We start from the raw sequence: 68,923 nt of genomic DNA, 5'->3' as shown, positions 1-68,923 counted from the left end.
AAGAGGTTTGATTCCTTTGTACTCACTATATGATTTCAAAGAAGTAAATTCGATCACTGCCTGTACTTTCAACACAACGAGACTGATAACAATTATTTGTTTTTGTTGCTCTATGTGGACGACATGCTTTTAGTTGGATCATCTCCTAAGTGGATAAACAATATAAAAGCAGATCTTAGTGGAGAATTTGACATGAAAGACCTAGGAAAGATTAAAAGGATTCTAGGCATGGAAATAGAACGAAATAGGTCAAATTCCATCGTATTCTTGCATCAGTCTCCATACATACCAAAGGTGTTGAAAAAGTTTAATATGAGTGACTGCAAACCCGTCACGTTGCCTCTTGCAAACCATTTTGTTCTATCTAAAGAACAAGCTCCCTGCAATGAACGTGAAGTGGAATACATGAGTAAAACTTCATACTCAAATGTGATTAGTTCCATAATGTATTTGATGGTTTGCACTAGACCAGACTTAGGATTCGCTATTAGTACTCTCAGTAGGTACATGTCTAATCCAGGTCCTGAACATTAGGAAGCATTAAAGTGGCTTTTAAGATATTTGAAGGGTACAAGTGACGTAGGTCTAAAATTTAGTGCTAATAAAGAAGGCATGAAATTAAAGGGTTTTGTAGATGCTGACTATGCAGGAGATAGGGATGGTAGGAAATCAACTTCCTCTTACGTATTCACCTTATCAAATTCGTGTGTTAGTTGGAAATCACAGTTACAACACATAGTTGCACTATCCACTTCAGAGTCAGAATATATTGCCACCACTGAGGCAATTAAAGAGGCTCTATGGCTTAGAGGTCTACTTCATGAACAGAGTGTCTTGAATGAGTATGTGGTTGTGTATTCTGATAGTCAGTCATCCATACATTTGTGTAAGAATCTGTTTTTCACGAACGCACTAAACATATCGATGTTAGGTTACACTTCATTAGGGATGTAATATCACAAGAAGTAGTAAGACTTGAAAAAATTCACACACAGTATAATCCTTCAGATATGGGCACGAAAGTGCTGCCACTGGTAAAGTTTAGAAGTTGCAAAGAGCTTCTAAACATCGGTACAGGTAAATGATTTCAATTTTATCGGTTTTTCTGTTAGAGGTGTCACTAATGGAAAAACATTTTTCTTTGCAGGTCATTTGATACCAAGGTGGAGGTTGTTAGACATCATGTTGTCAAACGACCTCCCGGGCGATGATGAAAACCAATTTTATCAGTCGACATGAATGACTGAACGATAATTCAACATCAAATAATGGATGAACAGACCAAACGTTGCTTTGCCTATTGGATGGCTAATACTCTTTGTGGCTTGTTGTTTCTTTCCATTGGGACTTAACCCTAGTCGAGCCTACTTACCATATTTTGACTTACCTTATGTTGGCCATTTAACTAATATATATATTGGTGGTTTTCTTTCTACTCCTCACCCCGTTTAAGAGAGAACCCGAGAGGTAAAGAGAGACTGCCGTTTTCTTCTTCTGCCTTCTTCTTCGTGATTTGTCTTCCTACCAAATTGCTTGAGCCTTTGTGACTCTTACCTGTGTGGTATCCATCCTAAGTGTGTGATTGAATCAACAAGCAAAAGAGGAAATAGCAACCATAGGAGAAGAGAAGCCGGCGGGTCAGTCACCTTTGGTTTTGGTGTTGAATTCGATGTTTAATGGTTAACTGAGCTCGAAAATCACTTTGAGCAGCTTAAGGAAGATCCTAACACACACATCTCTATCCACATATCATTACTACATTTATTAATTGTCTTGACCTTATTATCTAAGGGTGGAAAGCAATTTCCAATAAAATCGATGATTTTGTATTGAAAAAACTATACATGGACAGAAGTCCCAATCTCCACCTATGCGCAGTAAATTCACTTCCATTCAAAATCTTCAGGGACACCTCTTAGCGCGCGCGTGTGTATATATATATATATATATATATAAATCTATCACTATAGCATTCATATTGATAATAGCGTAAGTTTTATGGGGTAAACGACATAGCAATCACAGACAAAATCGATAACAAATCTTGGTACATAGCTTGCAACAACTGCTATCAACAATCAAATATTGATTTTGGAGAAACATATCTTTATATTTTTTGCAAGTACTCGAATTCTAAAGTTGTTCCTTGGTAAAATATACTATCTACTAATCATACTTTCTATTTTTCTTTGTGGAATACAAGTACCAATTTTACTTATGCGTGACTTTTCTAATTCTCATTATTTTTTCTCATGTCTTCATTTACTAATATTCTATTCTTATTCACCTGAAGGCTAAAGCATATGTGCAACTGTCAAATGTCACCAATTTGCTAAATGCAAATGCAAATGCAATTGGTGAATCAGTCGAAAAACTACTGTTTACAAGTGCACAATCTTTGATGGAGCAAATTAACTCTGTAAAAATTTCAACCTAACTTATACATTTTGCCATTCCTTAAGTGTTTTACTCAAATAATATTAGTAAATGACATGTTTAACATACAATGTTCACAGACAATCTTTCAAGATGTCATTCAAAAATGCAAAACACTGAAAGAACACTCTATTTGAAAACAACACAAACGGAACTTATTTCATCAAGTTATAGATTTGACATCATCTCTGTAACAAATTTAGAGTATACAAATCCAAGAGAACAAAGCCAACCAAATGTTGATGCTCAAATTATAATTACAGCAATTGGAAAAAGTATTAATGTAGACTCTAAAAGGTAGATTCTGATGAAATCATGGGTTCAAAAATCTCTAGCACAAATCTATTTACTCAAAAAGAAAAAAAAATGAAGTAAATGATGATTGAAATGTTCTGGAAAAAATCTTTTGAAAACAACCTACCATGTTACTGTGAAGTTTGTCCTAATATTCTCTTTTGCTAACTATATGTAAATAGAAACTATGACAAATGATGTATGTAGAACATGATACCTACATCGTTCATGCTAGAAACAAGCTATTGTTTAATTTGTCATGTATGGCTAGATAAGAGAACAGATTATGTATCTTTTGCAGTTGTCAACACTAATAAAACCAGTTTCTATTTTTCTTGTCTTACTTTTACTTTAATCCAAACAAATAAATGGCTGCAATGCGCCTACCAATAAGTAATTCATATCATATTTAAACACCTCAATATATTGTAACATAAAATGATTGTATCATTTCTTATATTTACTAGTCAAAACTAACTAGCAAATAATTCACATACAGTATGCAATTATGAAAAAATAGCAATTTGCCAACAATTTCATCGTTTCATTGACTTTTTAACAAAAGATCAATTCATGTGCTAATCGAAACAAAATTTATATAAAAATCGTGCAACGCGCGTAACATCAACTAGCGCTTATAGATGACTCGATGGAAGAACTCATTTCTTCGCATTACATTAGTATTATATTATATACAGCGAAATGATATATTAAATATCGTAGCTTAGCCCCTGTTTGGCTCCCATTTTGTGAAAATGAAAATGGGTGAAATAATATTTTTTTGAAAAATGATTGGTTGAAAAAGAATGAAATTTTTTCGATTTACTTTGTAATATTATTTTATGAAAGATTATGTGACTAAAAATATGAGAGAGAAAAACGAAAAGTAATGGAATGAAGATTAATTGGGACCAAACGGGGGCTTAATTTATGCTAAGCAATAATGACATTGTAATCAATATACGAATCCAATTTAATTTTTCGGACCTACCATAAAATTATAAACCAAAGAATTGATATATCATGTTACAATTGTTTAACGTGAACGAAGCATTGATAGTTAAGAAACAATCTTTTCTCATATTATACGTAGACACTGAGATCCTCCAACCATTTCTTGCATTAAAAATGACATCTTTGGTATCTTTGAACGTGCAAGCAAATAATTGATATATCATGTCACAATTGTTTAACGTAAACGAAGCATTGATAGTTAAGAAACGATCTTTTCTCATATTTTCGTATACACCGAGATCCTCCAACCATTTCTTGCATTAAAAACGACACGTTTGGTATCTTTGAACGTGCAAGCAAATATAGTAAAATTGTATGTTTGACAAGGCAATAATTTTTTTCCTCGTTCAGATGGTAGAGTGAATGAGTATTTCTTTTATAAATTTTTTGGTTTAGTTTAAACTAACATTGTTTCAGTCAACTTAGATCGAGTGTCGTGTTTATATTATATCATTGAAAAGTAAGAACACGTTAATTCACCAAGAAATCAATTTTAAATTGCTAATTTACATTAGGTATTTGTGCATTCAATAATTTGACGTAATTACTCAAAACTGGAAGCAAAAAATAAATACGTAGTTATTGTTCCTAACTGGGGAAAAAAATAAATAAATAAATAATAATAATAATAATAATAATAATAATAATAATAATAATAATAATAATAATAATAATAAAAGGACAAGAACCTAGTTGTTTATGTAATTCAAAAAAAAAAAAAATCCTGATTGCTGTTCTTTTTTTTTTCTTCTTCTTCTTTTTATAAAAACGATCCCCATGTTATCAATCTTGCAATTAGAATATCTATCTAGAATGTTAAATTGAACGAATTAATAAGATAAAAATGTTGCGTAAAATGTTGTAGATTATCACGTCTTTAATAGTATTATTGTTTGGTTTTGATTTGAAATGCTTTAGTATTGAATAATCATAAAAGATTGCCTTCTTTTTTATGTATGCTTTGTATATGGAATTACTCCAATGTTGGATCAAATCAACTCTATCTACCGAAAATTGACTCTTAAAGTCATGTTCATGAACTGGTCCACATTTGGAAAAGATAAACAAGCTACTTTACAATACATATAAATTAATATATATTAAGAATATTAATAAAATGAATGTCTACCTTCTATTATAATTTTAAGCAATAGCCTTTCTTATCTTCTCTAGATGTGATGGTCAATAAATAAGAATCTAAGTAGTTGGTAGATATTTTCTGCGATATCTAAGTGGGTTCGCATTCAAAAAGTGGATCTTGATAGTGTTGCCCTCTTATAAAACAAAAATGTGTCTGATAGTTATAAAGATGAATATTCTGATAATTAAGCTTCATTCTGATGATTCGATCTTCCAAAACCTTAATGAAAGTTTTATAAGAGATTCATCAACACATGATAAATACATTTTAGTTGCTAGCCAACAACCTTTTATATTTTTTCGTGTCATTTTATTGTTGATATTTTTCAATACTGTCAAAAAAAATTCAAAAACTTAAATATGGGAGTGAAATTTAGAGCGTGTTTGGTGGTTCATTGCTTGAACCTGCATGTGCACGATATCATGAATAAGAAATAGTATGTGAATAGAGTATTATTTGCACGAAGGCTTGTATTTAGCTCTAAAATACAAAAAATCTTACATTAACTGAATTAACCAAGTTTTTAGGATTTTTTTTTTTTTTTTAACTAAAAACTAACTAAATCGAACTAAAGGTTGAATGAAAATTTGGAGAAGTTTCAAATATGAAAAAGGCACTAAGGCTTCGACTCTACCTAAGTTTTCTTTTCCAGTTAATGCTCAATTTCTCGTAATCAACCATTCCTATCTTGATTTGATGATCAATTTTTCTAATGTGTCTAACAATCTCTTGTAAGTAGGATTTAAACCTATTTTTACTTATGAACATCCTATATCTCTATGGAAGTTGCAAATAATCAAGAACACAATCTAGGCTAGAATATTTAATTAAAGATCACATAATATAATTGTAAATCTCTATTTTGATGTTTGCTATGGGTGCTAGAATTTATTTTCAACCTTTCAAAAGCAAAATAAATCACATGTCATTCAAATACAGATCAAGATTTGAAAGTCATTAATTAAGACTTAGCTTCGTATATTCAAATATTTCAAATACACAAGAGTTGAGCTCAATATCACCGGATAAAGAAAAGTGAAGGAAAGAGAACGTAGTTGAATCTTTAAGCATGAATGTTAAAACCCCCAAGCTTCTTATTCTTTAAATTGCCAATCCTTAGTTGTAAATTTGAGTTATTTTATCCTCTTCAAGCGCCCATTATATTGTACAAGGGTTCTAGTATACTCTACAACATAAATGGCATTTTGCAACACACGATGCAAAATTTGTTAATTGGGAGGGTGTTTGACACTCATTTTTGTGGAAAGATAAATTTTAGAATAGTAAATTGATGGAGAATGTGTGGATGAAAAGTTTTTTATTTACATGTAATGTTATTTTAATGAAAAATGTGTGGTTGAAAAGAAATAAGAGAAAAATAGGAATCAAACAGGGCCTGAGTATTGCTAAAGTGATCTGTCACAATATTCTAATAAGTGAATGTTGCTATTGGTTAGCGTAATTGAGTTTTGGGTTACTAATGTTACCTTTTGCAACGTTCATTGACTTATGATAAAAGTTTTATTTTTTTTATTTAAATTTTTTTTTTTTGCAACATTCTTTTAACGTTATTAAAATATGGTTCTATGGCAAACATTGAGTGAATGTTATTGAAGCTCTTAAGATATAGTATATTATAACATTCATTGACTGTTGCAATAAGTTTCATTTTTGCAACTTATTTAAACGTTGTTAAAATTTAGTTCCATGGCAATGTTCAATGCCTTGTTGCTGATTATTGTGAAAAGTTTCATTTTTTGCAACGTTTCTTAAACATTGTTAAATTCTGGTTCTATAAAAACATTCGGTACATGTTGCTGAAACTCATAATATATAACATTTTGCAACGTTCATTGATGCCAAAAGTTTCATTTTTGTAGCTTTTATTAAATGTTGTTAAAATTTAGTTCTATAGCAACGTTCATTACCGTTGCTAAAACTCCTAATATATGTAGGCCTCAATTTAAGGTGAAAAAATTGAGTTTAAATTGGTCTAGAAGTCCTACCATAAGTAAAATTCGAGTGTTGAATCAGGTATTGCTTAAGCAACAGCCCTGAGTTGCACAAACAACTGATTTGTGCTCATTTTTCCTTCTTTTGCTGCATGAGCAAGGGGGATCTGTATCGATTGAGCAGCTAGCTAGGATCTTTTCCTTTTTCTTATGATTTCGTGGCTTGGTTCCTTCTTTACATGATCATATTTCACTTTAAAACATCTCTGGATTATGTCTTTCACTTATATACATCCTCGAATTTTGTGTATGGATCTTCACTTAACTCTTCGACTTCTCATTTCTTGACAATTTCAAATGTACACTAGTTCAAATATTTCGTCCTAAAAAGGAAAAATAATAATAATAATAGAAGAACTCTAACATTCTCGAAGCAATAACAAAATGTCCTTATTAGTAGACCAAGATTAATTTTTAAAAAACACTTTTTATGAGTACTGCTTTTTTACATGCCTGTAAATAGTGAGTTGTGCATCTTATGAATTGTTGGAATTAAAATATGTTTGATCAACTTAAATAGTGAGTTGTGTAATAAGTTGTGGATCTTACGAATTGTTGAAATAAAAAATATGTTCGATCAATTTTAAAAAAAAATAAAATGCAAAGCTTTGCCAAACTTGAATTTAGGACTACGGCATGAAGCATGTGCATAGTAGCTATGGTTTCAATTTTCAAATAAATGACTTAATAAACAAAAGATAAATTGAAAATAATAAAAAACTAAATATATAATAGACCAGTTGGCATTACGTGTTGCTGTGTCCACTGCAAATAATTGAATTAAAAAGAACCGAGAAAGTTGGAGATGATACGAGAAGCTGGTTTTTGTCAACTTTTATTTGGACAAACGTATGAAAGTGGAAAAAAATTAAAAAATTAAAAAATTAAAAGAAGAGGTTAGGTGTGAAAGTACACTTCCACCAACACAAAGCCATACCAATCTTTTTTTTTTTTTTTTATTCCTTTTTTTTCTTTTTAATCTGTTTTTCTTGCATCAATTTATCTGTTTTTTATGTTTTTCTCCTTGACCTATATATATAATTAATTAGTAATCAGATCTTAAATTTGCTCTCCAGTGGTCACCAGTTTGAGTCCCTTCAAAGCCATTGAGATGAGCACTCGATCGTATACTTCAAGGTCCCGTAAAATTAGACGTAATGTGCGTAAGCAGGCCCGTACAACCACGGTAAAAAAAAAAAAAAAAAAAAATTGATCTAATTAATAAGATAACTTATAAATTCAAGAATTATTTTTGTTCTCTAATAATGTCTAATATATTCCATATATGAAAAAGTATAGATGTATACTCTTAACATTTTCCATAAGAAATATAAACTTGCAAGTTGGTTTTAAACTTTAAATTAGTCAGACATATTGGTTAGAAAATTATTGCTATAAGCTATCAGCTTATGGCTTGTTTTAAAAATGCCAAACGTACGGTATCGTTTTCTTGACAGACTATCAAATGGGCCTAAACGTGGAAATTCCTGAGCTACAGTGGAAAAGTTAATCATTTCAGATAAAGAAATTCAAAAATATTTAGTGCCAAAACTACCCAAGAATCCAATTTGATGGATTATGTTCCTTTTTATCGGAGGAATTGAATTCAATTTTGACCATTAATTTCACATCCGTAAACATGCAATGGTAGAAAGTTTTGGGATAGCGAACTCAATTAAGGAAAACTGCATGATAAAGAAAAAGCTAATAACCCTAGAGTCATGCTTGATGTACAAAAAAAGTTTTTACAGAATGTTGCATGCTGCCAGAATACACACATAGGGGGGTGAGTAAGATATTTTTTGGCAATTTTTTTCATGGTGGGCCCCACATCATGAGACCATTCTAGCAACATTCTGTAAAAAGTTATTCTGTACATATGGATTTATCCATAATCTTAAAGATAAATAGAATTAATTTAAATCTAAAACAACAAACAACGGTGTTTATTGTCTTTAGTCGTCACAAAACATGTTTTTTAAATGTTGGGTTTGGAACACTTTTACATAATGTCTCGTGGGTTTGGAACACTTTTACATAATGTCTCGTGAGCGCTAAATTATTTAAAACTTGACTAAACATACATAATAAATGATAAATTTTGTTATTTACTTCTTTTCATCAATCTTGTCCAATACATTAAGAATTTATTATGTAGAAGGGGAAGAATAACACGAAAGTTCAATTTTTTCATTTTTGTTAACATTGTACGTATACAATCCTCTTACCAAACAAACATGTAAGAGTGAGTCTACAATGATATGCCATGTTTACTGATTACTTCTAAAATCATTATTGCATTTCTTGTGAAATCTGCACAAAAGCTGCTTGTAAATCTTAGTGAATCTCTGAATATTCAAACTTATAGACTTTAATGTTTATGCACGTTGATCATTTCCATTTGCGTCTGTAGATGAGAATGAGAATGAATAAGCATGCTGAATTTATCACGCGGAGGTCAAATGTCACGTAGGATTGAGAAGGCATAGTTCTCTCTCTCCTCTATCTTTCTTTTCGCCCACTCATTCCGCTTATCTTATCAGCATTGAGCGGTATATATACAACAACAGAGTGCATAAAATTAGGACAAGAAGAAGGAGTTTTAGAGGGAAAAAGTGAGAGAAAGAAAGATGGGAAGAGAGATTGTGAATGGAGAAATAGAGGAGGTGTCGAGTGAGTCATTACAATATTCTAATGAAGCAAATAAATTGTCATTCTTGTCGTTAAACCATGTCTCTTATGTCTGCAAATCCGTTGAGAAATCTGTGCATTTTTATGAGAAAGTTCTTGGATTCGTCCTCATCAAGAGGCCCTCTTCCTTCGACTTTGAAGGAGCTTGGTACCTTTACTCCTCTCTCTCTCTCTCTCTCTCTCTCTCCCCCTCACACACACACACACACACACACACACATGCAGGATTTAAACACCCCCATTTCCAAAAAAAAGGAAAAGAAAATTTTCAATGCTTTCAAGAATTGGTCCATACTAATATAGTATACTCTTATGCAGTGGCGTTAGACATTTCTTTTTTCATACTGGTTTTAATCCATACTCGTCCGACCAACTCAGTTCCCCACGGCCCACCCCCACAAACAATATTAATTTATAATCAAATACTTCACATTCAAGATGTATAGGGATTAAGTGACAAAACTCGAAGAATGTATAGTTGGTTTTGAAATTGTACAAATCATCAAGGTTTGGTAGGAATTTGATTACTAATCCAAATTGAATTTAATTTGTAGGTTGTTCAACCATGGAATAGGAATCCATTTGCTTGGTGCTGCAGAAAAAGTTCCCAACAAGAAAGAGAAAATAAATCCGAAAGACAACCACATTTCATTCCAATGCACAGATATGGAACTCATCATTCAGAAATTGGAAGAAATGAAAATAGAATATGTGACAGCAGTGGTTAAAGAAGGAGGCATAACAGTGGATCAGTTGTTCTTCCATGATCCAGATGGTTATATGATTGAAATTTGCAATTGTCAAAATCTGCCAGTTCTTCCACTTTCATCCTGCCCTCTAAAGAAGCTACCGAACCCTACTAATCTCCCTACATCATCTCGCTATGGTGAGTTTTCTCAATTCACTAGCACATGTTTGGGAGTGATTTTTTGGCCTAAAAAATTGTTTTTTTTACCATTATTTCACTATTTCAACCGTTATATTTGACTTCTTCTCTCAGAGGTGTACCCCATTTTTTCCCTAACGGTCAAAAAATTAATTTTCAAAATCACTCTCACAAACAAGCTCTAAGTTTAAAAGTTCTACACTTTTTTTTTTTTTTTTGTTGGAGAAAAATTCGTAGAACTTGTCATGGTAAACATTCTCCCTGGTCAAGTAGGGATTAAAATCTAAATTTTAATCAAAGTGAAAGTTAACAATTAATTTTAATCACATATTTTATGAAGTCCACAATTTTTTTAATCTCATATTTCATCAATTTTTATCAAAATTTACTAAAAATCATATTTTAATCCCTACCAAACAAGGGTAGATAAGGTAATTTAATATGACAAAAATTAAAAGTTCAAGTTTTGACATTTTGCAAAGTACAATTTGAATAAAGAAATCCATATTTAATTAATGGAGTGACCATTAATTAATTCATCAATGCTTTGTTACAAATCACAGGAAACCAGATGCAGTGCAATAGAGAAGCACTAGAAGCTCTGATGCTTGAGAATTTGGCAATGGAAATGATGGACATTTCAATTTAAGTGCATTTTTTGCTCTTATAAGTTACAAGAATGGAGAAGAGCAAGCATTTTAATTTATAGGTAATTATGTATGTGTTAGCCTCAATAATTTATAAATGTATTAGCCTCTAAGTAATATATGTGTATTAGCCTCACCAATTTATAAACGTTCTTTTATGAGTTGAGAGTGTTTTTGAGTCCATTGAAATGTATAATTGAAAATAAAATTTGATCATTTCTCATTAATTTATAAATTTTGCCAAATGGATATAACTCCACCATAGTCTTTGGATTAATAGTGAAATATCAATCGATGTTTGATAATTTTAACGGACTACGTTTGTGAAATAAGAATCTAGTCGTAGTAGCACATTGTACTTGGGTTTATTCACCTGATTTGACTCTTGATCCTTTCACGTCTCGAGAGAAACTTATCGTTCCAGTAAAATCGTCATATAAATTTATTATTTTGTTAAAATTATGATACATGGAATTAACTCTATAATAAGCACTTTCAGCTTATAACTTGTAAACTTTAATTTGAACTTGAGCAAAACTCAGTAACAAGTACACAAATTGTAAAGATTTTAATTGAGAAAATAAATAATTTACAAAGCATTCCGACGAAACAATAAATTGAGTATAAGCATCATAATCCCCAAGTTTTTGCTCATATAAACATTCTCAAATTGTAGGATTTGATAAGCTTTATTTGTATATATAGTTTAAAATGATTTATTAAACATCGGTGACATGTATTAATCTATCGATAAATAAGTTTATGATATATCTCAATATTTAAATTAAATTTACTATCTATTAATTGACGAGAAATTAAACACATAAATTGACCCCACAAGAAAATGTAGCTTAACTTATTATATTGTCCATAATATTCGAAGTTATACAAGTTGTTTCTGATGACTAACGCTTATGTATTTATACATAATCAGCAAGTTAGACACCCAACAACTCAACATTTATAACAAATAAAAATAAAAATGTTAGACCCACAAACCGAAAGTTTCTAGTCAAAATAGATTACAGTCAAGAAAGGATTTCAAGCACATGGCAAATGTGTATGCGCGCGCGCGCACTTTATCTGGAAATACCAAATATATCCCTCAGTAAGTTACTCAACAACATAATTGTGTTGCCCCCGAGACATAGCCCAGTGGTGTAAAGGACGTGAGTGAGGTTATCTCAAACCTTGCTGATAGCCGCAGTGTGGGGGTTCGATTCCTGAAACATGGAATTGAACTCCTTGTAGACGCAGTGTACAGACAGCTCTTGGTCCCGAACCTATTGGGGTACATCCCGCGATTTACCTCCCTCACAAAGCTTTAGGGATGGAATGGTGGGAGCTCTCAAGATTAAAGTTCAACCTTTACAACATAATTGTGTCACTGAGATTATGCGTCAAATCAAAAATCTACATAGAAATAAAATTGTCTTTGTTAAAAGCAACCGCATGGATTTGATGGAGTGTCATCTTTCTTTTGTATCATAATTTGTCCTGCCAAAAATAATAATACAGATGAGGCCCATATAATTCCTAATGAAAATCGATTCTTGACAAAAATTGAGACAACCCGGGAGCATAATGTATGTAGATCACAATTATCGACATGAGCTCTTATGAAACATGATACGTTCCTTAGTCTTGTGTCTACATAGTTTAGTCCCATTACGTCTTACGTACTAAATTTTATACATCATCTTATCTACTAGTATTATTCATGTACGTAGTCCTATCGTGTGAAGTATTTTAATGTAACAACAACTAATTGATCACTGAAAAATTAAATTTTACACATAATGTTCATGACATTTTTAGTAAAATTTGGTGGGTAATAGTGAAAAATTAAATTTTATACATTATCTTGTCTACTAGTTTTATTATGTCACGTCACACTTAGTCCTACCATGTGAAGTATTTTAATGTAACAACTCATTTGATCACTGAAGGGCCGTTTGGTCCCATTATTAGTCCCACCTCTTTGTCGCTCATGGCAGACATTTTTATGCCCTCAACTTTATTTAGAAATCTCACATCCATGGAAATAATGGCACCTTTGTCATATGGCCCCATCGGAATTTTTACTTATGATGAAAGAATTAGATGTCTCATTCTTTTGCATAATATCTAAAAACTTCATTTTCACATTGATATATTCTGCAGAAAAGGTCTTGGATTATGAGGGCCACCCGGCCATAACCCAAGGGCTACCAGGCAAAAGCCTAGGGCCTCAGAAAAAATCTTAAAAAGGCATCTCTCTCTCTCTCTCTCTTCCATCTTTTCTTGAAAGTGAATTATTTGGATTCAAGAATCAAATCTTTACTCTTGGAGGCCATCTGAGTTAGTTGAAGCAATCAATAGTAACGTATGTTTCAAGGGAAGAAATATAGACAATGAACATTGATACGAGTTAGAACACTATCTGATTTCATAGAGTAGAGAAGGAAAGAATGTTGAAATGCATTGAACTTATTCAAGATTTAAAATCAATTATTAGTGCCTTTTTTCTTCCATTACTGCAAATATGGCTACTGGCGTTGTTCCATCATTACTGCCTCCAAAGTCCAAATAGGGTGTTGAAGGCTTCTAGATTGAGCTATAAAAGTGATGAGAGAAACCCAAATGCCTCAGATGCCAAGAGGAGAAGATTGGACTAAATGTGAATATCATTTTTTGTGAAATGGGAGGCTGAATATCAATTCTGGTGAAATGGGAAACTTTGGTATGAGGTTTCAATATTCATAGATTAGGTGGCTAAAGACAACTTTCAAGTATTCATGGAAAATTCCCTAATGAAAAATAGACAAAAACATGCATTTGGGTTCTTAGTTAAAATTCATATCTTGGGATGGCATGTCATGTATCCTTTCATGAAACCAAAAAAACTAGTGCTAAATAAAATGGTCAAGTTCTCTTCAAAAAAAAAATAATAATAATAATAATAATAATAAATAAATAAATAATAATAATAATAATAATACAAGTTCTATTTTTTAGATTGTAAAAAGTATTCATTAAATATAAGTATGTTATTTATTTAAAGATTGTTAGGCTTGATAAAAAAAATAAAAAAATAGTTTTAAAGTTCCTCAAAAAAATATTAGTCATCCAAGGCCTCAAAATTCTTAAGATCGGCCACGTGAGCCTTTTACACTTTCCCTTTTCCCAAGTCAATGTTTAGGCCAATTTTTGACATGGCTAAGTTTGATCTTTTACCCTTTCCCTTTTTCTGAGTCAAAACATTACTAAGCACAAAATCAATTAAAAGCACAACATTCCTATCGATTAGAAAGGCTTTAGAAGTAAAGAATTCCAACGAGAAAAGAACGCAAATTTTTACAGTAGAAAAAACCATCCTCCAGAATGTATGATAAATCATATTACTCTTGGTCAACTTTAAGGTTGTCCTTTGGATCAGATGGATCAACATATCTCCAAAAGAAACCTAAACTGCTGCCCATTATATTCATAATTACAGCTGACAATGCTGCAGGTAATGCAACCATGCCTGAGGTAAAATGAGAGGTTGCTAAAACCACTCCTAATGAGGAATTCTGCATACCAACCTGCATAGAAATACCAATTCAAAAACAAAATTTATTTATCTTTGTGAGCTTAAAAGATTGTATTAAGAAATCAACAAGCCAACAAGCCCAGATCCTTACTTTGAGTCCAGACAGAGATCAATAAGGATATTTGAACCGAACTAAGTTAGTAGATTAGTAAACAGATCTTACTTCGATAGATATTGCACGTCGTTGTGGTTCCTTAAATCCACCAAAAGCTGCAGATAGATACCTGCAAATGGATCTCAATATAATGTATATTTAATGTAAGCTATCAGTTGTGAACTAAAGCATGCCAATCTTTTTTTATTTTTTTATTTTATTTTTTTCTTTGCTATATATTTCTGAAAACTACTACTATGCCATATTTTACATTGAAAAGACCTCACGTACAAAGATGAGCTAGCAGCTTTGTAGATTTTTTTTTATTATTATTTTTTTTTCCTGCACATGGGAAAGGAAGGAACAAAAGCATAAAGGAATAGCTCAAGTGTCAAGACACTAAACCAAAGCAAACTTGCAATGGATGTAGAGGCCTATGAAGCTTATTTACCAAGTAAACGTATCATATTCCCCTTCCACGGGCAAGCCACAGTGATTTTACGCACAAAGATAACAAGAATACAAATTCATCACCTTCAATTTTTGATTTTCAAATTACATGATTCAACTTATTAAAACCCAATTATAATATGTGGAAGGGTTCCTCCATGAGCCATAATCATGACCTAGCACCAAATTTTTATCATTTGTTGAATAATTTTGTTGCGCTTTGACACCAGGCATCCCACATGGCCGATTCACCGAAGCCTCTTAGCCAAAGCCACATGGCATCCCATGTGGAGTGCATAGGACCTACCAAAGTCCACTAAATCTGGAGCATCGAAATCCACTTTCACCAAAGCGGTTCCATGTGAATGGCCATGCCAAATCCCCTTGCCGAAGTGGTGAAGAATCTCCCTTGCCAAAGTAGTGAGCCTCAACAGAGTAAAATCCGAAGCCATGCCGAAGCCTCTTGCTAAAGTGTTAAGGAAGCCCCTTTGCCAAAGTGGTGAGGCTCAACAAAGTCAAATCACCTCTACCACGACATGTGACGACCCGCATTTGAAGATCCTGAATTCATGAAATCTTGTTGGAATGATTGATTTGACTCCATATGTCGAAGTCCAGTCAACATAAGGTATAAGGTGGCTGCCCCTCTGTTGGGAGCATTTAATGAGCCATGGGCTAGTTAAGTCAAAATTGATAAAGAGGATAAGATGCTTCGGTTAAGAAAATAAGACCACGTGTCCCCTCATCAAATGGTCACCATTTCACATGTAACCCTATAAATATCCCTCCTTTGTGTCATTTTGGGTTAATGCTAATACATCAACTATAAGCTATATATTCTCTCTTTTTGAGTTTGATCTTTTGGTGCTAAAATAAGATGTTTTATCTTGATCTTTAGTTTGGTTTTAGTTGATATTTCTTATCGTGCAGTTTAGCTCATATATCTTACCGGTGCCCGAATATATTTGTCTCGTATTATCAAGCTTCTCCCCTGTCAAATCCGAGATATTATTGATCAACAATCTATCCACACATGTTGGAATTAGCTTGCACGGAAAAAAATGGACCAGTATCAATGGCCCATGTCAACTGTACAAAAAATGAAGTCAACAGATTAGCGTCGTATGTGAAAAAACACCACTAAAACCATGAACATTCCCGTGGAAAAAGTTTGTCGAAAAATAGATGGACGTCCCCTTTAAAAAATGATTTGTTCTTGAAAAAGAACAAGTGGAAGCCCCAAAAGTTAGGAAAAATCTGATAATTTAGCTAAGAAAAATTAGTTTAAATGGTGATGTCCCTTCTAGGAGAGTGAGAGAAAACATTAATGAAGAGATTCCATGAGCAGCAACCCAAGTAGGTCAGCGTCGACCCCACCACCATCATAGGTGCTATGGGATGAGGGTAGCTGCTCAACCCACCCAGGAGATGGCAACTATGGAAGCTAACATGAGAAATATCACCCACCAGAACATAGCTATGCAAGAACTTATGCAAATGCACCGTCAGGAGGTCCTCCAATTCTCCCTTTCGCACCTCAAGGATACTCTCTGCGTGAGGATAAAGTCCAAAGCCAAAGGGCCCCATCTCCTCGGCAGGCTAGAGAAGTTAACACCTAACTTTAAGTGGAGCACCAGAAATTTGGTACGGTAAGTTACCCTCGGGGAGTATTAGGAATTGGTTAGAGTTTAAAAGTAAGTTCCTCAACGTAAGTAAACGTCCTCCAGTAGGCGCTGAAGCGTTAATACTCTTTCGTCAAGTGGAAGTTGGCAATGTAATCCTTCACTACCTCCTCACCTGCTTTTTGAGCACCAGCCTTAACCCGATCAGCCTCCTATACATAGTACCTTATTTGGGTCTCCAAAAACCCATTTGCGTCCTTGAGCCCAGCATTCTCTAAGTTGGTCTTCTCTAGGCTTCGACCGTTAGCTTATGATTGTTTGAAGTTTCAACCTTCTTTATTAAGGAAGTCACTTCGCACTGGGATTTATGAACTTCCCTCTTCAGAGCTATGATCAGAGCTATGATCTCCCCTAAGGCAAAATCCAACTTAGCTGCCTCTTCAGTTCACCGAGCCCTTAACTCTCCAGCCTCAATTTTTAATCTTTTCATTTCTTCCTCTACTAAGGCCAACTTTCCAACCGACTCCTGGTTGCGCGTCTAAATATCCTTCAATACTTCTTGGCATTCCAAGGCGACCCCAAAGGCCCTAACACTTTGGCTCACCAAGCTCGCCATTAAATCCACCGCAGCACAATTAGAGATATGTCTACCACCTATCAGTCCAAAACTTGTAAAAATTTTGAAGTGGCAGCATGTCCATCATTGCTGGGACAATCTCTTCATCCTACCCAACCGAAAACCTTCCTGTTTCCAGAGGTACTTATCACTGGAGCCTTCTTCATGGCCTCAGAGGTCTACTCTACCTCCTTCGCAACCTTTTCATAGGCCTCTCTAGCCTTTTGAGTTTTTGCAATAGTGAAGGAAGATTGCATCAGCTTTAGAGGTGGTAGAGGTGGTGCTTGCTTGGCCATCAGGGTTACTTGTTGTGCCGAACTTCCCAGAGGCAAGGCCATGGGATAGCTTTCTCTTCTTTTGGGGCTCCTCTACCTTTCCCTTGCCCTTGTCAACCTTCTAGGCCCCTTCTTCATCACTTTTCTGAAACATGTTCTTTGCTGAGATGCTCCAGTTTCCCCTTACATGCTTGGCACCTTCGGAGGATGGGTTCAAAGCCCAAGAGCTCACTGTGGAAATGGCCCTCAAATTAGAAACCATGTTAGGGGTGGGGATCTTTTTCCTCTCAAAGTCATTTGCAAACGAAAAAGACAATGTTAAAATCAATACTAAATACCCAGTGCATCTACATGGAACCTCAGTATTTACCTTTTAAAGCCATCAATCCAAAGTCAGGGAAGAGTTTACTACGATCAATCAAACGATCAAAGTGGCATGACCTCAAAGGACGTCTGTAGTTATCTTCAATGACGTCCCAGTCAACTTGGGAGAGTTCGAAACGAGTCCTGAAACTAAAAACCAACAAGCGTCAAATAAAGTAATAAACAAATGACAAGTTTTAAAAGAGAAACTCACGATCTTTGGAGTACTGTCGGCACAGTGCGAGCTGGGACCTTATCTCCCTCAACCATCTGACACTTACCCTGGCCAGAACAGTGACTCTTTCCACCCTTTTCTAGAAGATAGTATGGAAGGGACACGGGCCCCCAAGGAGTCATATTATACCATCCCTTATACTCCTCTTTCCTAAATACTTAAGGTAGGAAAAGAGTTTGGAAGACAAGGGGAATATCCTCCCTAAGCAATGTCTCCTTCCAAAGGAAGTACATCCCAACCAACTGACTCCACCCATTTGGCAATAATTGGGTGGGAGCCAACATATAGGACCTCGGTACCATCCTAAAAAATGGGTGCTAGGCATACTTGCCCTAAACAAAAATTAACTGTCACACAACTCGGCCTCAGATAACAAGCATGTTCATGGGCCTCGAGTTCTAAGAGTCTTCTATAATCTGGGATTCCAAATTTCTCCCTGGTTTCAACTAATTTGGTAGAGGTCATAGTAGAAAGGATTATGGCAGCCCCCACCCCGCTCCATAATCGATGGGACCTTCATTCATGACCCAAAAAACTACGGTTGATCCCTAGACATGGCTTGCTTCCCATCCCTGGCCATTGTTACCCTCCCACTACTAGTACTAGACCTAGAAGCCATTGAAATTAAAAAAAGAAAAAGATGGAATGGAGGATAGAAGAACTAAAAAGTATCTAAATGAAAAGAAGCTCTAAGAACGTGTCGCCGAAGAACAGAAATGGTTGAAAAAGTTTTTTCGATATCGGAGAGATTAGAAGACTTTTGCAAATGTAAAAAAACAAATACAATAGCAGGTTTTTGGTTTATAGGAAGAGAAGACAAAGCTCGGACATTGGATCTAGATCTGCTTCATCTAAAGCGTCCATTTTAACCGCATTCAAGGCGTTGAACTCAAACAATTTTCCTTATTAACGCCTCAGATTGATGAGTGTATCTCACGCACGAGCTTCGGCGCGTCGGTCCCAAGATGCAGCAACATGGCCATCATCGCACATTCAATATGTAACAACTGTACGTGTATTAGAAGTCAAAACACTTCAGTTGTCTTTTCTTGATAACATACAAAAAATCAAATCATTGGCACTATTATCGAAAGTATAATTTATTGTCAATCAAATTAAGGAGCCTCAGCAGTTCAGCACTTCCAAGCTTCGGCTCCTCAAATGAATTTCAGCTATTTTTATTAAATTAAGGAGCCTTAGCAGTTCAGCACTTCCATGCTTCAGCTCATCAAATGAATTTCAGCTATTTTTAGCAATTCGGCACCACATAAGGATAGGATGACATACGAAAATCGGGTTTAGCTTCGAACTCCAACTATGATATCAATATCAATACTTGGACTTGGGGGACTATTGTGTTGTCGAAAACCTAACCATGATAGGAAAATCTAACCATACGAGACACAGGTTTAGCTTCAAACTTCAATTATGATATCAATATCTATACTTGGACTCTAGGGACTATTGTGTTTTGAAAACCTAACATGACATGAAAACCTACTCTAAAAAAATTCCACTCAAGACAAAAGTCTATGGATGACATGAATAACCATACATGAAATTTGAGGACTATTGTCGCACTTCGCCACCTGGCATCCCATGTGCTCGATCCACCGAAGCCCCTTTGCCAAAACCACATGGCATCCCACGTGGAGTGCATAGGACCTACAAAGTCCACTAAATCTAGAGCATCGAAGTCCACTTTCACCAAAGCGGTTCCATGTGAATGGCCATGCCGAAGCCCCTAGCCAAAGTGGCGAGGAAGCCCCCTTGTCAAAGTGGTGAGGCTCAACAAAGTCAAATCCGACATTCTACGACAAAGTGTGACGACTAGCATTTGAAGATCTTGAATTCATAAAATCTTGTTGGAATGATTGATTTGACTCTTGTAACGAGTAATAAGTCGAAGTCTTGTCAACATAGGGTATAGGGGTGGCTATCCCTTTTTTAGGAGCATTTAATGCGCCATTGGCTAGTTGGATCAAAATTGATACTTAGAATAAAATGCTTCGGTTAAGGAGATGAGGCCACATGTCCCCTCATTTAATGGTCACCATTTCACATGTAACGCTATAAATATCCCCCTTGTGTCATTTGGGGTTAATGCTAATACATGAACTATAAGCTATATATTCTCTCCTTTTGGGTTTGATCTTTTGTTGCTAAAGTAAGATGTTTGATCTTGATCTTTAGTTTGATTTTAGTTGATCGTTCCTTATCATACAATTTCGCTCATATATCTTGTCGGTGCCTAAACATAGTTGTCCCGTGTTATCAAGCTTCTCCTACGTTCAAATTCAAGATATTATCGACCAATAATTTGTCTACACGTATTGGAATTAGCTTGCATGGATACAAGTGGATCCGGTATTTGTTGTCCACGTCAACAATACAAAAAACGAGGTCAACCAATTTCATCTAAAAGCATAAGTTATGGAGAGGGTACACAATAACTTCTTTAAATTTAGTCTTCAACTAGATCCTTCGCATGTAGACTGGATTCATTTTCTATTGACGACCTAAAGGGTGTACAAGTTTTATAGCGACGAGACACTCGGGACCTGTCTCTAATCTCTTACCATATGCGCTATCCTTTTCAGCCTATTTTCTCATTTTTTTAACCATAGTTTCTATTACATTCTACTATTTTTTTCATGAAGAATGCAAGAATAGATTCAGATCACTAATAAAACAAAAAGGAAAATCTTACCCAACAAAGAAACCTGCAAAATGCAGCAACACTACTGAAAGTGCTATAACCCCAAAGTCGCCAGAGAGTATTGTTTGAGCACGTTGAAGGAGAGGTAGATCAGATGCTAACGACGTACCAAAGACCGAAGACATCAGATGCACCACATTTTCTGAGAACACGCTGAAAAATAAACAAAGCCAACAAACTAAGATGGCAAGAAAGAAAAAGGGAGTGGAGACTGGAAGGTTGAGAAGGAGATTAACGAGTGAACCAACTCTAAATTAAAAGATAAGAGCCTTATTTATTTTGACCAAAAATTAAAGTTACTTTTGAAATAAGCCACTTTTTTTTTTTTTTTTTGCTTAAAAGTAAGAAAATATAGTAGCTTATCAAACCAAGTTTGGAAACGAAAAGTTTACATAAAAGTAACTTTTACTTTTTTTAAAATTTAACCATCACTCAGATTCAATAACTAGAACCTGCAAGCAAGCAGTGATGAAGCTAACACAGCTAACAGCGGTGCAAATGGCGTCACCATTTTCACAGCTTCAGGGAATGTGCTCTGCAAGTAAGATCCTAGCAGAATTGGAGCAACCACCACCTACACAGAGTCGTAATCATGAAACACATAAACAAAGAAATAAAATTGGAGAGTTGGATATAGTGATAATGTCACCTGCATGGTGCTAATTGAAAGTTGAATAGCATCCACAGGAACATAAGCTCCTGCTAGAATCTTGGTCAAAAAGGGAGTAAGAATCACGGCTCCAAGTGTGGTACATATTGTCATTACTATAGATAATGGTACATCTCCTTGGGCAATTAAGGTTACCTGTAATACTATTTACAACGAAGAAAATGAATTGGAAGTTTTGTGTATATTTTTATTTAATATCTCAGAACTGGAACAACAGATACAAATTAAAGCTTTAATGGAATAGTATAGACTAAGAAATTACAGTAGCAAGAGAATGTGCTTTAGGTATGTGTATATTTTTATTTAATATCTCAAAACTGGAACAACAGATACAAATTAAAGCTTTAATGGAATAGTATAGACTAAGAAAATACAGTAGCAAGAAAATGTGGTTTAGCTCCACCTAAACCATGATTGTCTAAAGTCATCCTTGATCATAGAAAGCAAAAAAATTGAAAAGAGAGAAGAAGAAGAAGTCAATTTCATGTGCATATAAGTTGTGCCCATTATGAAACAATTGGTATTCTTAATATAAGAATAAGAACATCCCTTATTTATCGCGATTCAAAGACATATGAACTCAGGATATTACACTACAACATCAATCTCACCCTCCAGCAGAAACAAGTTTTAGGAACATAACAAAGGTGAGAAATTCAGAAAACCAGCTATTGACAACTTGGATGAACTGAATTTACAACTTGAGCTCAATGTCTTCAACGCTTAGCTGACAGGGAAGAACATAGAAGGTCATCCATGTCCCTTTAACTTGTGGTTAAGCAAATCAGTTAATAAGAAGCAGAGGACAAAAGAAGTTATTCTGTTGAGAAACTAGGCCCTATTCCCTACCTATTCTTTTAGAAAATTGGGTGATATACTGCTTTTTGTCTTCATAGGAAGACAAAAATTATATCGAATGTGATGGTTTCAGATACGAATAATGTTAAGATAATTACAGACACAATAAACGTGATTGAACTAGTAACTTATATTCATTATGATTCAGATAAAGCCACAGAAAGGAACGAAGGGGATGGAAGTCTATTACATTCAATTAGCTTTGTGAATGCAACCCAATAAATATAGGAAAGTCATCAGGAACCTATCAGTAATATATTGAGAGCTCTGTAATGACTCGTTAAAGAAAAACAATTGAAAGCATCTTTTGAAATCTTTTTCACACTATTTTTAGTACTTATCCAGTCAAGATTTTTGCAAATTAAGTAAAGACTGGTTTCAATTGACTCTAGGCTCCAACTGTAACTAATAAAAATCAGAGCAGCTTGCGCTCATACAAAAGCCTTTGCAGTTTGATTATTTCACGCCATTACAATGAAAAGTAAAAGAGAAATGCCATATCTATAAAAGATGTCAAGAAAGGATAGTTCTTACCACATTGGATGCTGTACCTCCCGGGCAACAAGCAAGCAATATCAAACCTACTGAAAGAGATGGTGAGAGTCCCAAAAACTTGCTAATTATCGTACCAAAGACTGGCATAATTGTTTACTGTGCAGCACATCCAAAAAGTATCTGAGAGAAAAAAATTCAAAGATATTGTGACTTTTGGAATCCTAAACCACAATAAATTATTTCTGTAGTTTCTGTGCAGAAGCTAATGGGTTACCACATGCGTGAAACATTCGACTGACCTTTCTTCTAATAATTTCATATTCCTGAGGTTACTATGATGCTCATCTAAAATGCAAAACAGATGTTCATAAGACTCTGCTCAATTTACTTTCCAAGAATAAACATAAAAGTAGTGCTTAACTCTCAGTAACAGAACTTCCAATCGATCATTTTTGGTGAAACAGTAACAGTCGATGAATATCAACTGTAAAGGATAATAATCTGGAATTAACAGGAAGAAGAGTAGATAACATCCATGGCTGCAGGGGTGAGTATTCTTAAACAAAAGCACCAAAATTAAAATAGAGTGAACAATGTGAACTCAGAGCGGCCCTCAAGGTGTACGAGTTCAGACCAAAAAAAATCTGTTATAGGTGTGTGCGTGTGTGCATATTTAACATATTTTATTATTTTTAAATTTTTATTATTATGTTAAGTTAAAGGATGCTATTTATGAAAAAAGAGTAAAAAAATATTATATTACATAATATTTTTTTAATTTAATATATTATTCAAAAAATTTATTTATTATTCTATCTTTATTTTACCAGCACAATTTAAATGTTCAATTAACTTCGTTAACCAATTACCAACCGAGCAACCACATGAGCATGGTACCCTTGACCTTCCACAACGAATCCAAGCTCTTATACATATTGATAGATATGGATTATCTAACATTTGAGGGCGTTAGCTTGGTTTTCAATTGTTTGCATTGCATCGAAAGTAACACTTCTCCTCCTATTTCTTCAATTCATATGTTGCATTTTTTTGCTTTTGGAAGGTCAAATTTACACCCTCCTTGCATTCTCAAGGCTTTTATTTTTATACACTTGGGATATCCAAACCCCTATCAGCATTCATTGGTGGTGCCTGAAACTCACTAGGGTTTTGTTGATATTTTGCTTTTAAAAAAAAAAATAAGAAGAAGCAATCTGAAATTCAATTAACTTCATTGGATGATGCTAATTTGAAAGTATGTTGTGATCATCTTGATATTGTTATAAGACATAATTTTTTGCGATTCTGATGTCTATGCTTTTTTGAAAGTTAAAAATTTTAAGAAATCTTTTACCAAGAGAAACAAAGACGGCTTTTGATATAATAACTTATTTGAAAAGATCGGATTGCTTTCCAAATAAATTTATTGCTTATAAAATACAATTGACAATTACTTTGACTGTGCATCTGCCAAAAGAAATGTTTTCAACATTGAAGTTATTAAAAACTTATTTGCGGTCAACCATGTTACAAGAACGATTGAATGAGCTAGCTTTGACATCTATTGAACATGATTTGCTAGAACATATTGATTACAAAATTTTAATGAGCAAGTTTGTTTCTAGAAATGTTTACACATGATTTGTTGCATTTCAGGGTTTACACGTGTTATTTGCTGTTTTTAATTTCAAAGTTTGCTCATATGGAATTGCATGAAGATGTTAGTGGCTTGGATGGTTCTTTGCGATAATATATAAACTTTGATGAAGTTCGGGAGGTACTTTTAAGTTTTACTTGTACTTTTCTTATTCACGACATGTAAAAAAAATAAAAATGTGTTCAAATGTCACATTTTTGCAATGAAATAATATTATTGGAATATATTTTTTTCCTTAATATATTTCATATATTAATTACATGAAAGCGGCACTATTTTAAATATCACATTTCACATCCAAAATCTTAGAGCCGTCCCTGGTGACACTGCATTACAAACACGTCTACCATTGAAGAATATGCTACTTGGAGTCTTGGCATTTCTATAAAATATGTTGTATCAAATAAAGTGATCCTAAACAAGGTAATGAATACTTTAAAAGACTATCTAAACATGAAATATTCCAGATTTGCAATTTTGGAATAGAACCAAATCCCAAATCTTACAAGCACATCTCTCGCACCCCCCAATAGAAGTAACAGTGCAGTTCAGAATTTTCAATGGATAAATTTTACAGGAAAACAAATTAACAATCTACAAGTTTCAAAATCATTTAATTTTTAGGTGCCAACTCAATTAGCAGTGCAGTTTAGACATTTCATTCTACTGGTTTATTGGCCGAAGAAACTAATACTACTTCAAACTTCTCCAAAGAATTAAAACAAATCATGCTTCAGTATTGTCTATGGATTTCGAAAAAATAATGACGTGTTGGGAAGAACTCTTCTTCTAGTAATACACAGCGGAATAATTTTTTCCTCTTTCGTGTGATAAATGGGATATTAACAAAAGTCAAAGATATGAAAATAAATTGATAAGAAGAATGCCAATTTTAACGTGTAAAATTCTTTTGATGCAAAAGAAAAATCACAAGACCGTAGTGTACTTCAACTTCCACTATATCACAAATAATGGGATTACAGGACTCACAATAACATCAAGAAAGAAATAGTTTCTTAGCTAAATAGAGGCACTAACTCTCTCTAATGTTCTTTCTACCCGAGGTAGAGTTCTCTCCCAATTTTTTTCTCAAACAGATGCTCTCAAAATTGCCCCTCAAGTATGACAAACTCTCACCCTATTTATAAGAAAACATTGGGTGGAAGCGTTGTAAATGGTAAGTTTATTAGTGAATGACAATTATACCCCCTGCAGCTTTAAAAATTATTACCGTTATATCCCTGATTCTTCTCTATAAATATAGAACTTTGATTCTTAATAAAACAGATACAAGTCTACTGACTTTTATTTTCTCTCCTCTTTTTCCCTCTTTTCATAATACGTTATCAGCACGATCATCTCAAAATTAAAGTAAATTATTTAGAAGATTTATAATGGATTGTCAAGATACCTGCTCGATTGATAGTGCAATTACACATATCATTCTTTAAAACCAAAATTATTTTTTGACTCAACATTAGCAAAAAATAATGTTAATACGATATCAGGTGCATCGAATATAGTTGAAGGCTCAAAAGAACTTGTATTATTTTACCAAATAATGCAAAATTATATATTGACGATGAACTTTATTCCAACAAATCCAAAAGAAATTTGCTTAGTTTTAAAGATATATGCTGCAATGGATATCACATTAAGACAATGCAAGAAAATAATGTTGAATATCTTTGCATAACATCTTTTGTATCTGGTGAGAAGCAGATAAAAGAAAAATTTCATGCACTCACATCTAGCATGTATTATACATTTATAAAAATGGTTGAATAAAGTATTGTCACAAACCAGAAATTCGTTAACCCAAAAAAATTTTATACTTTGGCATTATCAACTTGATATCCAAGGGCTATAATGATGCATTGAATAATAAACAACTCACATGGATATCCTTTAAAGAACCAAAAGTTATTTTACCTGATAATTGTTAGTGTATAGCTTGTTCGAAAGGCAAGTTAATCACTGGGCCTTCGATTACAAAGGTCAATATTGAATCTCCAACTTTCTTGAAAAAATTCATAAAGATATATGTGGGCAAATACACCCACCATGTGGACCATTTTGTTATTTTATGATATTAATTGATTCTTCTACTGGATGGTCACATGTTTGCTTACTTTCCATTAGGAATGTAGTATTTGCTAGACTATTTTCTCAAATCATAAAATTACGAGCTCAATTCTATGATAACTCAATCAAGACTGTTCTTCTTAACAATGCTAGTGAATTTATATCACAAGAATTCGATTATTATTATACGTTAATTGGGATTGTAATTGAACATTTGGTTGCACATGTTCATACACAAAATGGTTTAGCGGGGTTGTTCATTAAAAGTTTACAACTAATTGCTAGACCATTACTTATGAAAACAAAACTCCTAACTTCTGTTTAGGGTCATGCCATATTACATGTGGCATCATTGATTCGTATAAGACCAACTACCTATTATCAATATTCACTTTTGCAACTAACATTTGATCATGAACCTAATATTTCTCACCTACAGGTTTTTTGTTGTGCTATCCAAGTCCCAATTTCACCCCCACAACGTACTAAAACGAATTACCAACAAGGACTTGGGATTTTTGTGAGTTTTGATTCAACATCTATTATTAAGTATCATGAAACTTTATTGGGTAATTTATTTATTACACGTTTTGCATATTGACATTTTATAAAATAAGTTTTCCAACTCTAGGAGGGAAAAACTACATTCTGAAAAATAAGGTCAAATTTATTGGAATGAAACGACTCTATCTCACTTTGATCCTCATAATAATAAATGAGAGCAAGAGGTTGAAAAAATCATTTATTTGCAAAAAGTTGAAAATTAATTACCTGATATATTTGTTGACACATAAAAAGTGACAGTCATATATACCAGCAGAAAATACTCTAACAAAAATTGATGTCCTCAAAGGAAAATCTGTTGTAGCAAATGAATATCAAATACACCAGAAGTGTGGTCTACCAGTTGGTTCAAAAGGCTCTGTACCTCGAAAAAAAAGGTATGGGAGAAAAACCAACCAAAAAAATCAGAAGAAGTAGCACTAGAAAAAATTGATCAATCAAATATTGAAAATATGGTTCCTAAAGAATCACAAGCGTCCAAAAATAATGAGATTTCAATAAATTATATGTTATCTCATAAATTATGGGAACGAAATGATGTTATAGACAATATTTTCACCTTTAACATGGTTTTTGATATTACGTAAAATGAGGACCCTGAACCACATTATATTAAAGACTGTCAACATAGAAATGATTGATCAAAATAGAAAGAAACCATAGAAGCGAAATTGAATTTTTTAGAGAAACGAAAAGTGTTTGGACCTATAGCTTGAACACTGGGCGAGGCGGGGCAATTTTCTTTCCCCGTTTTTTGCCCCGTTTAATTTTTTTTTTTTTAATTCCGAGTTTAATAAAATACGGATAACATTCAAGTTGAACTTTTAATAAAGAATGCCCTTACTTTATGCAAATTTAAGTTTTTGTTTTGGGATAAAATTATTTATAGTGTAAAATGATTTTTAGAGAATGTGTAAATAAAAAGTATGAAAAAATTATAGGTCTACATGTAAATTATGTTATTAAAAAAATTGTGATAGAAAATAAGTTTAAATAAAAAGCGATTTTGAAATATGTTGCTTAGATGAACTCTAATTAAAAAAAAAAATCACGGGGTAGGTTCTGGGCGAAGCATCCCCTCCCCGCGATGGGGCGGATTTTTTTGCCCCATTCGGGGTGAGGTAAATTGCCGTCACTACCCGTAATGAACACAATCACTTGTAGATTTTTAATTAGTTTAATTGTCTCACAAAGGCTCGATATGTGCCTTATGGACGTAGTAAATGTCTATTTATATGATTCACTTGATGGTGACATGTATATGAAAATCCCCAAAGAACTTAAAGTGTCAGGAATAAATGATACATGCCAGATAACCATTTCTTAATTAAATTGCAAAGATGATTATACGGATTGAGTGTTTGTTTGGTAGAAATTTTGATAATTGATTTTTTGACTGTTAGATATAAAGTGGGTCCTACCTGCGCGAGAAGAATTCAAAAATAACGACTGTAATAATGAAATAACTGCTAAAAATTGATTTTAATTGAATTAATAGCTATACCAAACAAGCTCTGAAACAGTCAGGACACATATGGTATAATCGCATTAGTAAATATTTGTTGAATGGAAGTTATAAAAATGACGATGTCTATCCATATGTTTTAATAAAGAGAACAAATATTAGATTTGCAATTGTAGTAGTTTATGTTGATAATTTAAATTTAATTGGAACTTCTGAAGAGCTCAATAAAACTGCAAATTATTTGAAAAATGAATTTGAAATGAAAAATTTGGGAAAAATCAAATTTTGTCTTGGGGTTGCAGATTGAACGCTTTTCAAAAAGATTATTTGTTCATCAATCTACATATGCAGAAAAAGTTTTAAAACGTTTTTATAAAGATAATGCACATTCATTAGCATCATTTATGGTTGTTTGATCACTTGATGTGAAAAATGATCCATTTCGTCCACTTGAAAATTAAAAAAGTTTCTCGATCCTGAAATATCATATCTTAGTACAATTGGAGCATTAATTTATGTTGCAAACTGCACTTGACTCAACTTAGTTTTTTCTATAAATCTCCTTATAAGATATAACTCTATACCAACTCAAAGACATTGGAATGGTCTTAAACATATTTTTCGTTACCCAAAGAGCACTGTTGTTTTGGGATTACTATATTCTCAAAAGACGGGATCCGCTTTAATGGGATATGCAGATGCAAGTTATCTCTCTGACCCACATAAAGCTAAATCACAAACAGGATGTGTTTACTCATGGAGAAATAGGATATGGAGATCGATGAAGCAATCTTTGACAACAACATCCTCAAATTATTCTGAAATTATGGCGATCCATGAAACAGGTAGAGAATTAAGAAACATGACCCATCATATCCAAGAATCATGTGAATTAATTTTAACAAAGGCTAGTCCAACAATTTTGTATGAAGACAATGCAACTTGTATTTCACAACTCAAATGACGCTATATCAGAGGTGACAGGACTAAGCCCTTATTTGAGCCTCATTCTTCAAGAAATTCATTTTTTCAAAACTCATTTTCAACTACACATTGTTTCCTATCAATCGGTCAAATTTTAACCGATTCCGACACCGTCGCGAAAAATGACGAAATTGCCCCCGGCGCGATTTTTGTTTCCGATCAATCGGTCAAATTTTAACCGATTCCGACACCGTCGCGAAAAATGACGAAATTGCCCCCGGCGCGATTTTTGTTTCCGATCAATCGGTCAAATTTTAGCCGATTCCGACACCGTCGTGAAAAATTACGAAATTACCCCCGGCGCGATTTTTATTTCCGATCAATCGGTCAAATTTTAGCCGATTCCGACACCGTCGGAAAATGATGACGAAATTGCCCCCGACGCGATTTTTGTTTCCGATCAATCGGTCAAATTTTAACCGATTCCGACACCGTCGCGAAAAATGACGAAATTGCCCCCGGAGCGATTTTTATTTCCGATCAATCGGTCAAATTTTAGCCTATTCCGCCACCGTCGCGAAAAATGACGAAATTGCTCCCGGCGCGATTTTTGTTTCCGATCAATCGGTCAAATTTTAACCGATTCCGAAACCGTCGTGAAAAATTACGAAATTGCCCCCGACGCGATTTTTATTTCCGATCAATCGGTCAAATTTTAGCCGATTCCGACACCGTCGCGAAAAATGACGAAATTGCCCCCGGCGCGATTTATGTTTCCGATCAATCGGTCAAATTTTAGCCGATTCCGACACCGTCGCGAAAAATTACGCGTAAATCTAAATTTTTCCTCAATTTTTAACCACGCATTCTCCATCAATCTACTATTCAAAATGCATTCTTCCCCCAAAATGGGCCTCAAACAAAGGCTATGCATATTTCTCAAAAATTCTTCCATATACATGAGCTTCAGAAGTATGGTGACATCAATGTTCAAAAAATCGTTCAAGTGACAATATAGCAGATTTTTTCACAAAAGCACTGCCGAAATCTACATTAAAAAATTAGTTTACGAGATTAGAATGCATCGGCTCAAAGATTTTCAATAATCAACGTAAGAGGGAATAACTGTACACTTTTTCCTTCACTTACGTTTTATCATACTAGATTTTCCTAGCAATGTTTTAATGAGGTAGCACTTATTTTTAATACTCCAAAATAAACATACTCTTTTTGCTTCGTTCGATTTTTTTTATCCCATTGAATTTTTAACAAACAAGGTTTTAACGAGGCAGCTATATTATAATGTGTCATTCAAGGGGTGTGTTGTAAATGATAAGTTTATTAGTAACTGACAATTGTACCCTACAGCTCGAGAAATTATTACCGTTATATCCTTAATTCTTCCCTATAAATATAGGGTTTTGATTCTTAATAGAACACACACAAGCCTATTGACTTTTATTTTTCTTCACTTTTTCTCTCTTTTCATAGCAGGAAGAAAACAATTTGAATTTTATTTCATTTCCTTGCCATTTAACTTCATTGGTTGGAATAAGATAATTTTAATTTTACTCCATTCCTGGTTAAACTTCTTGATTAGTTGAAGGAATAAAACATGAACTTTAATTCATTAACTTGTCAAACTTCTCCACCTTTATGTCAACAATAGTAGTTGTCCATAATCTTCACTTGGTAAAAGAAGTAAAATTGATATTCTCTTCCTTGAAAATTTGATAACATGTAGTAAAATTGGTTTTTGTCCACCCTACTTGTGGCGGACCACACAACAAATTTTCCCCTCCGCCTCATGTGGCAGGTTCTACCAAACCCGCTTTTTACCTACAAGCTTCAAGCTTCTTCTTAGGCAAAGATTTCTTCAATGTATTCGATTCATCATTATTGGTATAAATTTTCTCCAAATTCAACTGCTTGGCTTCAAGTATATCATGAATCCAATGGTACCTGACATCAATATGCTTGGATCTACAATGAAATGTTGAGTTCTTAGAGAGGTGGATAGCACCTTGACTGTCCAGTAAACAACACATTTTTCTTGTTGTAATCCCAATTCTTGAATGGGAGGTCCAACAATTTTTGTGAGGTTCGGCACATGTAGGGTGGAAAAACCAATTTTGGTACAAATATCCAGGAAAAGGAAAAGTAATTTTGCTTCTTCTACCAAGTGAATATTATGTGCAACCATAAAGGTGGAGAAGTTTGACAAGAAAATGAAGTAAAGCTCAAATTATCTTCTTCCGATCAATAAAGAAGTTTCAAGTCAATAAAAATGTTTGACAAGAAAATGGAGTAAAGTTTAATTTGTCTTCTTCCAACCAATTAAATAAATGGGAAAGAAATGAAACAAAGTTTAAATTGCCTTTTTCCATCCAATGTTTTCCTATAAATATGGGGAGAGTTTTTCGTATTTGAGAGAGAATTTTGGAGAGCCTATACTAGAGAGATTAGAAAGAAAATTGTGGGGGCTCTCTACTTTGTGTAGAAATAAAAATAGAAAGTTAGTGCCTCTTTGGAGAGCTTTTTCGATGTTATTGTAAGTCTTCTAATTTCATTTTTTGTGATACAGTGAAAGTTGAAGTGGACTAAGGCCTCGTGATTTTTTTATTTATTATTATTTTTTATTTTTTTTGCATTAAAAGATTTTTACACGTTCTTCTTATCATTTATTTGGCTTTGTCAATATCCCGTTTTGACACACAAAAGAGGGAAAATTATTCCTTTGCGTATTACTAGTAGACGAGATTTTCCCAACATGACATGCTACTAAAGCATTGATGATGGATCAAAACATTAATCAAGCAAACAATTTCAAGTTTCAAAATCAAAGTCGCAGAAAAGTAGCTTTATGACAAAACTCACAGAAAGAGGCCTTCGCTTGAACAAATTGATCAAGTCTTTGAGCTTCAAGGTAATGCCCATAGCCAACATAATGAACCCAAGTGTCAAACTATACGAAGTGGGGCCAGCCTTCACGAACCAAGAGAAAGTGGAAGGTCTTAAGCAAGCAATGGTCCCTCCAACAGTCACATAAAGAGGATACAGGCTTGCTGCACTGGCCAACCAACTTTCCCATCTGGGATTTGCTGGAGTCGAAGCTAATTGTCCAGAATTTCCATGTAAATAACAGTTAATGGGAAATCTTGAATTTGAAATATTTGGCAGACTGGAAATGCTAATAGGGTTGGCGGGTTTCGAGAGTGGGATTCTTCGATGGGTTTTATGTGGGAAGGAAATGAACGGAGTGAACCAGCGGCAGAGAGAAAAAGACATTGCTGATTTCTGGTTTCATACGATTTTGTTAGCAGCTTTTGTATACTTTGAGAGAGATGATGAAAACCGTGGGGGAAATCAAGCGAGGCTCACTTTGGCCATTAATTGGGAATTCTATGGGACCCATATGAACCATTGTGAACAAAATTCTATTTAGCCCTCATTTACCACCATTAAATTTATAATACATTTTTCTCTCTTTTTTTTAAACAATATATTCTCTAATAAAATAATATTATCATAAATTAAACACTTTTCTTTCTTTGTCGACCACACATTATCTAAAAAAATATTATTCCAAAAATTATAACATCAAATAATGGCTCTGAGCTACATAAAAATGCTCCTTTGTCAAATCCAGTGTTATTGAACCCGAACTGGCCTGTTCGTTCCAGAAATTGTTAAATCAAACCATAGTCCAACCCGAGCCTCATTAATTTTTGAGGAAATTACAGGATTCTCGGTATTTAAAGATGTGAATGCAAAAATCAAGTTTTTTAATCAGAAATCATATATTATTTATACCCACACTACCTAATCCAAACAAGCCCTAATCATTTTTTCATATCCTCAGATTTTTCACTTCTCTCCTCCCTTTATCTCTCTCTCTCCACCATCTCCCTCTCTACCCTCTCTCTTTCTCAAACCTCCATCATTGTTGAAGAGCGCCACCGCCGGAGACGCGAGAGTCGAGCGACGACATAGTTGCTGCGATGTGACGCCCTCGCAGCCAGTGTTGTGACCAATCTGGCCAGTCGAAGTCGTTGCTTGTCGATCTGAGCGCTGCAGAGTTAGCGCTCACAGCGGCGTCATCGTGGTTACGCTGTGCGACCAGCTAGTCGACGGAGATACAACAGTGGCTCGATGCGCAGAAGTGTGTAAAAGTAGGTTTGTTGGTGCGGTGTGAGTGGAACCCGGTTTGTGTTGGTGGCGTGTGATGTGAGTTCTATGTGGAAGTCAATTTTGTTGGTGCTATGTGGGTGTTGTGGTGTGGTGTGGTGCAGTGTGGTGATGTTCGTATTTTTGGCGGCGACATTGTTGGTGGTGGATCTGGAGGCGGCGATGGTGTGGTTCAGACGACGATGGTGGTTTTTTTTTGTGTTTGGTGGTGGTGGTGGATCTGGTTGCATTGATTTTGTTGGTGTTGGTGTTGGTGTTGGCGTTGGCGGTGGCAGTGGTAGTGGCAACGGGGTGATGGTGGTTGCAAGTGACGGAGGTGACAGTGGAGTTGGTGGTGATCTGCTATTTGACCTGTGACCTTAAAATTCGATCATCTGTGACTAAAAAAAGTAATATGTGACTATTAAATTTGAAAATATATGACCTGTGACTATAATTTTTTGGATTTGTGATCTAAAATTTTTTCATCTCTGACCTCTTCATAATCTGTAACTTATCAAAATTATGATTTGTGACCTCGAAAAAATCTGTAACCAATTAATTTGTTGATATGTGACCGATAAATAAAATATGTGACCTATAATTGTGAATATGTGATCATGAATAGTATAACAATGGCTTTATTATTATTATTTAATAAATATTTTTAATTAATTAGCTAAAACCTGATTTTTGCATTAAAGAAACTTGTAATCTGAATTTTGAATTGGGCATAGTTAACACCTGATTTATGAACTCTTCCCTTAATTTTTTTACTGTGCAAGTAACCCGCTAAAAGCCCAAATGAACCGTCAATTTTTCCACCAAACTGCTGGCCCAATTTTAAAGAAACCACCAAGTCCACATAGCTTATATAAAAGAGGAAATTAGGCCAAATGCTCTAAAAAGTGACTCAATTAGATTAATACTCTAAATTAATTAAACATCATGTAAACCACGTATTAATTACGTCCTAAACTAAAACAAACCCCCAAAACCCAAAATCTCCCAGCTGAGTACAGAGGAAATATGGTAACACCAAGGGAAGCCATAATGAAATCTAAACTTTAGTTCTCGTTGCTTACAGACCAAGAAAGAAGAAACTGGAACACTAAATAGCACACCAGCCAAATTGTTTGACAAACAAATGAAGAATCATCGCCAACTTTCCAAATTTTTCTTAAGCCATCGACATTAGAAGAAGAACCTAGAATGTTGCATAAAATTTTCCATCCCACCGCCATTGAAGAATTAACTTTCCAGGAAATCATCACCAACTTTCCAAATTTTTCTTAAGCCGTCGACATTAGAAGAAGAACCTAGAATGTTGCATAAAATTTTCCATCCCACCGCCATTGAAGAATTAAATTTCCAACCATAGATATCCTGGGATATATATATATATATATATATATATATATATATATATTGTTGCATCTAAGTGTGAGAAGCAAGAAGAAAAACAGACGGAGAAAGAGAGAGGCAGTGTATAACATATATATATATATAGAGAGAGAGAGAGAGAGAGAGAGAGAGAGAGGCAGTGTATAACATATAGAGAGAGAGAGAGAGGTGTGCTGCTGGAAAAATAGTTAGTAGAGTGATTGTTTTCATTTTGAGTGACATTAGTGTATTTGTTTGAAATTGTATAACTAATTTTATATCAATAAAATTGTTATCATTTTTTTTATTTGCTATCACTTTTTTAATTTGTGTCACTTTTTTGAATTTGTCACTTTTTTTAAAAAAATTTCTATCACTTTTTTTAATTTTTATCACTTTTTTATATTTGTCAGTTTTTTTAACATTTGTCATTTTTTTCAGTCACATTCTTGATTTCTATTAATTTTTTAAGTGACATACATCACTTTTAAATAGAAGTGACATTGTATGTCATTTTTTAAGAAAAAGTGGCACTTAACTCTTAAAAGTGACATTTTGTCACTTTTTTTTAATTAAAAAGTGACAATTTTTGTAGAAAAAAGTGACATTGTGTCACTTTTTAATATCACGTGGTATTTGTTACTTCCAAAAAACTTTTTATATGATTTTTCAGAAGACCTCTAATTTTAAGGGTACTTTTGTAAGTTGCCCTATATAAAAACCCATTCTCACTCACAAATTGGAATACGATATCCTAGCCCATAGCAAAAACACAGCCTCTGCCTTTTCTTTCAATTGCACTCCCAAGAATCTAAACCTTCAATTTCAAGTTGTATTAGATGGAAGGAGAAGTTGTGAGTTTAAAATTTCTGATTTTCTTTGTGAATTTCAATTTTTGCCATTACATTACACGAAAATGATTTTTCTTGATGGATGGATTTTGGAAGATTTTTACCAGAATTCCATGTAATAGTTCTATGTTGTATACTATGTACAACAAATGTGTTTTAAATGTAATTTCATAGGCGAATGTGGAATTGATTTATTGGTTAGCATTTGCAATTGTGTAGAGAGCCGAGATGGAAAAGTATTAATGATTTTTTAATGTTTGGTTGAATTTCACAGTTTTAATTTTGGGTTCTTGAATTTCACAGGATTTAATTTTTAATGAATTGTTGGTTGTTATTGAATAACTGAGCTAGCTTTGTAAGTATGCTTCAGCCTTTAAGTACTGTTCTGCTGCTCCTTTTCTGTGGTTTTCCTGGATTTGGCCATTTAAAAGCACTATTTATTTGGCTATAAAGTGCTGCATTTGTAGTGTCTTTGAGCAGTTGACAATAAATAGGACTTAATTTAGAGAAATAGAGAAACATCCGGGGAAAAAGGCAACCAATTATCAGAAATTTTATCTTTTTTAACACAATTTGTGTATGGTTAGAGATTAGAAAGGTGTGACAGAGAAGTTTTAATATTCTGTTGAATCGTTTGTTGTTGCAAATTCTTAATGTTTCCTGTTGTTTGTGGCTCTCCTAATGATATATATTTTGACATGAGTTTTGTCTTTGTATAGTTCATTGGTTATAATATTACACAACATTGTTCTCCATAAAAAAGTCATGCTAGAGGAAGAACTAATATAGTATTCCAGATGAATTACATTTTGATGATCTTAATCTGGATAATGATCGAAATGATGGCAATGATAAGGAAAACATGGGTAATACAAATAATAAAAACAAGGATTTTAGTACGACTGAGACTCCTTCATTGGTACAATGCGGAGAAATTGAAGAATTTATGTATAATACCTCAACATGGATGTGCTCCAACACTTCTTAATCGAGAAAGTGTTGATTTATTTCAAATAATTTACCTTGTAACACGTGCTTTATGCATGAATATTTTTTAAATGTAGATTTTATTTTTGTAAGTATATTCTTATAGTATATGAAGCTATCTTGTTAATCTTTTGTCACATAAAGTAATTTTTTATCAGTGGTTGTTTATTGTTTCAAATTTATATTTTATAATATACGATCTAGAGTTTGTTGAATTTTTATCATACAGATTGATATATAGTCACCTAAATTATATAAGGTTAATTTAGTTATTGGTAGAAAATATCAAATTTTTATTATTCAATACAATAGTTATATAATATATTGGGAAAATTGCAGCTGAGGTACCAAACTTTTCGTTTATTAGCAGGCTTTGCCCAAATCTTTAGTTTGTACCATCAGAGATATCAAACCTTTAAAAAATGCGTAGGGCCAGTCTAAAATAACGGTTTCCGTCTATTTGACCGTCAAAATCGTCAGTTGACCCCTTTAATGATAATTTAAGAATTTTTCCCAAATAAGAGAAGGGTAACATGGTCATTACACACATTTCCCTCCTATTATATATTTCACTATTTATTTCCCTCCATTTCTTTATCACTATATATTACCTACCTTCTCTCTCGCAGGTAGTAAAAAAATCAACACACACATGGAGGGGAATGTATACAGATGTGGTTCCCCGGTGCAGATGAAGACCTCGTGGACGAACTTGAACCCGGGAAGAAGATTTCTCACTTGTCCTCGAAGCCAAGATGTGGGTGGATGCACATTCTTTATGTGGTGTGACCCTTCGACGTGTGAGAGATCGAAGGAACTGATTCCTGGTCTATTACGAGCTAGGAGGGAAATGGAAGCTGAAATTGACACCCTTCAAGCAACAAGACCAAATGTGTGGAAGATCTGGCTCTTCGACTTTGTGTGTGGAGTGTTTGCAAAATGGGTTTGTTTCTAGGTATGTAGGGTCAGATTGTAGGATTTTAGTTTTTTGTTCCAGAAATTTGAGATCAGGGTTTCGAAATGGAGCCATGTGTTAGATGTTGTGAAATGCATATGTAAAAAAGGAAAAATTGTGTTGTACCTTTTGACTTGAAATTTAACAATATTTTCCTGGCCTCTATGTCAAATGTGAAATTAAAAGAGCATATTACACTTCAAACTTATCTGAAGAAGGTGCAGTATAGGTACCAAGCCTTATAATGATTCGCAGAATCAGTACCAAAACTTTTCTAATAGTTTCAGACAGAGTACCAAACCTTTAAAAATATTGCAGTAAAGGTACCAAACGTTTGATAATACGTTCATAGGAAGTATCAAACATTCTCATATATTTCATAATCGCCTGCACATCAGATCTTACGAATACAATTTTAGAAACCAATGACAAACAGCAGAAACATAATGCAAGATATTCGACATCAACATTATCATCACATTGAACAATTTCATCAAAAATTCCAGTTACATCTACAAAATACACAGCATTGGAAGCACATATTTCCAATTCAGTTTACAAAAAACCACAGCATTTTTCCAAAAAGGTAATTATACAAGAGAAACCACATGATGTTCAAGATTGTGATCCTCTATGCTTGGACTTCTTTGTCTGTGACTTGGAGGTTTGCATTGAATGTATTTTTCTCTTCCCCTTCGCTGATCTGGTATGTGTATCTTCTTGTGTGATTGGTTGAGACTGTTGCTGTAAACTATCTTCACTAGGCAGTGCCTCTTTACAGCTTCTTTTGTTATGTCCAGACCCTCCACAGCGTTTACACGTCATCTTCATGCCAGTCCTTCCCATCTTAACGCCTGCAGGTGGCTCTGTCTGTGACCTCTTCCTCAATTTTTTAGGTCTGCTAGCCTGTTTGCTCTTCTGAGGTTGATTGAGAGGATGCTTTCCCAATTCTGGCCACAGTTCAGGCCCTAATATCGGGTGGATCACTGGGGAGTAACATTTCAGGTATGTCTCCTTACTATGCCATGGGTCAATGTACTCATATATGTCAATATCCCTTGAAAGCATGCCTGATATTGCATGGGGACATGGTATTCCAGTGAGCTGCCATTTTCTGCAAGCACATGCATGTTCTGTCAAGTCAACCCTCCACCTCAAACCGTCTCTGCTGCCTATCTCAAATTTCTGGTTGCTTGCATAGTCTGTCTTCAAATACCTTGCCTCAGACTTAGCCTTCTCAATGATTTTCACAATTCTTAGCCCGAATGCATGATCCCACCTCTGTGCCGCTTCCCCTTTTGCATTCATCCTTACCATTTGCTGATGTCAAATTTTCTCTAGTATGGAGATGATGGGCCTGTCTCTAGCAACAACAATGAAAGAGTTGAATGTCTCACACAAATTATTAAGAAGAATATCACATCTCGAATGCTATTCAAAATGGGATCTGGTCCACTGGGAAGGAGGTTTTTCAAGGAACCAGTTGTAAGCCTCTTCACTTATGTCTTTTAACTCATTCATTGCACTCTTCCACTCCAACACTTTTGTTGCCCTTGCTGCAGTCCAAAATAGGTTCTTGAGTGCCAGACCTTTGTATGCCAAGGTGAAATTTCTATAAAGATGTCTAGCACAACACCTATACTCCGCTCCTTCACAATGTTGATTTATGGAATCCACCAAACCCTTTTGTTTGTCGGAAATGAATATCCAAGCTCGAGAGTTATGCATTCCTATGTCATGAACCAACAATTCTATGAACCATTGCCAGTTTGTTTTGTTCTCTGCATCCACAACTGCTCATGCTAACGGGAACATACAATTCTCACCATCTATCCCAACAACTGCCAACAACTGTCCACCTTCTGCAGATTTTAGGAAGCATCCATCCAACCCAACAACTGGTCTGCACCCAGCCTTAAACCCTTCCTTACAAGCCGCTATGCAGATGTACAATCTCTTAAAAGTATGTCCCGAACCTTCGATTTGCACTATACTGCCTGGATTTGTTCTCTTCAATTCCTCATCATAATCCCATAAAATTTTGTACTGCTCAGCTACAATCTCATTAATAACTTCTGCACATTTCGATCTTATCCTGTAGAACTGATGCTTTGAAATCTCATACATGAAGTCCTCTTTCACAATCTCCATAAAACTACTCATTGGAATGTTTGGATCAGACCTAAATTTTCTCACGTATTTCTTTGCCAGAAAACTTGAATTAACCCTTTTATTTTGCCACACCATGGTACATGTTTGCTCATCTACAAATGTGTTAATTCTAAGACTCTTGTCGGGTTGTTGGTACGCATACAGAACCCAAGGACAATTATCTTGACACCGAACTCTCAACTGTGTCCTCATATTTTTCACATATCTCAGTTGCTTGGAATTTTTGAATAAGTATTGAACTACTGCATTCTTTAGAATCTTGACGTTGTCGAATTTCATCCCTGGCAGAAATGAATTATACCAAAATGCATTATCATCCAAATGAATTAAACCAGAAATGAATTACACAAAACAGTGGACATTACCTAGCTTGAACCGTGGATCTTCCATATTAGTTGCAGGGTTAAACCAGTACACATTCTTCCTTCTGGCAGATGATCCCTCAGCCTTTGTATCACTGGGTAAGCTTCTAAGCTCACTGGAGTCTTCGTATTCTATTCTAGATTCTTCCCCAGTAGCTGCCTCACCTTCCTGCACATCCCTTACACCTTCCTGCTCATCACTTGCACCAATGTCAAAACATTCACTCAACCTAAAATATGTGTTTTCATCATTATCCTCCACAGCAATATTTTCTTCCTGCTCATACTCCGAGTCAGAGAATTTATCTCCCAAAATACCCTCCTCATATTCATCATTCAGCTCAGGACCTTCACCAAACTCCACATCAACTTCAGCAGCCTGCGCCTCTGGTACGGCATCATGCAACTCATGTTCAGCAGCTTGCTGCTGTGGTCCAGAAACATGCACATCAATTTCAGCAGGCTGCACCTCTGCTTCGACATCATGTTCAGCAGTCTGCGCCTCTTGTTCAGCAGCATGCATCTCCTGTCGAGCCTGCTGTGGTCCAGAAGCATGCACATCAATTTCATCAGGCTACACCTCTGCTTCGGCATCATGTTCAGCGGCCTGCGCCTCTTGTTCAGCAGCATGCAGCTCCTGCTGAGCCGCTATTGTGGTTCAGCGTCATGCAACTCATGTTCAGACCTTTACTGTGGTTCAACATCATGTGATTTCTCTGGTTCAGCAGCATGCACTTCTGATTCATGTGAGTCTACTTCAGCCCCTATAAAATCAACTTTTGTATACTCATGCTCTGTTCCATGCACTGTATAAACTTCTTCTTCATCTGCTTCCATGTCATCCACTTCATCAACTACATACACGGCATCACCTTCTACTGATTCGTCATAAATCTCAATAACATGGCATGGTTGCTGCTCATTCAATGCTTCACCAGACTTCTGAACCTTCACCAACTCCTCACCAGTCTCACAATCAAACACTTGAACATCTTTCTGTTCTGTTTCATCCCAAGGCAACTCCAAAACCTCAACTACAGGCAAGCAATACAATTCAGCTGTCCTATTATCACCAAGCCACTTCACTAAATTCATGAAATCTGAGTCTTTAACCAACCAAAATGAACCTTCACTCATTCTTTTCTTCTCCATCTTGTACAAATATCTAATTCTATCACAATATCCTAACATCTTCACGGCATTGTCCAAAAGAAATCTATTGAAGAAATCAGGGTCGATATAGTCTATATAACTTATTTTCCCATGCTCATACACAAAGTTTCTCATCTTCTGAAATAAAATTCCACCATGATGAAGCCGTATGCTAAAGTACTTTGAAATTTCCCCTGAAAAAACACCCAAAAAAAGGAAGTTAAGCCTTAGCCCTTTTCAGTTCGAGCAACGAACATGTGCAGAAAAGATAGTACACAAGCATTACGCTATAATACACCAAATCACTTAAAAAATTGGAATTCCCCAGTACGTGAGCACAATCGAACAGGGGAACTTCATAATCATACAACTTCACACCGTAAACCGAAAACAAGGGAAGACGCTTATCATACACGGGTTGGGGAAGAGAGTTTCGAATGTGGACTGCAATGTCCACTGGATGTTCGTCTTCTTCAAAGTCCGTTTCGTCTTCTTCGTGGGTTTTCGCAGGTTCCACAATGGATGGTGAGTGGAAGGAAGTTGCAACTGACGTGTTTGATGTTGAGGAGGGAAATGTGTGTAATGACCATGTTGCCCTTCACTTATTTGGGGAAAATTCTTGAAATTATCAGTAAAGGGGTCAACTGACGATTTTGGCGGTCAAACAAACGGAAACCGTCATTTTGGACTGGCCCCACACATTTTTTAAAGGTTTGGTATCTCCGGTAGCACAAACTAAATGTTTGGGCAAAGTCTGCTAATAAATGAAAGGTTTAGTACCTCAACTGCAATTTTCCCTAATATATTTAACAAGAATTGATCTGCCGACTGAACCATCGGGTCATCGGTCAAAACGCTGACCCACTACATCGTCCAAGTCAATGTTCGGGTCGGATTTGACAACTATAGTCAAGACTATAGTAAAGTAAAAGTGTCAATTTAATCAAGGTTCATATTCGATGTAGTTTTGAAAGTTGATAACAATTAATTTTAACTATATATTTCATAAAATTCATAATTTTTATTCAATTTTTAACCATATATTTTATCAATTTTTATCAAAATTTTCTATAAATTTTTAACTACATCAAATATAGGCTGAAAAATTACTATGCTCCTATTTGATTTATCCAAAAAAAAAAAAATCAAAATCTAAGTGAATGTAAATAATTAAAATTACATATTCCGTGGACTCACAACTTTTATCATTTTTTAAATTATATATTTCATTAACATTTATTAAAAAATTATTAAAATTTTGATTTTTTGCAATATCAAATAGCAACTATAGCAATATATATATCTAATATACAATGTTTTTTGGTGGTTGGAAAACCGACCTTAGAAATAAAGCTATGAAAAGTCAATACCAGAATATGATAATTTTTAAAGAATTGAAAAATGTGGTTTATCCTTAAATAAGGATTTTTTTTTTGGGTAAAGATTGTGTATGATGGTGATTATTTAACTTAGATTAAAGAATTGTTTTGCAAATTCTTTCAAATTTAGGGGATGTCCGGGAGTGCTTATTTCCAAATTATAATAAGAATTTCATCCGTTGTCTGCAGAAAAGGAGGCCCATAGGGTTGCAGTAATTGTTGACTGCACCAACCGGTCAATTATAAATTATATTGAAAAGATCACGGTGTCCCTACACTTTTTAAATTTCATACCATCACAAGAATAATTTTGACATTTCAAAGAAGAGGTGAATGACGGGTGCAGCTGTTGTCCCCTTTATTGCCAAAATTCTTGCAGATGTGGGCCCCATTAACCTTGAGTAACGGTCAAATTTTCCATAAAAATTGTTCCCAGACACACGCTTAGACTGATACCAAAACATTTTTCGTCATCGAATTTACGGTGAATTTCATTTTAGTGCTCTAGCTTTATTTTGTTATAATTCGGTTATTAAAGTCGCCAATTTATTAAGTCCTTGTGATATTGTTTTTTTAAAAAGTAATTTTGTGAAAAACAAATTTTTTGAAGAATATGTTGTTAAAAACTAAAAAAACAAAAGCTACGAATCCACGTGCAAAATTATTGTATTAGAAATTGTGTAGTTGAAAATGAATTTGTGAACAAATTTATTTGAACTTTCAAACGAGGGCCAAGTTTTGTCATGATTGTACTTCTTAATTTTTCAATAGACTAATAATAGTGCTTGTTTTGTAAAGATTTTAAGTAATTATAAATTATGGGGTATGGATCCCATGAATGTACGGATAAAAAAGTGCTTTTAGCAATTTTAAATAATAATTTAAGCTTTAAATATGCACTGGTTGGATGAGGATTTTTGCGATCTATTCGTGACCCTCTTTGTGAGAAGGCACCACTTCTTTCGAAGTTAAAAGTCTATTTTATCGAGATCCTTAGGAAGAGTTGCCTTGTTGATGTGATCCGGGAAGCACAAGTACCAAAGTCAAGTCCAGAGTCGAGCTCGAGGAAAGATTCGTTGATAATCGAGGGGCTGATGACCCGATCAAGGGCCAAGCGCGTGAAAGGGGCAATGGGATTGCTCGTCAAAGCAACGGTTGATGAAACAATGTTCAGGATGCAAAATGAAGCAAGTTTCGTGTTGGGGAAGGCCGAAGAGTATTGGATCAACGTTCTTAAAGTCGAAGAAAACGAAGCTAGAGCATTAAATCATGTGGCCGCACAGGTCTAAAGTCCTGCGGTCACATACACCCAGCAGAAGTCCTAAAGTCGCAGACTAATTGCACTATGTGACCGCATGCTCTAAAGCTATGCGGTCGCATAGTGCAATTGGTCTGCGACTTTGAGACTTATGTCCGATGTGAATTTTTTCAAATTTCACGTTTTTTCCTTATTTTAATAGAATTTCATTATTAGTAGATTTTTACCATAATTAGGCTATTGTGGACGAATTTTGTATTATTCTTAGATATTTTTCCTAGTTTACTTAGGTTCTCTATAATAGAATAAATACTTTATTCCTTATTTAAAACATTACAACTCTCATATTATTGAATATTATTCGTGAGGCATTAATTGTTTTCTCTCGTTCTTCGTTGAACAACTTGTGAACTTATCAAAATTAATCTTGTGGCGTTCAAATCAATCGGGTGAGATTCATTTAAATTACCTAATCAAGAGGTCCGCATATTGTCGGCGATTCGGGTTGCTTAGTCCCAGTTTATTAGGTTTAATCCAAAACCTTGTCTTTGGCTTTCTTAGGTTTGATTCTCAATTTGTTATGGGTTTGGTAGTGATCGCGCTACGCGGGTTCGCATCACTTGTGCTCCTAGGTATTCTCTATTTACCCATCTATGTCATTTCAGATATAATTACCTTTTTTGTTTAAGATTGTTCAAACTTTTCCGAAGAATATTGTTTAGTTACTTCAGCATCATGGTGCCTAGTTCTCGAATATTGGCTCTAGACATTTTCTCTACCCTTTCTTACCCAAAAAAGTAGGGGCACATTACATAGTTGAATCTATAACCAACTTTCGACTAACCTAGTCTGTTGTTTCTTCCATCTCTCGGGATCAACAAGTAATAGTAGAGGAATATTCAATTATTATCTATCAACTATGCCTTTTGGCCAGGTCTTAAGCCCCGAATCATTCTCTTTAGACGAACCTTACAAATGAACCCTTGAGTTTTTTAGGCGTTATATCTTCATCAATATTTGCGTTAACTCAAGCCAACATTCTCACTTTTCTTTTTTCCATCACAACTCCCGTGGGAGCTTCCTTCTAAGGTAGAACGTTTCCCTACTGATATATTTTTACATTCCACAATTTCGACAATTCGTTTAACCTAGTTCATATTTGGTGCAAAAGCTCTTGATTAGTGAGCTATTACGCACTTTTTTGAAGGTAGCCACTTTTAAGAAACCCTTATTCCTGTCTCTATCGCTTGCCTCATTTATCACTGTGATCATCCAGGAGCCTTAACCGATGACATAACCTATTAGACTAGCATGCTAACATATGCACAGTAGCCTAAAATAAAAAATTTAAACATTTTGGAGCCACACCACCGATGTGAAATTTTCTTTTAGGGCCTGTTTCATACAAGGAATTTTCCACTTTCCACATTTTCTTTGTTTGATTGCAAGAATTCCCACATGACCCATTTTCCTTGAATTGGTGGGTGGGAAACCAATTTTCAAGTTTTTTTTTTTAAAATTTTTTTTGACAATTGAAACAAATTTTATCCACATTTATAACAAATTATATCTCTTTAATTGATAATTTTCATGAAAAATAAAGTCAAACGAACACCAAAAGATCTAAAATTTCAACATTTTTTATATAAAGAATTAAATCAATCAAACACATATAATTGACAATTTTCAGTAAAACATGTTTTACGCATTTAATTTTCTGTAATTTGTTTTCTTTCTACCCAAATTCATCATTGCAATCAAACAGACCCTTAATTTATTGTGCAGATGTTGCATCATTTACATTACTAATGTATCAATATAAGGATTGTGTATAAAAGTAGAGCGTTAATGGAAGTTAAATGCTATTTTTTTTAGTACATAACGCCCCTCAATATCAAGTTGAAAAAAGAGAATGCTTAAATTATTATAATTTTGAGAAACCTTTATTCGATTCACTCCTTAATATTACATAACTAAATCAGATCAGGGGGCTGAGTTAGACGTCGACAAACATTTTGCACTGAATTAATACATATAAAAAAATTCTATAATTTATTATTATTATTATTATTATTATTATTATTATTATTAATAATAATAATAAATTATAGATGGAATTACAAAAAAATTGAATTTATTAAATTCTTAAACATCTGATTTAAATTTTTTTAATAAACTCTTTTGTTTTAAAAAAAAATTAAATATTCGATTGGTTTAATATTTTTATTCATTAGTAATTTGATCGAGATTCATTTGGATTAGAATGGAAAACAAGCTTGTAAAGTTCAATTAAAAGGCATGTATATACAAGTATAACCTATGCATTTTTAGATCTTCCCCGATGGTACACCAACGTTACACCAAATTTGATATAAAATTTGGTGTAACGAATTGTTATTATTCATTCACACCAATTTTGATTTATTATTGTCCATTTTACCCACCATTTATTACAATAAATTTTAGTTCAAACTATGTTTTTTAAAATAAAATTTAGCCTCCGTTTGGTGTAGATTAAAATCTGACTTTTAACAGATTTTAATAAAAGTTGATGAAATACGTAGTTAAAAAGTTGTGGACATCATAGAATGTGTGATTAAAATTAATTGTTAAATTTGACTTAAAATTAACACAAAATTTTAATTAAAAACAAATGGGGGCTTAATGTAAAATTTGATGTTAAGTGTATTTTCAATGGGATTGATCTTGCGTCCACAATGAACACAAGTCATAATACTTATTGTGGGTGTGACAACATGTGATATTGCAATGTCATATTCACTATTGATGCGGCAATTTATTGACATGGTGAACGCTCTTGCACACTGCATGAGATCTCAAATTGTGCCTAAAGTTTGACCAATTATGTTACAAGTACACGATTTTTGCACAAGAAATTTTTTACACACGGGTGTTGAAACATCATTTATAGATGGAAAAAAATAAAATAAAATAAAGAAAGTCAGGATTTTTATATTTTAAAATCATGTATGAATTCCATAAGTTTCCTTCGGGGGAAAATCTAGACTATTTGTTTAATATCGTCCCCATTTATTTTCTATTATTTGTTTATTAAAATGAAAAATATCATAATTATTCATCATATCAAATCATCATATTTGACTTTTTATTTTTTTTGTCAGGTCCATAATGACTATGTTTTTCATTATATTTTTACATTGATGTGTCTCTAATGGGGCCATCATTTGATACGATAAGCGTAATGGGCCTTAATTCTAGCGTCAATGATGTATACGTAGATTAATTCATTTTTGAATTTGGTGTAAACTTGAAATGTTCTTTATAATCGAGGAAAGGGGACAAGCAGCTTGGGTTTTCTTCCACGGTATTACGCTAAGATTTGGGGGAGAGGCACCCCATTGGCTCCAATTTATCTTGTGTTGCAGTGATTTCTGCTTAACTTCTCCATCAACAAAATTGGAAGGTATTATCGGATTTTAATAGTGTAAAGAGGGGATCTTAATGAAATTGCACTCATCTGATTGTTGTGAATGATTAAATTTCAACTCAACTTCTTATAATTCAATTATTTTTCCAAAATTGTTGTTTCTTAACGTAATCTTCATCTAGCAAAAACGATTTTTTCGACGACTTGAATTTTTTATGTGGTTGTGTATGGATTTCTCCTTGCCTTAAAAACTGGCCGCCGCCCCTCAAGTGTAATAGGTGTAATACCCAGGGCCAAAATCTGCCCCCGCAACAGGTGGCTCCGCACCTGTTTAGTGATACAGGCTAATGTATTAATTTTTTCCTAGGTTTTACGGAGTGAATAATAAGGAGAAATGGCACATAGGTTGTTGAGAGATGCGGAAGCTGATGGATGGGAGCGTTCCGATTTCCCAATCATATGCGAGTCTTGCCTTGGCGATAATCCTTATGTTCGGATGGTATATTTCAATTGCTTTTGAATTTTTAGGGCTATTCTAGTTTTGCAGCTTCTTTTCCTTTTTAGGTGTTTCTGTATAGAAGTAAATCTTGAAGCTTATTCATCGACCAGGAGACAATTTCTGTTTACTTCCACTTGGAGAAAGTTCGAATCTTTTTAGAGAAATTTCTATGAGTTTTTTTTCCTTTTATATTTCTCACTTTGTATTTTGTCCAGGTAATAGGCTTGACTTGGTGTACAACATGGATCATAAACTAGTTTTCATCTAAGAAGCGTGGGAGCAGAAACTAATGCATTTCATTAGGCTTTCTCCCACTTCGAGTTTTCCTCAATCTGCAGGGATCCAATACAAGAATTTCCCCCAAGGGCCCATTTCTCTGAATTGTTGTCAGTGAGATTGGTACCAATTTCACTTTGATAGTGAATAATCAGACAGCTGTAGATTTTATTGGAGTTAGAAAATCTATTTATTGATGAAGTAATTATATATTCTGTTAGTAAAGAACTTCCCATTTGAATCTTACCTTGTCAAAACTTACTGCTTGTTTGAGATAGCATTAAAAGTTGCTAAAAAGTATTGGTCAAATCAGCAACTGATTTTAACCACACATTGCATCAACTTTTTATTAAAATTTGGTAAAACTTTTATCAAAACCTTTATAAAACAACCCCTCATAAGAATTCATTATTGGTGGTAGATTGTTTGCTAGATATAACTTTTTAGAGCGAGGGCATCTACCCAACAAAGGTGCGCTAAAAAAACATTGTTTGGGAGGGAGGGAAGGAGAAATAATGTGCTCCAATAATTTCCAGAGCATGTTTTCTACTTAACTAGTTCTCGTACATGAAAGTTATTGAGGACAAGCTCTGAAAATAAAAATAAATAAGGAAGTACTAGATATATAGATATTTTCAACTGTTTATCATTTTAAGCCCTTGTTTGAGCCTCTTTTTTTGGGGATAATATATTTTGAAATAGTGATTTTTTAGAAAATGCATAGTTAAAAATTAGGGAAAAGTTTTAGGTTTATGTGTAAAATTATTACATGGGAGATGTGTGGTTGAAAATGAGTTTCGAAAAAATAACTTTTGAGAATAATGGGGCTCGAACAGGGCCAAGTAAGTAGACTTAACCTATGTTTGGTTCATGAAATGAAATAGGGAGGAGGAGCGGAAATAGGATGGATAAGAACATTACACTCTCGCTCCGGGGAATTCTATGTTCTCTTACTCTAACTTGTTTAGCACTAGAGAGATTGGTAGGACAGGACGGCTGGAGAGAGAATAAAGATATAACAAATGATTTGTTGTATTATACCACCATATTCTTGTTTTCTCAGTCTTCTGCCATAGGTTGACTTTAGTGCTTTATATCTTTTAACCTCTTCATTTGGACGGGAAAGAAAAAGAGGGCCTAGACTGGTACAGTTCCACTTTGAGTCTCTCCCTCTTCCCTTCCTTACCAAAACTAAGTGTTGTGCTTCCTTTGCTGCTACTTTCAAGTGACAGCTGTAGGCTTGTTTCTATTCTCCTCTATAGAAAATCACTTTGGAACAATGTGTTTAAACTTTTAAATACTTAGCATTATTACATATATCATCGTTAAATTTCAATTAAGTGTCACGTTTATTTGGGAGAGGTGCTAAATAAATTGTATCCTTTAAATTTTCTTTTGCGTTAATGTGTTTGATGTACTTTTGAACTCTTTCTTGATTAGGTGGCCCTTTTTCTATGTTTATTGTTGCAGTGGTCCTAGTGTATACTTGTTTATGGTCATTTTTTCTGCTCTACTGATTGTGGTGTTGTTATTTTTGTCTCTAATTTGGATCTTACTTTAGAGGTTCTCATATTCTTTAAATATTTTAGGATTGTTGATATAATGTGCATAGGGTATTAGGCCCTTTTTTGGCCCCCAGTATAATGAGAATTTGGGGAAAATGTATTTTGGAATAGGTTTTTTTTTTTTTTTTTTTTTTTTAAAGAATGTGCAGTTAAAAAAGAATAAAAATGTTTTGAAGTTGCGTGTAATATTATTTTATTGAAGAATCTATAATTGATAAGAAGAGATAGAAAAATGAATTATAATTTTAATGGGGACCAAACAGGACTAGGTTTATGATAATTAGAATGTAATCTGATTTCTGCCTTTTCATGGTCATAAGTAATCTTCTGGTTGCGTCCCCAGGACTGGGTTTATGATAATTAGAATGTGATCTGATTTCTGCCTTTTCATAGTCATAAGTAATCTTCTGGTTGCGTTGCAGACAAAAGCTGATTATGACAAGGAGTGCAAGATATGCACACGACCATTCACTGTTTTCAGATGGAGGCCAGGACGCGATGCAAGATATAAGAAGACAGAAATTTGCCAAACTTGCAGTAAATTGAAAAATGTTTGTCAAGTTTGCCTTCTGGATCTTGAATACGGTTTGCCAGTTCAGGTCCGTGACACTGGTCTCAGTATCAATTCCAATGATGCCATTCCTAAGAGCGATGTAAACAGGGAATACTTCGCAGAGGAGCATGATCGCAAGGTACAGTTGCTAGAAGCCACATTTCTCCAGTATGTGTTATAGCTTAAAAGCATAATAGTATTCTTTTATATATCTATAAATCATTAAGAGAGCATGCAGATTTCATGCTAAGTAGTTGAACTACTATTAGTTATAGGTTGGAGTTTCATGACATCATGTTCATGTTGCTTGACACTAGGAGATATTTTTGTTATTGGCCATGATATTGTTCTTGTTGGAGCTTTGGTCATAACACTTGCATCAAGAAAAAAGAAACACAGTTTGATGCATCGGTGTGGAACGTGTGATACAATCAGTGTATGAGAGAAGAGCCAATGGTGGTTTTTGTATTTTAATTTTGTTATAAAAAGTGCGGCATTTGAACAGCAATAGTGTAACAATCTTCAAAGAAAAATATGTTATTTTACCGATCAACAGGAGACTTATTGATGGCCCCCGAAAAGAAAAAGAGATTGTCAAAGAGAGGTAGGCCGGGAGAATGAGAATAGATATATATTTACAATAAATTTCCTGTTTTATTATGAAAAAGCAATATGTAAGGCTCCAGATATGTATTAAGCATTGAATTTCAGACTTAAATGATATGCAATTAGGCAATAAAAGAAAATTATTGATAAGTTTTGAGTTAATTTGGTAATTGAAGATGAATAACTTGAAATGACAAGGATATTTGGCATTCGAGAGGCCAATTCTCTCCACTAGGTTTCTCTAAAGTTCAGCATGCTTTCCACATTTTTATAAGCCCTGTGATCTAACAGCTCCCTAACTGCCTGTGTGAATTCCCTTTGGAGTGGTTGCATTCCTCAAGCTCATTTCCTTCCCTGCCCTTACTGTCTTTCATATTTAAATTGAATTGGTGGTCTATATGTGTCAGCTTGAAGTAGGAAATATTAGAAGATAAACTTGAAATATAATGAAGTTTTTTAATTGACCCATTTTTATTCAGCAATGTAGATTGAATCATTACTGTATGCAGGCTAGAGCTGGGATTGATTATGAATCTTCCTATGGGAAGGCACGCCCTAATGACACTATTTTGAAACTTCAAAGAACAACTCCATATTATAAGCGAAACAGAGCACATGTATGCAGCTTCTACATTCGCGGTCAATGTACAAGAGGTCCTGAATGCCCTTACCGGCATGAGATGCCTGTTACGGGAGAGTTATCACAACAAAATATTAAAGATCGTTACTACGGGTATGTGAAATGAATTAACTTTACGTTCATTCAACTTGTTTTGGTTGTATTAATAAATATACTGTGTCATTTAAGTTTGGTACCTGCATTGTACATAATATCTGTGTTTTCCATCAACTTTATTTAGAGCCTGTTTGGGAGTGACTTTGAGAATTGATTTTTGGACCGTTAGGAGAAAAGTGGGGTCCACCTGTGAGAAAAAAGTCAAATATGACGGCTGAAATAGTGAAATAACGGTCAAAAAATCAATTTTTTTAGTGAAAAAATCGGGTCCAAACAGGCCCTTAATGTAGACCCAGCCCCATATTTTATTTACTGTTCAGCTCTGTGTCTCGCTCTTCTTCATTTTTATGGAGGTGGGGGGACAGTGTAAGTGTTGGCACCTTATTGTGAACTCTCGTTTTTAATGTCTTAATCCCAAGGAATTTGGTGCTAGAGATGACCTTTATTAAAACGTTTTGAAATATGCGTTGCATGCTTGGAAATTTATTGGAAACGATACTTAATTTGTGGTTTGGCGTGCAAAATCATGATTTTTATTCAATAATTACAGCTAGACTTTGCAGTCACCCCTGCAGTTTGTGCCATCACTTCTCCCCTTGGGGCAAAAATTTATGCTTATGAAGAAAATATATGAAGAAGATTACATGCTTATGGGCTGGATATTTCAGTTCTTCAGGATTTTCTTGAGTCTTAATTTTTATGCGTCACTGGTGTAGTTTAAAGCGTTTGCTGCAGGGTCTTTGATGATACTATTGTCTTATATTTTTGAACTCCTTGCTATGGAACATGTCTTTTCATTTAAGTCTATTCTTTGTGGAGCTCCTAATGGAAATATAACAAGGCAGTTAATTTGGGGTCTATTTCTGTTTTAACGTGTAAGTGTTGGCACCTTATTGTGAACTCTCATTTTTAATGTCTTAATCCCAAGGAATTTTGTGCTAGAGATGACCTTTATTAAAACGTTTTGAAATATGTGTTGCATGCTTGGAAATTTATTGGAAATGATATACTTAATTTGTGGTTTGGCATGCAAAGTCATGATTTTTATTCAATAATTACAGCTAGACTTTGCAGTCACCCCTGCAGTTTGTGCCATCACTTCTCCCCTTGGGGCAAAAATTTATGCTTATGAAGAAAATATATGAAGAAGATTACATGCTTATGGGCTGTATATTTCAGTTCTTCAGGATTTTCTTGTGTTTTAATTTTTATGCATCACTGGTGTAGTTTAAAGCGTTTGCTGCAGGGTCTCTGATGATACTATTGTCTTATATTTTTGAACTCCTTGCCATGGAACATGTCTTTTCATTTAAGTCTATTCTTTGTGGAGCTCCTAATGGAAATAAAACAAGGCAGTTAATTTGGGGTCTATTTCTGTTTTAACATGGCTCCTCTAGTTTGTCTAATGTTTATATTAAGCTACTGTTTCTTGAATTCATTAATATCACCGGGAACAGAGAGAATGGAGCGCTTCTAAGAAAGACAAAACTCTTCAGTATATTGGCAGTTAGTTGTATAATCATGCATGTTAGCCGTGCCTGTTCTCTACTCATGCTTGTTGAAACAATTATTTTCTGGATTGTCCAAACTTCTCCCATTGATCAAGCCATGTAGACAAGTAATTGTCTCATAGTTGATCTCGACGATTTTCAATGAGTTCAGATTTCTATATTATTCTTTTGTGTTCCTTTCAATTATCAGAAGTTCGAGTTAATGATATTTTGCCTTGACTCTTGCAGAGTTAATGATCCTGTGGCATTGAAGTTGCTCAATAAGGCAGGAGAGATGCTTTCACTGGAGCCCCCTGACGATGAGAGCATTAGAACCCTCTATGTTGGTGGGCTTGATGCAAGAATTTCTGAACAGGATCTAAGGGATCACTTCTATGCACATGGAGAAATTGAGTCCATTAAGATGGTGCTCCAACGTGCATGTGCTTTTGTGTCTTACACAACACGAGAAGGGGCGGAGAGAGCAGCCGAAGAACTTTCAAATAAGCTAGTCATCAAAGGTCTTAGATTGAAGCTGCTCTGGGGTAGACCACAAGCACCAAAACCAGAATCTGAACCCTCGGATGAAGCAAGGCAGCAGTCTGCCGTGGCTCATAGTGGATTGTTGCCAAGGGCAGTTATATCACAGCAGCAGAACCAGCCTCTTCAACCACCTAGCACCCAGGACCAACCACCGCCGATGCCTTACTTCAACATTCCTCCGTTGCCCCAGCAGGATAGAGCATATTATCCCTCGATGGATCCCCAAAGAATGGGTGCCCTTAATTCATCACAAGAGGGACCTTCTAATGGACCCTCAGGGTCTGGTGAAAATAGAATTAGCTCAGGGCAGCAGCAGCACCAAGGACAGCATTATGCTTATCCAGCTATGCCACCACCACCTCCAGGTCAGTTCTACCCGCCATATTATCCACCATACAGTCATATGCCGCCCCCACCTGCACCTCATCAGCAATACCGTCCCCCTTACCAGTCTACAATGCCCTGGCCCCCACCACCTCCTGCTGGCGACCAGGCATCATATCAACAGAAAGCACCGGAAGGAACATCCCAGCAATCGTAGAATTTGCAATGTGCCTATGTTTATTCAAGAAGATTTTTTGTTAACCTGTGGTTATGAGCCTACTCTATGACATCATACTCATGTACTGTGCCATTTGGAGTATGCAGTTTTATTGTGCTTGCTTTGGGATAATCTTTCTAGGATATTCCAGTCTGCATTTTTCCCTTTGCTAACAGGAACTTCTTAATAATCTTTTGTGGACAACAAAATTATTTTCTTACAGGTTCCTTGTGCCAAAGTTGTTGCCTTATTCGCTTAATTGTTCTATTTTTAAGTACAATTACTGTTTCACTCTCAAGTTTTTCCCAAAGCTGTTTTGTGATAAACCCCCCGTGAATTTCACCTATCAGCGACGTCACAAGAAGGGCGTGTAGAAGAAGTTAGAGGGAATATTCTAGAAATGTTAAAGTCGTTACAGGAGGTCAGTTGGTATATATAAATAGTGAAGGATAGGTAGGGGATATTCATTCAGAAAACTAGCAATCTGAGTCCGATAGGAGAGGGAGCAGCTCTCGAAACTTGCTTGTTAATTTCTCTTTTCTTTCGATCCTAGAGTCTGTAATTCTCAGTTTTAATAAAAGTTCCTATTAATTCCATTATTGTGTGAGTCGACTTATTAGTTAATCGAGCACTATTTCACCTAGGCAATTCGGATTCAGCAGGTTCTATCAAATTGGTATCAGAGCGTGTGACATTGTGGGAAGCGGATGCCGGCGACAAGGATGGATAATCGAATTGAAATGCTGGAAAACGCAGTGGCTCAGATTCAACCCTTGGGTACCTCAGTAATCGCATTGAAAGGGGACTTGGAACATTTAAATGCGAGATTGGGGATGGAGTTGAGCAAAATGAATGAGAGGTTGGAGGTCAATCTCGCCTTGGGAAGGAAGGAGCTGAACGAAGGCCTTCAAGCAATAGCGAAGATGTTCAAGGGAACATCCCCAGAATCCTTTGTAATGACAGGGGAGGGAAGTATAATGAAATCCACCGGTCTTAGGGAGGAAGTTATGGAATTAGAAGTTACATTACTCGAGAAGGAGGTTGCTCCAGCGGTCGAAGGAACTTACCGTAAACTAGAGCTATCCCTATTTAATGGGGTTGACCCGGACTCATGGATATTCAGAGCTGAAAGGTACTTTAGCATGAACAAGTTGATTGATGCTGAACGTGCGGTGGCAGCTGGGGTATGCATGGAAGGAAGTGCATTGTCTTGGTTTCAGTGGGAAGATGGGAGGCGTCCCATTCGAAGCTGGATAGAACTAAAACAGAGGTTATTGGAGAGATTTCGAGATACCCAATATGGGACTCTACATCAGCGGTTTCTGGCGATCAGACAAACCGGGACCGTGGCTGAATATCGAGAAAAATTTGAGGTAATGTCGGCACCCTTGAAGAATGTAAACGAGGAGACCTTAGAGGGGGTCTTCATAAATGGGCTCGAAGAAAAAGTGCAGGCAGAGGTATTGATGGCAAAGTCGGTGGGACTTTCACAGATCATGTATATGGCACAGAGGGTGGAGGATAGGAATAATCGAATTAACAAAGCAAAGGATAAGGAACGACCGAGAAACAAGGGGGTGATTATTCCAAGCACAGCAAGGGTCGAGCAACGGAATGTACCCTGGCATCTAAACAAGTGACTGGAAGGGCAGGAAAAAAGGGGCAACCCTTTAGCAAACACCACTATGGGGTTCAGAAAATTGTCACAGGCTGAGATTCAAACAAAGAAGGAAAAAGGATTATGTTTCCGATGCGATGAGAAATTCCAACCGGGGCACAAATGTCGCAACAAGGAGCTTCAAGTGTTGCTGGTTGACGAGGAAGAGGAAAGGGAATTGGAGCGGCTAGAAGAGATCACAGATTGTAGTGAATTGGAAGGGGTTGAGCTATCAATGAACTCTGTCGTCGGGTTAACATCACCCAAGACCATGAAGGTTAAGGGTAAAGTGGAAGAGTAGGACATAGTAGTGCTAATTGACTCTGGGGCAACGCACAATTTTATTTCCCGGGAATTAATCAGGAAGCTCAACCTGCCAATAACGGAGACCAATGGATACCGGGTGCAAGTGGGCACGGGTATGGCTGTTAAGGGAAAGGGAAAATGTCAAGGAGTGGTTTTATATATGCAATCCGTGCTTGTGATAGAAGATTATTTGCCCATAGAGCTGGGCAGCTCCGACATGATTTTGGGAATGCAGTGGCTTAGTACTTTAGGCACGGTTCAGGTTAACTGGAAGTTGTTGGAGATGAAAATACCTATGGGGGGTAACACGGTTACCTTAAAAGGAGAAGAAGGGCTAAGTAAATCCTTGGTTTCGTTAAAATCCATGATCAAAACTCTGCAACAGGAAGGAGAGGGAATGGTAGTGGAGTTGTGTTCAGTGCAAGTAGATGGACAGCACTCTAAGGCAGATATTCCACAGCCAATTCAGGAGTTGATTACAGAATACAACGCCATTTTTGAGTCACCAAGAGGTTTACCGCCCTTGCGAGGTCATGAACATGCTATTACGTTAAGTGCAGAAAGTGAACCTATCAGTGTTCGACCTTACAGATATCCCCACGCACAGAAGGCAGAGATTGAGAGACTGGTGACAGAAATGTTGGAGGCAGGTATAATACAAACAAGTAGTAGCCCCTTCTCCAGCCCAGTATTGCTCGTGAAGAAAAAAGATGGTGGATGGAGATTTTGTGTGGATTACCGAGCCTTAAACCGAGCCACTATCCCTGGCCGTTTCCCTATTCCGGTCATTGATGAATTACTAGATGAGCTGCATGGTGCCACCATTTTCTCCAAGCTGGACTTGAAATCAGATTACCACCAAATACGTCTTAAGGCAGGTGATGAATACAATCAGCCTTTCGAACTCACGAAGGGCATTATGAATTTTTAGTAATGCCTTTTAGGCTTACAAATGCCCCGGCAACTTTTCAATCCCTGATGAATAAAGTGTTTAAGGGGTTGTTAAGGAAATGTGTATTGGTTTTTTTTTATGACATACTAGTTTATAGCCGGAATCTGGAGGAGCATTGTAGTCATCTAAGAATGGTATTTGGGATATTGAAGGAGCAGAAGTTGTATGCAAACCGCAAGAAGTGCAAGTTTGGTCGAGACAATCTGGAATACTTGGGGCATTTGATCAGTGTGCAAGGAGTTGCAGCCGACCCCAAAAAGATTCAAGCAATGCAGTCTTGGCCGGTGCCTAAGGACCTTAAGGCATTAAGAGGGTTCCTAGGCTTAATCGGGTATTATAGAAAGTTCGTGGAAGGGTATGGAAAGTTGGCCGAACCTCTCACTAGACAATTAAAGAAGGACAGTTTTTCTTGGGATCATGAAGCAGATTTAGCATTTCTAGCATTAAAGGAAGCCATGATGAAGGTGCCGATTTTGGCTCTGCCCAACTTCTCTACTCCATTTGTAGTTGAAACGGATGCTTCTGGAGTGGGCGTAGGCGCTGTACTGTCGCAACAACAAAGGGCAATAGCTTTTTTCAGCCAGGCATTATCAGCCCGAGCTCGGCTTAAATCCATTTATGAGAGGGAACTCATGGCTATAGTCTTAGCAATCCAGATGTGGAGGCCTTATCTGCTGGGAAGGCTTTTTATAGTACGCACCGATCAGAAGAGCCTGAAATTTTTGTTGGAGCAACGATTGGTTAGTCTGAACATCAAAAATGGGTTACTAAACTGCTGGGGTATGATTTTGAGATCCAATATAGGTCGGGCCTCGAGAATAAGGCGGCAGATGTGTTATCTAGACTTCCAGCAACAGCAGAACTATCCATTTTGACCGTGACTAAGGTACTGGACGTGGCTGAGATATAGAACTAGGTAAGAGCTGATGAGAGGCTATCTGGGATTAGGGAAGCTCTACTTACAGACCCCTTGTCCATCGAGGGTTGGTCACTAGTTGATGATTGTCTTTTATACAAAAGGAGGCTGGTTGTACCTAAGGAGTCAGATATAATACCCAGATTACTCCAAGAATTTCACAGCAGTGCTCTGGGAGGCCACTCAGGGGTCTTGAAAACTTACAAACGAGTCTCCAAGGAGCTTTTTTGGACAGGGATGAAAAAGGACGTCCAGAAGTTTGTGGAGTCATGTTCAGTTTGCCAACAGAACAAGTACTTGGCCCTGTCACCAGCAGGGTTATTACAACCCTTACCTATACCGGAGGCAATATGGGAAGACATAAGCATGGATTTTATTGAAGGGCTGCCAAAATCCCGAGGGTGGGATACAATATTGGTAGTGGTAGATCGCTTGAGCAAGTACGCTCATTTCATGACATTGAAACATCCTTTCACTGCGAAGACCGTGGCTGATTCCTTCATACAAGGAGTAGTGACGCTACTGGATTTCCTCGATCAATCGTGTCAGATAGGGAAAAGATTTTCCTAAGCCTATTCTGGTCCGAACTATTTAGACTCCAGGGCACCCAACTGAAGAGAAGCACAGCCTATCATTCCCAAACGGATGGGCAAACGGAGGTGGTGAATCGCGGCTTGGAAACATACTTAAGATGCTTTGCTAACAGCCATCCCCGATCTTGGTCTGAATGGATTCCTTGGGCTGAGTTTTGGTATAATTCTTCATTTCACACATCGACCAAGGCTACACCATTCAAGATTGTATATGGGCGTGATCCTCCCCCGGTTATACACTATGGGACCAGGCACACACCGGTGGCTGACCTTGATCAACAGCTACAACAACGTGATGAGATGTTAGCTGTTCTGAAACTACAGCTAGAAAAGGCTCAGTCTAGGATGAAGAAGGAGGTAGACAATGGGAGGAGAGTTGTCCAGTTTCAAGAAGGGGATTGGGTGTATCTTAAACTTCAGCCTTATCGCCAGAAGTCCTTAGCTAAGCGTGCTAATGAAAAATTGTCTCCTCGGTACTTTGGTCCCTATGCAGTTCTTCAAAAAATAGGAGCAGTGGCGTATAGACTCCAATTGCCGGCCGAATCAAATATTCATCCAATATTTCATGTTTCACAATTAAAGAAGGCTGTAGGTTCTACATCTCCTATCCAGCCCATTCCCCCAATCCTCAGTCCTGAGCTGAAGTGGAAGGTACAGCCTGCTGAAGTGCTGGGAGTCAGACCAACAAGCCAGCCAGGCATGGTTGGTCCAGAAGTATTAATTTAGTGCAAAGACCTTCCCCCCTTTGAAGCGTCGTGGGAGCCATTCGAACTGATCAACTCTCAGTTTCCAGAATTCCACGTTGGGGACAATGTGCGTTTGTTGGCAGGGGGTATTGATAAACCCCCCATGAATTTCACCTATCAGCGACGTCACAAGAAGGGCGTGTAGAGGAAGTTAGAGGGAATATTCTAGAAATGTTAAAGTCGTTACAGGAGGTCAGTTGGTATATATAAATAGATAGATAGGGGATATTCATTAAGAAAACTAGCAATCTGAGTCCGATAGGAGAGGGAGCAGCTCTCGAAACTTGCTTGTTAATTTCTCTTTTCTTTCGATCCTAGAGTCTGTAATTCTCAGTTTTAATAAAAGTTCCATTATTGTGTGAGTCGACTTATCAGTTAATTGAGCACTATTTCACCTGGGCAATTCGGATTCAGCAGGTTCTATCATTTTGCTTTTGAATCCAAACATACTAAGAAAGAAAACTTACTTGTGAATCCCTCACCTGATGACCTTTTCAGTTTTGGGTGATGAGCGAGCGACAAGCTGAAAAAACCATGCATTAGGGTTGTGTAAATCAACACGAAAGTTGCATTCCTGGGGAAGAAGCTACCTGCTCTGATGATCAAACATGCTGAAGCCCCTGTGACCGGGCACTGACTCGGATGAAGACTTGGGCACTAACTTGGATGAAGTGGTCATCGAGTCAATAGTTCAACTGTCAATCTGGTAATTGAACCCGCAAGATAATTCCAGGGTAATTTTGGGATGTTGCTTGGACCTTCAGTGAAACAAGCTAGAAAATAGGAAATTGCTAGTACGAAATTTGTTATAAACTTGTAGACTTTAAGCATTGTGAAGCCTTAACATCTCTCATTTTTTTCGACGGGATTGGGGAAAATGGTCATTGCTTGGACTTTTATTTTTTATTTTTTTTATCTTAAATTATATTTAAAACAATAATTTTAAGAAAATAAATAAGTAAATGACGAAAAACATGTGAAATTTGAGATTATTAATATTCAAGTCTACTCTTGTCCTGGTCACAAAAATAAAAAATACGTAATATTTGCCCATTACTGAAAACAACATCCTCCCTCCTCCAATGTCTCGACAACGATGGCAATATTCTTGCCCAAATTTCACGCTAGATTCAATTACCATATTTAGTCCGTCAAAGTTTCCTACTTTGGCCCTTAAATTCCTCGATTTTCACTCAATTCAATCAATCTGAGATTCTGAATAGGACCTAAACGCTAAAAACGCATATTTCAACAAATTGAAAAAAAGCTCCCCCCCCTTCGAGTATTCGTCTTCATTCTTCATTTATCAGCTCGAAATAGCGAATACTCGAGCATCCTACAATGATGCATTACATGTACAAGCGCATAAATTCTGCAAAAGTTACCCAGAAATATACCAATTTAAATCGAAGTACAACGAATGATTTGCATTGTAATGTAATGTACTCCGTTAGATGGAGAAAGTTAAAATGACCGTATTAAAATGTCATCGTACAAACAATGTACTACACTAACATAAATCTCTTACACACGAACCCAAAAAATAATACAAAATGATTGTAATAGAAACTAATATCTGTTTGGCCTCCATTAAAATTTAATTTTAGGAAAACTATGACCATGTCTGATTCCCATTATTTTCATAATACATTTTTTCCCCTTCTTTTTAACCACACATTCTCCAATAAATTAATATTACATGCATAATTCAATTTTTATTTTTATTTTTTAACCATATTTTTCAGCAATCACTAATTTAAAATGCATAGATTGTAATGAAGCTCAAACGGAGATTGTAATGAAGCTCAAACAGGCTTTTGTATTAGTGGTTTTTTTTAATAATGCGTGGTTAAAAAATAAGAGCAAGTTTTGAATTTACATATGATATTATTTTACTAGAGAATGTGGTTAAAAATTGAAAAGAGAAAAATGAATTAAATTTAGGATTTTGCTCTTTGTGTAGAGAAAAGCTCGAAGAAGTCATCGAAATGAGGTTGAAAGAAAATATTGGATTAAAAAGTTAACCACGTGTTAAACTTTCAAATGATAGAGTGTCATGTGACATTATTTAAGTTTTGTTTTGATATACATATAGCATTGTCCTAATTATAATGGAGTCTAAATAGGAGCATAAATGTCGTTTGTTTTGATTTGGATGAATTCTTTACTTTTTTGTAATTTTACTATAATGAAATTTGTTGATCTCAATTTTTTGACAAATGACGTGATCAACAGATTTTGACTCTACTCACGTCCACGCATAATGTTCCAACACTTGGGACAAATCATTTGAAGGGCGTAGGTCCAATTGTGGGAGAGGCGGTTGTGAGTATTTCGATTATCAAGTCAGTTAACTTATATATACAAAAAATTTGGGTGTGGTGTGAGCCACAAATGTATATGAGTATCAGGTTGTAGAGAGATCAAGAGTGAGCAATATAACTATAAGTGTGTAAAACAATTAAGCTACTGTGACAGGGCTGTAAACAGGGTAAAATACAGAAATTTGAAAATTCTGAGGTGGCATGCTGACTTGGGTACCTTTTCATTTGACTATCTATTTTTTATCCATAATGGTACTGCTGCTAATTGTTGGTGGGAAATAAAATTAAGCGGGAAAAAACTAGACAAAAGGGCTTCTTCTCCCTCTATTTTTGCAGCCGGCCGAAAACTATTTCCAAAATTCAGTGACCTAACCCACCATCTGAGACAGTACCGACTTCAGTGCAAGCCAAGATTTTTTAGGCAACGTTAGGCGACGAAGAAGAAGACAACGGCTTCGACAGCGAGCGAGTTTAGGTGGGTAAATTTCACCTTGTTTTTCGTAATTAATTGCACATTTCCGGTTAAATTTCTGGAAAATTACAATTAATTGGAATGTTTGTTGCTGAGTCCAAGCCGAGTTGATGGATTTTGTTAAATGTTTTTAAAATTCGGAAGTTGGAATTCAGTTTTAGTTTTTGTGCAATTTGATTTTTTCTCTATTATTTTTATATTTATGACATGAATATATAAACTAAAATGATTATTGTACTGTTTAGTTAATTGCTACTTTTCACGTGTTTCTCCTCCTCATGATTTCTTCTGTATAGTTTTTTAGGACATGGACATGTTACTTGTTGCTTTTCCAAATCAAGAAGAGGTTTTATATTGAGTTATTCATTGTCAGTTTACCACATCCCTGCCACTGATTTTGGTTGTTGAGTAATGCCTTTCATGTTTGTAAAATATGTATTATCAAGGACTGAATATCTCAAGTTCGTGAATTGTAATTAAATAAAGTATGTTACCATAGTGAACGAGAATTGAACAGTTATCGTACAGTTTTGTGTAGTTCTACTCTTACATGCGGAAGATTTGTATTTCTATGTATAGAATAAATTCCTGTTCAGAATTGATAAGGTCTAGTGGGAATTTATTGTTATTTTTTTCTTATTATTGTCTAGGATATGAAACGAGTAAATTAAAAAGACAATTGTGTGTTGTTTTGTTGTTGTTAATTGTAATTTTATGTTTTTCATGTGTTTGAAGACTCGTCTATTATGCAATTCCTCTGGTTAGCTCTTGAAGACGTGACATATTAGTTGTTGCTTTTCCAATTCAATAAGAGGTGTTGTATTTTGGTTATTTGCTGTCAGTTCACCAATTTTACCATCTTTTTGGATCCCAAGAAACATACAAAAGAAAATCATTCATTATTATGATTTTCTCACGAAATTTTAGCATGGTGCATGAACTTCGTGTTTGTAATATTTACTTTATTTACTAAAAGAAAAAATAAAATAATTAAGATTGACGGGGAATTATTTGAGTTACAACAATTGACACTAAATGTGAAATTGTTTTTATCGCAGCTCACAAAGTATTGATGATTTGCAAGATCAACATGATGATGTTTTGGTTGAAGATGATAATGAGATTGTCACCGAGTCCGCAAACTTAGTGGAAGGCGAAACATTAGTGGGAGATGATGTAAATGCGCTTGATGTGGGTATGATATTTAAAGATGAAAAGGATATGTGTGACTTCTACAAAAAGTATGCGTATGCCATTGGTTTTCCGGTTAAGAAACGGAATTCGAAAAAGGGGGATGACGGAGTTATGAGATATGTAACGTCACATGCAGTCGTGAAGGTCGAAGACCTGGTAATAGTGGCAATTTAGTGAAGCCACAACTGAAAGTGCAGATGGGTTGTAAAGCCAGGATATCTGCATCTTGTGATATTCTTGGAAACTAGAGAATTAATATGGTCCATCTCGAGCACAATCATGAAACAAGTCCGTCGAAGTCCAGGTTGTTCCGATGCAACCGATACTTGAGTTCAAATGTGAAACGGAAGCTTCAAGTGAATGATCTGGCAGGAATTCCTTTACATAAAAGCTATAATTCTGCAGTTGTAGAAGCAGGAGGATATGAGAACATGACTTGCATTGAGAAAAACTGTAGGAATTATGTAGAACAAGTGAGGCAATTAAGACTTGGAGAGGGAGATGCTGCAGCAATACAATCATACTTTTAAAAAATGTAAGCACAGTGTATAGGATTTTTCTTTAGTATAGATTTGGATGATGAGTCGACTTAGAAATGTGTTCTGGGCAGATAACAGATGTAGGCAAGCATACAAGGAGTTCGGCAATGTGGTCACTTTTGATGAAATTCTGAAATTGCATTTTGCAGGTCAATCATTTTCGACGCTAAGGCTGGAATCGTTCTCAGTAGCAACTTTGTAAAGGTTGTTTCTTGGTACCAATTTTAATCCAAAATCTAATATGACTATAATTTCAATTTAAATATACTCTGAATAAAGAATGAAACTTATCTATCATATCAAAATCAGGTGGTCAGTTGAGGTAATGTATGAGTATGTGAATTTTATCAAGTTATGTGATATAACTTTTGAGTATAATTTCAATTAAAGTTACTAAATAAAATGAAAATAAGGAAGATGACCATACTTGAACATAGTAGTTTCTAAGGAGAAACTGAAAAAAGACAGAATTTGTTTTATAGTTAATGTTTCTTATTTTCTATGATGGCAATGTGAAAACTTAGGCAATATAAGGAAGAGTATTTCAGCAAATTACATAATGTAGCTGTAAATCACAAAATGTTATGAATCCATGAAATCTGAATATATTTCATAAAATCAGTTTCCATAATTCCATAAGACTTGTTCCCATAAAATCTATTTTGTTAACATATCATCCCTTAAAATTTGCTTTGTTAACATATTATTCCATAAAATCTGCTTTGCAAAAATCGATGGTTCTTCATGCTGATTTGTAATCATTAATTTGGTTAGAATTTGTTGACATTAGAGATCCAATATCCCTCAATTTCTCCCACCAATTCCAGCCAGATTGTGAGTCTTCAAACATTTTTTTCCTGGAATCCTACGCTTCCTTATTGCTCCATTAACTCTTACTACTATTGAGTGTGTCGAGCTGTGATGTAAGCTATGATGCTTTAATGTATTGCTAATAGTTTTCGTCAGAGAAGATGTAACATACGGAAACCAGATCATAACTAACATACTCAGCTTCATTCATGGGACAATTGGCAGCTCGTTCATTTGGACTATTGGCAGCTTCATTCATAACATTCATGGGACTGTTGGCAGCTTCATTCATAACATTGGCAGCTCGTTCAAATGGACTATATATTGAAATGACAATATAATTTTCTGTTTTGCAGTAACCGCATTGTTGACTTGATTCACCACATGGCAGCTATTACATGATTTAATTTGGCCTAGATTACATTTTCTCCACACCGTTTGCAGTTTTGTTGGAGTCCTAATTATGTTGTTTTTAACTAAAAGAGTTGTTCTGAGAAGTTGGCTATGTTTTCTTTTTAGGGTGACCTCTCTATGGGAGAGGCTTTTTGAATTGACAGCTTATTTATTTTTTGTGAATGAAAATTGTGGTTTTACTGTCTCAATTTAGAGTTTCTTATTTCATCTCAGTTTATAGTTTCTTAATATTTGGTTGGAATGTGTTGTTTTATTAATGTTCTTATTGCCACATCAATTAAACTGAACAGAAACAATATTCACGTATGAGAATGTGGCAGTGGGAATCACTCAATTTTGGACTGCAGTTGGAAGTAATGCTAAAATTTCAAATAATATTGAATTGGTTTTTAATTGTTTTTCGTGGATGATACAAGATAGCTTGGTAGCACCTCACTATCCGTTACACATTTTTTATTACATCAATATAAGGTCGTTTTGATACATAATTGTCAACTTAAGAACCCTTAAAAGTACATAATTAAAACCACAAAATCAAGCTTCAAGATAGGCTACGCTACAACAAGAAAAAACTTCGACGATTTCATTATTTCACAAACACGACACACATGTAAAAACACGACATACATTATTTCATTATTTCACATGTAAAAAGATGAACATTAAGGTTTTGCGTCATATTAATCATATGCATACAAACATCTCTCAAATACTACAATCATTGTTTTCTAATCAAGCTGGCCGCTTCCCCTTTTCATTCAATTCCTGGCTTATTTTTGTCGCCCGAATGGTCACGTTCATTGAAATCTAGAGCTGTTGTTCATCACTTATTTGAAATTGAGATTCAAACATGCAAGACATCTCGTCAATTGTTTCGTGCGTCGCAGGGTTAACCAAGGTAGTGCCATTGCGACTGGAGTGACCGCTTGATTCGTCTTTCACGACCCATTCCCAAAATCCACAATTCTTACTGCACCAGAGGAATAATTTTCCTTTATTCTTATTATCCTTCTCCACCACAAAATATTTCTCGAATCCATGCTTACATCGTGTACAAGGGCGTTTCTTTTTGCAATCGTCAAAGAAATGGTCTTTAGCTCTACAACTATGACAAATTCCAGAGTTCCTCCCAGGCATTCTACTATGGGAATAAACCACCATCGACAAATGTGAACTCAGTTATGTATAGAAACAAACAAATCAGAATTAGTTGGAATAACGAACCTGAATATGCTAATGAAAATAAATTTAAAATGAAACATCAAGTCTTAACAACGAGATCGACTTCATGGCTACCTCGTCAATTTAATAAATTGATTGCTAGATCCATTTAAATAAAAACTATCACACGGAAACCTCAAACAGCTACAAACCCCAGCATTTTCGAAGGGAAATTCATATTATTTCCTCTAACCAGACTTTTTCACGAATAACTATCAACTGAAACTGAAAGATGGGCATTTGAAGAGGCTATTCCTGTCAAACTCTGGAAAGTGCAAAATTGGTACAATTTAGAAAATTTTGAACGCATACGAAAATGCATATGACCCCATTAATGAAATCAATTCTACGACGGGAATAAACCACACCGACGAATGTGAACTCAGTTATGTATAGCCTCAATGAAACATGGAAGTCACAATAGATGAAATATAAAAACATCTACCTACAGACGGAAATGCCGACGGGTCTCCAGAGGGAAAATAATGCCGGCAACGGGTGTGACTTTCGATCTCCAACGACCGGACAACGGTGAGTTGTGTGGCGACCAAGGTTGAAGTTCGAGCTTCTCTGCTCTTTCATGAAATTGGGACTCCGACGACTGGAGACGGTGGGAGTTCAAGTTATGATTCTCTGCTCCGACGTAAATTTCACGATTGAAAGGTGAAGAAATCAGAATGGGAAATTTTCAACCTTTTCGTTAAAGCTTCAGAGAAGGAACTGACCACAAGCTTCCATTATTGTTTGAAATTGGCACGCGTTTTATATAATGTGATTTTTACCGCAAGCGCACGGTGTCAAGTTTTGTAGTATATTAAAGAATTAAAAAGTGTCGAACCCACAGGGATTGATATTCGACTTCCACTGAGTACTATAATTGTGTCCGCGTTTACTTTATCTAGACAATCGAGTGTTAAATTAATATTTGAATACTAAATTAACGTCAATGAATTAAATAGTGCAATAAAAGTGAGGCAATTTCTAAAGATTAACTCAATTTTACGTAATGTCTAGGGAGTGATTTCACCATATTCTCGACATAATCCTCAATCCCTATAGATATTTCTATCAAATATTTCCCAAATTCATAGGCAAGAATCCTAAATTAATTCTATTTCCCCCTCTCGAGCGTCAAATAGAACATATCTCTATATTTTAACCCCAATATCTCTATTCCGAATTAAATATATAAAGATTATCATGTACTTGGTTCTTATTTTACCTTCAAAGATTCGTACTTTCTCTCGAAACCTACAAACCTAGGTTATATTGTTCTTAGATCACGCCTAAATTTCCCTCTCTCGAGCGTCAAATTTAGAACATCAATTCATTCAATTGGTGATCAGGCAAAAGAAAGCATTAAGCAAGAATGATATAAATTCAATTCTGGAAAATTAAATAGAAATACTATAAAGAAATTGAATCATGTCTCAAATAGGTTACATCAAACCCTAGATTTAATAACTTAGTTCATGATTGAAAAGAAGAACATGATAAAACACAAATTAAATTTCATGAAGAAGAGAAAGATAAGAAAAAACTCAGGTTGTTGCTCTATTTCTCAATCTTGTGGCTTGGTTCTTAGTTTTTCTTCTTCTTCTTCTTCTCCAAAATCGGTTCGATCTTCTCTCAATTAGTGTATATCCTTGCCTCCTTTCTTCAACCGTCCAACCCCTTCTCTTGTTCTTCAGCTGGGTATTTATATTTTCTAAGGGTCCTCAAGGGTTAGGTTGTGATTTTTGGGCCGAAAAAATACTTAAAAACTCGGATTTTAATGTTTTGGAAACGGGCGCCATGGCGCCTAGGTCTGACACCGTGGCGCCCAAGTCTCTGCCCCGTTTTTTCCTTCATGGGCGCCATGGCGCCCAGGTTTCTGCTGGAATTGTCTCCCTTTGGGGCGCCATGGCGCCCCTTTTTCGGCGCCGTGGCGCCAATGCCACTGCTTTAATCCTCTTCTCTTTGTTCTTCCAAGCTTATTTCCCACTCCAATCTTATTCAATACTTGCTTATTCATGCTCCATTTCATTGATCATCATTTTTGCTCATCACCGGCTCCCAATAGTGGTATTTTCTTAAGAATTATCCAAACTGCAAAACAACACTAACAC

The 68,923-nt window shown here is 35.4% G+C and overlaps 2 protein-coding genes and 2 pseudogenes across 2 annotated transcripts; 3 read left to right on the top strand and 1 right to left on the bottom strand.

The window, feature by feature from the left end:
- Positions 1 to 9,461: 9,461 nt before the first annotated feature.
- On the top strand, positions 9,462 to 11,348 carry LOC111411780 (metallothiol transferase FosB-like). The gene is made up of 3 exons (XM_023042379.1): positions 9,462 to 9,736; positions 10,143 to 10,474; positions 11,038 to 11,348. Exons 1-3 carry the CDS (start codon positions 9,528 to 9,530, stop codon positions 11,121 to 11,123), a joined length of 627 nt encoding a protein of 208 aa, XP_022898147.1. The 5' UTR covers positions 9,462 to 9,527; the 3' UTR covers positions 11,124 to 11,348.
- A 3,015-nt stretch (positions 11,349 to 14,363) lies between these two features.
- Positions 14,364 to 33,179, bottom strand: LOC111411779 (annotated as a pseudogene).
- A 14,538-nt stretch (positions 33,180 to 47,717) lies between these two features.
- LOC111411778 (zinc finger CCCH domain-containing protein 49-like) lies at positions 47,718 to 54,861 on the top strand. The gene is made up of 5 exons (XM_023042378.1): positions 47,718 to 47,898; positions 48,230 to 48,361; positions 50,625 to 50,894; positions 51,871 to 52,094; positions 53,837 to 54,861. Exons 2-5 carry the CDS (start codon positions 48,257 to 48,259, stop codon positions 54,669 to 54,671), a joined length of 1,434 nt encoding a protein of 477 aa, XP_022898146.1. The 5' UTR covers positions 47,718 to 47,898; positions 48,230 to 48,256; the 3' UTR covers positions 54,672 to 54,861.
- Positions 54,862 to 56,749: 1,888 nt separating this feature from the next.
- On the top strand, positions 56,750 to 59,900 carry LOC111412512 (annotated as a pseudogene).
- The last annotated feature ends 9,023 nt before the right edge of the window (positions 59,901 to 68,923 follow it).

Source organism: Olea europaea, chromosome 16 (genome assembly GCF_002742605.1).
Source record: "Olea europaea var. sylvestris chromosome 16, O_europaea_v1, whole genome shotgun sequence".
NCBI classification, from domain to species: Eukaryota; Viridiplantae; Streptophyta; class Magnoliopsida; order Lamiales; family Oleaceae; genus Olea; species Olea europaea.
The sequence above is the reverse complement of the archived record's forward strand: the minus strand, read 5'-3'. Positions and strand labels throughout refer to the sequence as shown.

What these genes read in the sequence shown, in the direction of transcription:
- LOC111411780 (XM_023042379.1), top strand. Translation starts at nt 9,528, where the DNA reads ATGGGAAGAGAGATTGTGAATGGAGAAATAGAGGAGGTGTCGAGTGAG. An exon ending in TTCGACTTTGAAGGAGCTTG is followed by an intron (nt 9,737 to 10,142) that starts GTACCTTTACTC and finishes TTTAATTTGTAG; the next exon opens with GTTGTTCAACCATGGAATAG. An exon ending in CCCTACATCATCTCGCTATG is followed by an intron (nt 10,475 to 11,037) that starts GTGAGTTTTCTC and finishes TACAAATCACAG; the next exon opens with GAAACCAGATGCAGTGCAAT.
- LOC111411778 (XM_023042378.1), top strand. Translation starts at nt 48,257, where the DNA reads ATGGCACATAGGTTGTTGAGAGATGCGGAAGCTGATGGATGGGAGCGT. An exon ending in ATAATCCTTATGTTCGGATG is followed by an intron (nt 48,362 to 50,624) that starts GTATATTTCAAT and finishes GTTGCGTTGCAG; the next exon opens with ACAAAAGCTGATTATGACAA. An exon ending in CAGAGGAGCATGATCGCAAG is followed by an intron (nt 50,895 to 51,870) that starts GTACAGTTGCTA and finishes TACTGTATGCAG; the next exon opens with GCTAGAGCTGGGATTGATTA.